We start from the raw sequence: 72,089 nt of genomic DNA, 5'->3' as shown, positions 1-72,089 counted from the left end.
AAATTTTTTTAACATTGTATGACAATTATACTTCAATGAAAAAACAAAACAAAAGAAGCCCACAAACTTAATTCTGTACTGCTTAAAAGAGATAAAGACAAAGATCAAATATAAAAAGGTATAAATAGATATAACAGAAAAGATTAGCCAAAAGTAAGCTAGTAGTTATATTAATATCATACAAAGTAGGTTTTTAAATTTTTAAATTTTATTTATATATATTTAAAAATTTTTATTTTATATTGGAATATTAATGAATCAGCTGAGCTTCCATAACCTCTAATTCTGTCATTCAGATTCTCTTTAGATGGGCCTGTAACTCTGGTTATAAACCAAGTGCCTACTATGTTCCAGGCTCTGGGAAAGAAGCTTTTCATACAGTTCTCCCTAAAATCCCATTATACTGGCATTATTCTATCCATCTTACATATAATTGAACAAAGTAATCATAGTTACATGAGGCCAACTGCTTCTTATAAAGTGTTAAATGCAGAAAACCCACCCTTTTGAATTCTCCCTGAAGCTAAATAAGTGGCTTCCCTAATTTTTCCTCACTGACTTGAGTGGTTGTTTGGCATTATGTGCAGACTGACTCATTACTGTTTTATGCTTGGGCTATGTTTATTATAGAGGGTAAAATTCATCCTTAATTTACCTTTTGGAAGATTTATTTCCCCACTAGTCTTTCAGAAGACTGGTAAAATATTTTTCTGCTTTTTTTAAAGATAAAAGGGATATAATTTTATTTTACTTGATTGTAGAGCACACACTCAGCATTTAAAACCATTATACTATGTCAATGCATTTGTTTACCTGGTATAACCAATATCGAATCAATTCAAGCTATACAAACCTTTGCTTTTAGAATTAATATGTCAATCTGATATTTTTAAGACAGTATCCCTAGATCTGGTCCATTTACAGGAACCTGAATAAATAATTTGTTGTAATGGTAAGATTTAGCTTTTGTCTACTATATTATCCTCTTTCTTCTCTCCCTATTCCAATCATCTCCATCCATAAATTATTACTACACAGCAGCAAGGGAAGGTTCTGTTAGTCTCTACCTGAAGCCCATTACACATTACATGAGATTCAAACTCCCCATCATGGTTCATGAGATACTGCCTGGTCTTAACTCAGTTCTTTTGTCCTGCTGTCCAGCACACACCACACTGCCACACCAGCCACCCTGTAGTTAGTTCCTCAACAAGAGCAAGTTCTTTTCCTTCCTGGATCCTCCACTCACGCTGTTCCCTCTGCTCTTCCAGGGCTGTTCCTTCTATTTACAGGCCTCAGCTCAAATTTACAGGCCTCAGCTCAAACTGCCCTCCTGGCTTATTCTTTGTATATAGATTCCAGCCATGTCATTCTCTAACATTTTGCACTGTCTCCTTCCTTAAGAACACAACACGTTTTACTATTTATTTGTTTACCTGTTATTATCAGTTCACCCTTTAGACTGTAAGCTCTGTGAATACAGATAATATGTCTGTTTTTTTGACCACAATACACCCAGTTTCTAAGTCATTGGCTGGCATATATTAGGTGTTTATTAAATATTTGTGGAAAAATAAATAGATATATAATACTTGGTTTCCTTGTGAAACCCTGGTGCATTTTTAATACTATTTATGTTTTTGTCAATCTGCTTACTACTGTGTGGCAGAAGTCAAAGAAATACCAAGACACTGAATGTTCTGCTTTTATTTCTTGTTATGTGGTTAAGTAACAACATTAAGATTTTAGGAGTTTTATAGTTGATTGATAGCTCTTTTAAAAACAATATTTGACCACACCCCTCCATCATTATTTTCTAAAAGTAACAAAAATCATCATCCTTCTGTGTGTGCATTACATTTTACATGAAGTAACTGGGAACATAAAAGAGAAAAATATACTTACCAGTAAACTCCAAAGCACATATTTTTTTAAAAAGATAGCTCTTTATATTTTCTGAAAATAATACAAAAAATCAGGTGAAAAATATGTGTAGCTATAAAAATTGTTCATACCTTTCATAGGTTGCTGGGGAATTTTAATGTTGATATAAGTACTACAAATAATGACTCAATTATGTATATGAAATGGTTGGACTGGTGTCTACTCTCTTTATTACCATCAGTTAGAGTATCAAACTGCATTTATTTAAACTATGAATGTGATAGATTATTGTTTAAAAAAAATCCCCCATGCTTAATTTTGGCTATTTTTCATACCTCTTCAGAACACAGCCCATAATGACATAATAAGTAAGCATTCCCTACATGTTAAATAAATGAGTGGCCATTGAATGTATGCTATTAAGTTGAGAATTGAAGTATATGTAGTGTCTGTGTGACCTTTCCTAAACCTGACCTTCACCCTGTCCCTGTAGTATAATGCTCAGGAGTAGATACTTGGGGGATGTTTTCCAGCTTTGCAACTTATTGCCACTTAGCTACCTTTTTCTATAATGTGTGAATAATATTATTTATCTCACTGGGAATTCTTCAGACTGCATATGCAATACTTTGTATCATAAGCACCCAGTAAGCTGGTTATGAAACTAATTATCAGGCATGCCGATAAACCAGATGGCCATTTGATCTCTTCCAGAACCGTAACCAGGTAACTCTAAACAGCTTTTTAAAGGCCCTATCCGGACAAGGTTCTCTAGAAACTATAGTGATACGCAAAATGTAAATGAGTTCAATAATAGCTAATAAAATCCAAAAAGGTATGCCTGGTTTATTCCACAGTTTACAAAATCTCCAATGGCAATTAGAAAATAATAATAAGTCTTATGGGGAGTTACTGATAAATGTTATGCTTTGGCATTATCTAGCTACATTCAGATATGCAGTGGTATCTTTTGTCCAATTACAGTGTACTTTTTTTCCTTAATTTTACCTGTAGGGGTCACTGGTGTCACAGGGCAATCTTCCTCTCTGTTTAGGTTTTGATGGGTAATTACCTGCTGACAGGTAATGTGTTAGAGGAATAAGGTAATATATTCTTACAATTTACTATTCAGTAAGGAATTCATTAACATAAAGATTATGACCTAGAATATACCCTTGGGAAATTTTCATGTTGATATGCTTTTATTTGGAAGGTGAGTCACTATGTTTGCTAGTGGAAAATAGTTGACAGAAACTTCATTTTTAACTTAGTTCTTATTGGATATAACTGTGGGGTTCAGTCAAATGACAATGAACCAAGAAAAAATTTATTTAAAATTTAAAAATTATTTTAAAAATTCATTTAAAATTTATTAAACACATATATCTTTGAATGTCATAAGAGGTATGATTGTCATAAGAAAAATGCATTATGTAAACCTAGTTAATAGAACTAACTTTACACATTTTACTGGATATGTTAGTAAATTCTAAATAGTAGCCTTCATTTCATTCAGGTAGTTAATATATTAGTGGCCACAAGAGATGCTTTCCATGAATTATTTAGTTGAGATGGTGACAATAAACCTTTGCATTTCACAGTCTAACACAAACTAAATTTTTGTATTCATATAATTCTTATATATATGGTATTTACCTAAGTATCAAATGTTGATTTTTGAATAACAAGTTTCTAGTTGGTGAAAATGGCCCAATTAGACTTATTATTGATTTTGCTTCTTTTCTTTGACCAAATGTTAAGATACCGACGTTAGAGACAAATTGAACTAAGTCCAATTTTCTTCCTTTTCTAGAACAAAAAAATGATGTCAGGCAGAGACACCTTAAATGTAGAAAGTCTCCACCCAACTCCTGACTGGGGAGACGTGTCATTCACAGGCAATTCTATCTCAGCTGTGTTGGTCAGAGAACAGTACAGGGAATCCATTGCTGCTATGTTTGTCTTCGGTGGGGAAAAATAATAAATGTAACCAAAAGAATAAAGGATGTTTAGTAATTTTCCACTAAAGTTTAGATTGCAATACAGTCAGTTCAGAGAATTTTTTATGAACCTGATTTTGTTTTCTTCAAAGCCCAAATTGGCAATGAGACCATTCTAAATCTATCAGATAATTGTGTAACTCTATTATGGTTAGGACTGGGCCTATTAGGTTTTTGCAAAATTAAAATAGGATTTTAAGAGTTAATTTTTTAATTCCTTGGAAATTTCTTCATAACCTTTCTCTGTTTCACAATGAAAGGCAAACACTATCTTGAAGTTGAAATGCAGGTGAATTAATTCTGAAAAAAAAATAAATGTATTTGTACTAGAACTGCAAATGTTTGACAGAAATTGGAAAGTGGCTCTTGAAGAAACTCTCAGCAGGAGAACCATAATTAGTTTTAAGATTTACTTCTAGTGGCTTCTCAGACCAACGGGACTTTGTTTGCTATAACATCTTAAAGTATCTAGGGGACATTCAGGCTTCAAATATCAAGGGATATTATGTCTTACTCTAGTTCAAAAAGCTATGTGAAAATATGCTCATACTGTAAAAATCATAGAAAAAGTTCCCAAAAAGAAGCCATTTAACTTGACGTTAGTTCTCCTTACTTGGAATAGATAATATATTTAGACTTTTCATAATCTTAAAAGTAATCTTTGTATAATTGTTTCTTATGCTGTGGATTTGTATATTTATTTTGAGAAAAAGAAAACATATCCTCTTCCACTCTTTTTTGTAGTATGTCTTATGGTTTTGGATATGAGATATAAAAATACACACAATGGAAATTAATATCAATTTTTTAGTTTACATAAGCAGTGATGGTAAAATAAATTATCCTTTTAATTTCACATATAAAATTTGTTGTGAAAGCTGGATTTGGTAAATTTTTCACCTCGCTGGTAAAGGAACATAAAGCATATATAAAAGTATAAAATATGGTCTTTTTCTCAATGAACTAACAGTTGAGAAGAAATGAACATAAGGGAAAAATAATATAGTATGTGCTAAATGAATAGAAATATTAAATAAAAATAGGTATTTACTAAGAGACGGAAGATATTCATATTTGTGACCACCATCATGAACAAAAATTACATGTGAAAATATATAGGCACAAAGTCAAGCCACAGAGAGTCCATGACTTCTCAAAACTGTTGATCATATACTTATCAATTCAGCTCTCTTATTCTGTAAGTGAGGAAACAGAGGACCGAAATAGTAAGTGACTTGTCCAGCACACACAAAAAATTAATAATAGAGTGTGCTGTTAGAATTATGAAGATAGAAGAAAACGGTGGCAGCAAACCTGAATCTTTTCATGTCTATAGTGATAGCCCTGCCCTCCTTTCCTCCACTCTGTGCCTCGTTACTAAAATGTGTTCCAAAAATGCCTTTGAACTGTCACTGATTTGTTTAAAGACCTCTTCAAGGCTCCATGAGATATGAACTTAAGGCTGCCTTCCTGCCTTTCCTCTCACTGCTCTTCCCTCTCTTATACAAAGTAAATATAAGCTAACCTATTCTCCAAACACATTCTGAACATTGTGCCTTTGTGCACATGGTCCTTTCACCCTGTAAGCCTTCCCTCTTATCTCTTCAACTGCAAGCATATCCATTCTATGTTCAGCTCAAAAACCACCTCTGGGGTTTTCCTTCATCTCTTCCAGTTGAAATTAATCTCCCCCATATTTAGCCTATTATACCTCTGTGGTATATATCCATTGCTCCCAAAAAACTGAAAGTTCATTGAAGACTGAGACCTTCAATCTAGCATATTTGCATCATCTGCAATACATTGAATAACTTACACATAGCCACAGAGAAGTAGCAATGACAGAGCAGTTCACTAGTAATAACAATAAACATATTTAAAATAGTTAACATTTATTAGGCACTTACCCAGTGAGGGTAGGCACTAACCTAAGTGTTATAGATGAAGTCAGAATTTGAAGGCAGGCAGTTGATCCTTGTTTTTAGAAGTGTGGGCTCTGGGGTCAGCTGCTCGGGATTGAATCCTGATTCTACCACTTAACGGCTGAGTGATCTCCCTGTGCCTCAGGGATTTATCTATAAAATGAAAATATTGATAACATCTAACTCATGGGTTTTTTAATAGATTAAATTAGATAATTAATTAATAGATTAAATTAATAGATTAAATTAGATAATTCATGTTATCAAGGTTTGTTCTAAATTAGATAATTCATGTTATCGAGTTTGTTCTAAGTATTTGTTGAGTTAAATTAATTCAACCCTCTTAGGTAAAACACTTCTTACTTTCTCACCTCCTATCAAAATCCTGTTCTAGCTTTAAGAACCTGTCCGTGAGCTAACTTCTCCGTGAAATCATTCCCAGTGCCACCAGGATTATTTTCACAGAGTTGTATACTTGTAACCTTATATAGCAGCTGACTATAAAGTTACTTCAGGGGACTTCCCTGGTGGCGCAGTGGTTGAGAGTCCGCCTGCCGATGCAGGGGACACGGACTCATGCCCCAGTCCGGGAAGATCCCACATGCCGCGGAGCGGCTGGGCCCGTGAGCCATGGCCGCTGAGCCTGCGCATCCGGACCCTGCTCTGCAACGGGAGAGGCCACAACAGTGAGAGACCCGTGTACCGCAAAAAAAAAAAAAAAAAAAAAAAGTTACTTCAGGAAATAGTTATGGTCAACTATAGTTGCAATAATGTAAGAAATTGCTATAGAGTTATCAACTTTTTCTCATTATAAAAAGCATTATTGTCTAAACTCTTGTGTTTTGAATTCAATCTTTCTACTGACTTGCCTAAGTTATTCTAAAAACTCTTCTTGTGGTAGGTAGGATACTCTGAAAAACCTGAGTGGGAATATACAAAACTCTATACTTTGTCACAACTACAGCAGAATTTTAATTTATAAATTGGAAGGAAAAAATCTCTCAAGGTACCCAGGTAGCATTAACATATCAAAGATGAAGTGTTTACTCAATACTCTAGTAAAATCCCAATTTAATTCAATCTTTTCCCATGCAGGAATTGTTTTGGTATCTGAGGAACCATACTCAATTTTCTAGGTAATATTAAGGCATGTTTTTGATGAGGTAATCCATAAAAATGTATTTTCCTATAATGAAAAGTAAATATATACCAGGCATTTTCCCTGAATAAGATGAAAGGGATTTTACAATTGTCAGGACTTGATAGCTTATTAGTTCAGCCATGCTCCATGATGTGGTTCAGGAGAGTGGCACAAATAATCAGCAGTGAGGTTGCAATGAAGTATTTTGATGTTGCTAGATTTGGTGATGCCTTTTGAAACTGAAACATAAGAGTAATCTAAGTCAATCATTGGCTAATGTGGTTTTTAGCACTGAAATAATTTTTCATCTCTTTTCTCTAGTTATTTAATGAGAATAATCTATATAATATTAGGTATTAGTTCATATTTTAGTGAGATCATACTTTAGTTGCACCATAGCAAACACAAATCTTCCTTGACTCAGTCCTAAATCTTGTGAGATTGTGTGTGTGTATATATATATATTTGTGTGTATACATATACACATATATATATTTAATGTCTGAGATCACTTGACTTGTAAAATACTCATAGTGGCAAAGACAGAAAGAAAAAAGAGGAGAGTTGGATGTAAAATGAAAGTGGAAAAGATAAAGCCTAAAAATCCAAAAGCTGAGTTTTCTCTCAGGTTTCTCAATGAAATTGTTTTCTCTTGCACAGGCCACTTTCAGTTTCCCTGCTACAAGTGTGAGGAATATGAGAAAAATAATGTCAATTACTTCAAATTCATGTACCTGGATTTCATGACAAAAGGGTGTTTGATTCCACCAGTAATTCAGACATATACCTTTCAAGCCCTAGAGAATCCGTGGATCACAATGAAACAAGCGTTTTATCAAGTGTCTAAGAGCCCCTAATAATAGGTCATTTCCTTCTCTTTCAAACATAATGATTTTCAAATATAAGCTCTACATGTTTTGCAATCCATAAAAGGACATGTAGTGGTATGATTTATGGATACATCATAAATATTTGAGAAGTTAATTTCACGTATCATCTTTGATCTAATTCTAAATTCTTATTAATTTTAGGATACTCTTAGCACCTGTCAAAGAGAATAAGAGACAACACACTCAACCACTGTCTCTTACTACTGTTAAAATTGGCATTGATCAATTAAGCCTTCTAAACAGATTCTTTCTTTGGAGTAAACTGGGCTATAAGGTAATCCTAAATATACAGTATTGAAACAGAGACAGCCAGTGCACCTAATGTCTTCATATCCCTTTAATATCCTTTTTAGCTTATACACAGGGCTGAATTTCTCTCCCTCCTAATTCTCACTCCTGCCATTTCCTAGGATATGACACATACAAAATTACAATAACTAAAAACATTTGACAATGTGACTCAAGGCATGTTAATTTTTTTAATTAATTTTTATTGGAGTATATTTGCTTTACAGTGTTGTGTTAGTTTCTGCTGTACAGAAGGCATGTTCCATTTGAAACCATGGATTAAAGTGGTCTCTCCTTTTCATGAATAAACTAAAACCTAAAATGTAACTTTAACAAGCTCCAGACCTAAGGAGAATACAGACATATCATATCCTCCCTACTAAAAATAGCACAAAACAACCAGCTGACTTTGAAATTGACAGAATTTGCAGTATTTCTATTTTCCCCATAGTACAGAAGCCCCCACTTCTGGTAATATTATTAGGCTCCACGTGTGAGGATCAAGAAGCCAGGTGAAGACAATGATGAACAGAGTTGAGACAGGGAGAAATAAACTCAGAGAAGGAGAGAGACAATGAATTTATAAACAAAAGTTCTAAAACACATGAAGGAATCAAATACCAAATACAGCTAAAACCAAACCAAGAATTGGCACACTCACTTCAAACTAATGGGATATTCCACTAAAGATTTTAAATATCTACATTTAAGATACTCAAAGTGATAAATGGAGGAATAACTTTTATTTTTTAAATGGGAAGGAATTATTTTTTTATTGAAGTATACTTGATTTACAATATTGTGTTAGTTTCAGGTGTATGGAATTATTTTTTTAAAGAAGAAAAAAATGGCTAGGTATGAAAAAGAACAAATTCTATATATTTAAATAAAAGTCATCGTTATTGAAATGAAAAATAATTCTATATTAAACAAAGTAGAAGAGAGAACTAGTAAATTGGAAAGATAATTCAAGAAATTAAGAATGAAGGACAGAGAACAAGGAGAGAAAAATATAAAATAGAAACTCAAAATGACATGGTAAAAATAAGTCCAAATGTATTAGCTGATCGAAATACCATGAATGGCTCAAACTCCTCTATTAAAGGACAGACTATAGGTTGAATTTTTTTAAATATAGCTATAAGTTTCTGGCAAGAGATACGATAAAGTTATGAGGAAAGCTATGTTATGTCAATATTAATCATGAGAAAACTAGTGCAGCAATATTAATATCTGATGGCATATAATTTAAGATGAATATTAATAAGAATATCATGTATAATAATAAAGGACAAATTCACTAAGAAGTGGTAACAATGAGCTTATTTGCAGCTAAGAATTAAGAGTCTTAAATATTTAAAGCAAAACTGACACAATTACAAGAAGAAATGGATAGTTTCATAATATTAGGAGATTTCAAGTAATGGTAGTCAAAGCACACTAAATATTAGTTAGAATACAGGTTTTTTTATTAATTAATTTTTATTGGAGTATAGTTGATTTACAGTGTTGTGTTAGTTTCTGCTGAACAGCAAAGTGAATCTGTTATACATATACATTTATCCACTCTTTTTTAGATTCTATTCCCATTTAGATCGTTACAGAGTATTGAGTAGAATTCCCTGTGCTATAAAGTAGGTTCTTATTAGTTATCTATTTTATATATATAGTAGTGTGTATATGTCAATCCCAATCTCCCAATTTATCCCTCCCCGCCTTTTCCCCCTTGGTAACCATAAGTTTGTTTTCTACATCTGTGACTCTATTTCTGTTTTGTAAATAGGTTAAATGAATGTATTTTTATAGATTCCACAGGTAAGCAGTATCATATGATATTTGTCTCTCTCTGTCTAACTTACTTCACTCAGTATGACAATTTCTAGGTTCATCCATGTTACTGCAAATGGAATTATTTCATTCTTTTTATGGCTGAGTAATATTCCATCATATATATGTACCACATCTTCTTTATCCATTCCTGTTGATGGACATTTAGTTTGCTTCCATGTCCTGGCTATTGTAAATAATGCTACAATGAACATTGGGGTACATGTATCTTTTCAAATTATGGTTTTTCTCTGGATATATGCCCAGGAGTGGGATTGTTGGATCATATGGTAGCTCTATTTTTAGGTTTTTGTGGAAACTCCATACTGTTCTCCATAGTGGCTGTACCAATTTACATTCCCAGTAACAGTGCAGGAGGGTTCCCTTTCTCCACGCCCTCTCCGGCATTTATTGTTTGTAGATATTTTGATGATGGCCATTCTGACTGATGTGAGGTGATGCCTCATTGTAGTTTTGATTTACATTTCTTTAATAATTAGTGATGTTGAGTAGCTTTTCATGTGCCTGTTGTCCATCTATATGTCCTTTTTGGAGAAATGTCTATTTAGGTCTTCCGCCCATTTTTGGATTGGGTTGTTTGTTTTTTTGATATTGAGCTGCATGAGCTGTTTGTATATTTTGGAGATTAATCCCTTGTCAGTTGCTTGATTTGCAAATATTTTCTCCCATTCTGTGGGTTGTCTTTTCATTCTGTTTATGGTTTCCTTTGCTGTGCAAAAGCTTTTACTTTTTGTTAGGTCCCATTTGTTTATTTTTGTTTTTATTTCCATTTCTCTAGGAGGTGGGTCAAAAAGGATCTTGCTGTGATTTATGTCAAAGAGTGTTCTTCCTTCGTTTTCCTCTAAGAGTTTTATAGTGTCCAGTCTTACATTTAGGTCTTTAATCCATTTTGAGTTTATTTTTGTGTATGGTGTTAGGGAGTGTTCTAATTTCATTCTTTTACATGGAGCTGTCTAGTTTTCCCAGCACCACTTATTGAAGAGACTGTCTTTCCTCCATTGTATATTCTTGCCTCCTTTGCCATAGAGTAGGTGACCACAGGTGCGTGGGATTACCTCTGGACTTAGAATATAGTTTTGAACAACAGACTTATGAAGCATGACCTGATAAATACATAAAGAACTCTGTACCCCCCAAAAGAATGAATACATAGAATAATAATTACATTGACAGTGCAGTGGATCACAAAGGAAGTATTATCACATTTCAAATAATTGGCAGTCAACCACATTCTATGACAATAGTCTAATGTAATTTGTACCAATTATTAAAGATCATAACAAATTAAATGTCCTGTTAAATAACTCATGTGTTAAATTACAGTGGGAATTATAGAGGGAAACAGGAAATAAAAGGGAATAAAAATGTTTAAAATGTTATATATATGTATTCACACATATATTTTTGAGTTACAGGTAATTATCTCAAAATCAATTCAATGTAGTTAAAAATATTTGGTTTATTTTATAGTATTATATGAACTTTTTTAAGGGAAAGGATTAAAAATAAATAAGACATACATTTACCTCAAGAAGACAAGAAAAAGAAAATAGAAGCAAGTGAATTAAAAATAATACCAACTAGTTGTATTAATGATAGAATTTGGCAAGATGCATAAAAGAACATACAAAAATCAATACTGTTCTTATACATTATTGGCATAATGACCAAAATATCAAACTAATAACTAGTAGGACTAATGAGAAACTTTGGCAAAATAGTTGAATAAGTGACAAATAAAAATCAAGTGTTACGAAATATCAATAATTTCCCTAAAGAAAATATAATAGGAAAAAGTGATTCATTCAAAATAGTAACAAAATCCATGAGGTACTTAGGAGTATATCTGATAGTAAATATGCAATGTATTCATGGAGAATATTATAAATCATAATTGAAGGAACAAAAAATGAATAAGAAATATACTATTCTCAGGGGTGGAAAGACGCAATATTTTTAAATGTCAGTTCTCCTCAAATTAATGTACACATTCAGTAAAATTCCATTAAAAATCAAGTTTTTTCATGAAACTTGGTAAGCTGATCCTACAATTCATATGGAACAGCAAGGGGCCAAGAGTTACAGAGTTTTAAAGAAAAATGTTTAGGAACTTGCCTCACCTAATATCAAGATCTACTATAAATCTACAGAAATTTGGGCCATGTAGATCTACAAAAGGAAAAAGAGAAGCAGAAATATATCCATAAATATATGACAATTGGCACGTTAGAGATACACATTACAAATTCCATATTCCCACCTACCCTTCGAGAACCTACAAACATTTCCGTTACAGTGAGTCCCTCTATCACCCTGTGCCTCCAGTTACGGGGAAACAATGGATTGCATGTAGAACGAACAACTGTATAAATTTCTGTCTTCTAAGAGTTTAGAACTGAGATCCAGGTATCTCTAAGCAGTTAACCTTTGGACATATATAATCAGGATGCAAGATTGCCATTGGAAAATTCTACTTCAGGGACCATGCATCTTGAGTAAGTTGAAAGAGAAAATCCACTGGCAAAAAACAGAAAAATAAAGTAGACTCAGAAAAGGGAAAAAAAGATGGGAAAACAGGAAAGTCGGGAGAGATTCCATTTCTGATGGCTTTTCATGACCCGGCTTCTGTCCCTACTGATGCCTGTTTTCACATCTAGCCCTGGGGTAGTGGTCTTGTTTCCTTAAGATATGTTTTTTTCTGTGTGTTTTGTTTTGTTTTGCTTAAACTACTTTGAAAGGTTTTGGTTATTTCCAACCAAAGGGCTTTGAGTAATGCACATTGACTATTAGCAAAATTCCCTTGTCCCTAACAATTAAAAATGATAATATGCAACTTTATAAAATATCATGAGCTCTACACCTTCAGTGATAGAACAGCTTTATAGGTACATAAAAGTGACCCCAGTGACATTTTTTAAATGAACAAAGAGTACATAGAGAAAGACCACTATTTAAAAACTGTTCTTCTACACCCTGTAAGTGTAAGGCTGGGTTGAAGTCACCAGAGGCACAACACTTTTAGGGCAACTATGCTAGCCTTTTGCCATTCATTCAGTATGAACATATTTTGTGGTCTTAAATTATGGTAGTAGTTCTTTGGATAAGGTTCCAGTGCACATATCCCTTAAGCAGAAGTGAAGGGAATGCTGATCCATCGTCATTCACAGTGTCAGCACAGCACACCTGTGTGAAGTGAGGCCAAAAGTAATGGTTATTGCAAAGGCCAAAACTAGATGGAGTGACACTGGTTCTGCCTTAAAATGTCCTTGTCTCTTATTGAAATCTTGGCTCATTTGTTTATATTTTAATTTATTTTTGCTACTGAAATACTATTAGCTTGTCTCATGATTGTTAAATGCCAGTAATATGTAGCTTAATTTCCAAAAATATTTGTTTCTCTTACAAATGATGAGCAGCATGTACACTCATAATACAGCTTCCAGAAACATAACGCCATTATAATTTTGAGTAACACACAGTGGCTTCCACAACTTTTGCTAAAGGTTCTTCCATGTTGTTCCACTTTGACTATCCTGGATGGTGGAAGTATCATGTCCTGTGCCCTCTGAATAGGCTATAGGCTATAGTATCAGGTTCCACAAAGTTATGGTTATCCAGTGTCAGTAATGTAAATGACTTCTTTCTAATGGATTTTGACCAGCACATTCTTTACAAAATGTCCCTACTTTTTAAAAAAATCATTGCCCTCTGCAATACTGAATCTGCAAAAATGTTGCTCTTCTTTACTTAGGCTGACCAGGGACTGGTACATCTGAGCTATATTCTACAACCCTAAGGACAAGAATTCTGCCGGTAGGTTATAGATGGCATTCATATTGGAAGTTTCCCCTTTTATTCTTGTGACACAGAGTGATATACACCTGCTGGCTAAAATATTTTCTTGGACTTTTAGGCTGACCTTAGCATTTTTCATCCAAATCATTTTACTTTTGAAAGTGAAAGGAGTGCTATTAATAATTACACTGGGACATCAGGCATAAATAAATACTATACCAGTCACATCAAGATGTATTCTCATTGTAGTTATTATGTCTGTAAAACGCCAGTTGTAATGAGGCATTTGGAGGGTTTTATTCTGATCTCCTTGATACCTAAAATTATTATGCAAAAAAGATGGCACATTTATGAAATATAAGAAGCAAAGTGCTTACAGGACCAAACATTCCTTTCTTTGTGCCACTTCTGTGCTTAGATCTTACCTCTATTGTTGAACTGGTCACAAGATATTGCAATTACTGGTCTCTAACTCCTTCGCTATACTCAAGCTAGGCAAGATTTGGGACTAGTGCAATGTTTGTGTCTTGGAAGGAAGTCAAAGTGTATTTTTTGAGGTCATTTGAATAAATTGAAAAGAACAGAATACTTTTAGGAGCTTTCTTTTTTTAGGAGCATTAATAAAGATAGGATTATCTGTGCAAGATATAGTGGTATACTCATATCTCATAGTATGTAATGTACTTATGTATTAGTATAGCACCATGCAGCATGCTAACATATAACTGCAATTTGTAAGATAACTTAGTATATCTGAACTGAAGGAACAACATGGTACAGAGTTTAAGAGGCTCAGCTCTGGGGAAAGACTGGTGGAGTCTGAATGTAGACTAGCATGTGACCTTGGGAAAACCAGCCTTTGTGCATCTATCTGTAAAATGGGAAAGTAATAACACTTCTCTCATGAAGTCATAAAACATAAATGAGTTTTTCACATAAAGAGTTTAAAACAGTGCCCAATTATTGTAAACACTCAAAAGTTGGCAATTATGTTTTTATAACAATAATAATTATTACAACTACTATTATTATTATTAAAGGTTGAACCTCACATGCATAGATCAATAAAGATACAGATGTAGCTGTTATACTCAAAGATTCAGGCTGCAACTGGTTTCCTTACTTATTCACATAATGAAAAATCAACATGTTGCACTTAAATATTAATTTAAGCATGGGAGTAAGATCATGTAGGCCAAAGAATTTATATGGGAGAAGACAACTGACTTAAATTGAAGTCTATATGCCTGATCCCAAATATTAAAGACTATGAAATAAATATGAAGGACATTTATAATCTCTTATCTCATTTTCCTTTCCAACTTTCAAAGTGTAGAAATGTATTTAAAATATACCCACTCATATCTGTGAAGGTAGGAAATAAATTATCCTTTCTTTAACCTTTATTCTCTTTCTTAGGCAGGACTGAGAAGTGAGAAACACAGGGAAAGTTTATGTGCATAATAAAAAATGACAATTGAATTTTCCCAAAGATTTATGGATTAACTGGGAAAAGACACTTAATGTCTAGTAACAAAATATCAATATCATTTGTAGAATGTATGTGTAAAAATGATTTACATGTGTGATATATTCATAAATACCCCACACTAAAAAATTTTATAAACTGTACATTAAAACCTACATAGAATTAATTATTAAAAGTAGGTTATGGGTTATTTAAGTGTTTACAAAGAGAATTTCTAACCTCGTATAGTGATTTTTAAACTTTCTCTCTGCTATTATGTTTTATAGAGTGTGTCTTTAGGAAATTTTAAATGTTTCCACTCAGAACCAACTCAACCAATGCATGATACTGATGAATTCTACAATAGACTAGACATGTATCTGGCTTTTCTTTAAGTCTTAAGAGACTAATTGCTAATGGTCTTTAGCTGTTATGTGGGCCATATACTGCTTTCGTTTAGACTCTGCCCCCCAAACAGGCTATCTTTGTGTTATCATTTTAATTTCATATCTAAATATGATAGAATGAATCTCTTCAAAGAAAGGATAAACCGTCTATATATTACATTATATATATTCACTATGCATAGTATTAGTAGACTGTTTACTGCCATATTGTCATTTATCAGATCTTGGAATACATGTATGTATGTGTGTGCCTTTGTGTGTATGTGTGCATGTATATGTGTGTGTGTTTCAGTATATATAGGCTAATCAGGCAAATGTTTCCTTTTTAAAAATCCACTTACTATTTTTGCTAGTTGTTCTGTTTGCTTATCCTAAAAGTTGACATGCAGAACAGGTGTGAAATTCAGAGATCAGCCATTTTCAAAGGGCATGGCAGCAGTTGGGAAGATTGAGTTTCTTACACTTTATATCTTGTGATGTTTGTTGGTTTTTAATCTACTAAGCTTCTTTATCTGAAGACATGCCTTGTTCTCTTAATTTTCACATTAGCCAGCAAATTAAGTTATGCGTTATTATTCTTTTAATATATAATCTGTATAGTATTTCCCATGAAATAGAATGAAGGGAATGTTGCCTGTGCTAGGAAGAATTAATATATATAGAAAGCTAATTTAATTGTTAAGAAGAATGGAGAGGAAGGATTTTTTTCTTTTTTTCCCACATCCCAGATCCACTGCACCACTCTGTCTTGTAGCTACATTCTCTTTGCCTTTTTCTACATTGTCTTTGGTAGTTTATGAAAACATTCCAGCTTTGCTTTGATTAAGTTTATTCATTTTAAAATCAGACCTCAAAGTATCCTGTCCACGTTTCAGGGACAGCATAGGAAGGAGACATCACTGCAATTCAATTCTATCCACAAGTATTGACTGAGGATTCCTATAAACTAGACCTTGTGAGGTGATTGGAGGGAAGAAGCCACATTCCTGTCTTGAACAAGCAGATGGTCCAGTTAGTATAATCAGTCAAATACCTAGCACATGCAAGATGGTTAGTGTCATAAGAGACCTGAAAACGAAGAGATCCCACTAACAGAAATATTAGGAGACTTCAAAAGGATGGGGACTAAAACAGTACATAGAAAAATGTACAGAGTTGGGTAGGAAGAGAGGAGGAAAGATAACTGAAAGTGATTTCTAGACAGAGGGGCGTACACGAGCAGTCACAGAGGAATGGATGAGCATGGCATGTTCTAGGGACAGCGTGACTTGCTTGACTGACAGAGGACTTGAAGCAAAGAGCAGTGGGAATTAGGGCTGCGTGGTTCAGATGGGGTGATAAGAAGGACGATGCACTGATTCCAACCAAGACCAGTAACTTAATTAGGCATTGAAATATGCTGCAAAATCAGATCTTTGCATCGTCTCAGACAAATAAAAGTGATTTCTTGGTGATCCACTATTGATTTACCCATGATACTCTTTACTTTACTATTATGAATACAAAGAGCTGAATATATTAAGAAAAGACTTAGGGAATTTTTCCTTAAATTTTCACATACTACATTGCTTCATATTTGATGAATGAAGGTAGTATGTATGTATCTAACAAATACAGAAATGACACAAAATAAAAATGCTGAACTTTTTAAAGAGTTGTTTGTTTAATAAGGTTTTAACACACTGTAATAATATTTCTTATAAAACATGTTCAAACTAAGCTGAAATTCTAGTGAAAATTTGATTAGCTATTTAAAGAGGTTTGGGTAAAATTATGGAAATGTATTAATGACTGAATCTATTTTTAAAAGATGAAAAGTAACTTATGTTGCCATGAGTTTTATTATGAATTATTTCTGAAAGTAGAAAAAAATTAAGTAGAAAAAAATTAAGCAAATTAATTTAATCCAATAAATAAAAGTAACTTTTTTAGTTGTTCTCTTTATGTAGGAGTACAACTGTGGAGATGCTGGAGGAGCGTGGCCTGTCATAGTCCTTTCATACCTTGTTTCAGAATCAGAGTCAGTCCTATTCCTCAGTTCCATGGAACTGGCTAAGACAGGACTTAAATTAACAAACCACGATCTTTATTGCATCGTTCAATTTCTGTATTCACTCAGTGAAATTTTAAAAAGTCAGAGATCATGACATCAGAAATCAGTAGATGTACTGGCTCTGGGGATGACAGCTTTCCTGCCTGCATCTTTACTAGTTTTCCTGCTAGTTTTTTGTTTTGCTTTGTTTGCTTTTTTGCAAAAATTTATATGTAAAAATTGAGACTAATAAAGAAGACAACAGGCCTAGTGAGATAAAATAATATTCATGACTGAAAAAAATTATTAAGAAAGTATCATGAATGCTATTTGGGAAAAATACTTATTTCCCCAAATTTGGTCTGGATATTTTTAAGTTTTCCATTTAACCAGAAGACTGGTTTAAGATGACAAAAGATGATCCTGTTTCTCTCACAAAATGGTGCAGAATATATATATATTCTTTGAAAAAATTCACTATCAAAATATTGGAACTCAGCAGGGAAACACAATTGCATTAAGCCAATGTTCTTGAATATTGAGAGGTGAATGTCATCTCATTGACCTATTTACTCTTACATTGAAAAATCTGTTGAGATATTGGTGGCTTATACAGATGTGATTTTTTGAGATAGTTGATTTTACTACCTACACTTGCTTGACTCATCAATTAATTTTTAGAACTTTGTTTCTAATAGTCAGAAGCCCAGCAAGATAAAAAGGTGATGGTTATTACATCACATTTCTTACCCACTATAGAAGCAGATGTACAATATACTTCTTTTTGTTTATTCTTATGCCACACCCTTTTGGCCCTTAACCAATACTTGAGGGGACACGATGAAGGCAGCTTTGCTTATAAAGTTGACCCTTGTCATGATGATTCACAGTCAAATCTTTATTAACCAGGGGCTGCCAGTTCTTCCTGAGATCCACTTTTCTTGTTCAACATAGTGATGTGACCAAAACAGGTTGCAAAAATCTACCTCTCCACCTGGCAATAGTTTCATAGCTCTTATGACTTTATTTCTAATTCTTCATAAGTAATGTTTGGAAAGTCAGTTAAATCACCAATTATTTCTTCTTTGCCTGCAGAAAAGTACGCAATGGAGTATTTTAAATCCTTTGAAACTTCTATTGTCACATTACAAATATGCATGAGAAGGTATAGTAAGTTAATGTTACCAAAAGTCAAATAAAAGAGATTAAAAAACGGTACATTCTTTTATGTATAAGGGAACAATTACAGTTTGTGCACCTGTGTTCATAAAGTAATATAGTGTTCTTTGCATTAATAAGATATGGCATATTGACTGAAACTCTTAAAGGTAGAATGCAAAAACCAAGCCATTAGGAACTGAAGAAATGCTAACCCTAACTTCGTAGTAATCTAGACCTGTCAACAAAATTATCAAGATAGCAATTTTAGAGATAATATTCTAGGTACAGCCTACAGTATCCCACTTGTATTAAATGAAAATATGCTCTCTCAAACAATCAAATATTTGCCCTAAGTTCTACTTCAGGATGTTTGTATTTGTTCAACTAAAAAGTTAAAGTCAAGCATTCAATTTCAATGGGACTTAAGACAAGCATGCAATTAGGGGATTTGGAAATAGTTGTGTACCTAATGAAAATTAAGGAAGTAATTTACTACCACATGAAAGTCAGTTTAAATGCTTCATTCTCATGTTGTCTTCCCATGCATGCATGTTTCTTAGGAGTGTAGGATAATATATACAAGTGTTAGTCATTGAATTTACCTTTACAGGTTAATAAATAGATTACTTTTTCTCTCTGAAGATCAATGTTATATTCTCCATAAAAGAAGTTCCTGTTAAAAAGAAATCATCCAAGTGGGCTCCCTCAATGTGACTTTCTCCCATATTTCTGGCCAAGTCAAAAGCATCAAAATACATATCGATGCCTCCTCCCTGAGGACTAGCCATTCAGGGTATCAAAGGAAGTGCTCTGCCATAGAACAGAGCACAAGGTTTTGCATATATTAGTCATTCAATAAATAGTTGTTGAAATCAATTGTGTAAGATTATTTGCATTACCACTATGTGGCTAAAATGATTAGTTCCATTATTTCACATACTTAGCCATAGATAATAACAGTAACTGAAGTCACTGCTGTACTGGATATTCATTTCTCTCTCAGTAGATCTCCATATCTACCTATTTGTCTCCTTAAAAATTTGAGTTGTCATTTAACAACCTGATAACTATATAATAAATATCACCAATGATTAGTTGTTTGTTCTCTAAATGCACCTTGGGGAATAATTTATTGTTTTATAATGAGAAAAGTTAAAAATCTGTTTGAAGACAAAAAATACTACCAAGTAAAATAGTTCATTAGGAAATCTTTTTTTAATTATTGTTATCATTTAATGCTTTATGCTTTATAGGTACAAATTCATTCTGAAGCAATGCTTCTGGAACTTTTAATTTAAATTTCCAACTGAATAATAGTTGGCATCAAAATTGTTCAGCTGTGTTATACAGTCTCCCTGTAAAGGAGAAAAATATTGCTTAAAGACAGGCCACCCCCCAAATTTTGTAGAACTGAAAGATCATCTCTTGATTGTTTCAGTCTTTGTCAAATTTGGGTTACGAATGCCCTGACTTTGTAGGTATGCAGGATATAAAACATGTGTATGTGTATTAAGTGTTATTCAAGTGCATAATGTGTTTCTTCAGGTTAAATCTACACATTTCAATATGCATGGGTGTTGTTCTTAAAAATATGTAATCAAAGTTGAAAGATTCGATTTATCAAAATGTGCTGATAAATGATACAGTGGTAAATGCAAATTTCATGGTCAGTATTAAAAGACAAAAAAAAAGTCCTCTGCCATTGTCCATGTTTTATCTATTTTTAGAAACAGTAGAGGGAAAAATACACTCAGGAAAAAAAAAAATGAAGCTTTACTGCAAAAGAAATGAATGCAAGAAATGGCACTTTAAGTAGTGAAGAGACATGAAGCATTGAAACTTCATAGCCTGCTAAGGAGCAACAGCTGTACCTAATTTCAACTTGACGTGCTTCAGATCTCATATTCATATAGGTATTTAATGATCCAAACATAATGGTCCTATATAGAATAATTACTTATATGAAGGAGCAAACTTCATACGCATTCCTTTCTAAATGATCCTTCAAGAGAAAAACTGCGCTGGCTCTTTGAACAACGAATAGTCTCTTTAACCAAGCCAAATGTTTGGGGCTAAATAGCTTATCTTTTAAGGGAGAATAATAATAGTGCTGAGGTTACTTCTTTTTGACAGACTCTTTCTGTCTTCCCCCTTCCCAGCACAGCCAGTACAATGAAAAAATGTAGAATGCCAAGCCGGTCATTAAGTCATACTGATAGATGGCTACAAGAAATATCAGAAACAAAAGGAAATAAGGTAGTTTAGAGTTGGTGTATTTCGAAAGCAGAGATTCCCTTTGAGCTTGACTTTCCTGGGCAGGGAGATTGTCAGAATCAGGGCTCTCAGATTCCTTGTCTCCTGAAGAGCACAGTGATTGTCCAGAGTTTATTAATCCTTCTTTTTCATTCCTTGCCTCTTCCATGTTCTCAAAAGCTTCACTGAGTAAAATTGTTGGCCCTAGAGATTTCTCCACACTGCATTCTCCTTGTTGGACAATCTGGCCTATACACCTTTCCCTCCTACTACCTGATGTCACTATTCTTGAACTTTTGGAAACTTCTTCAGGTGTAGACGCAGGATGATGGTGATTCTCAGAACCCTGGATTTCACTTGTTGGATTACAATTATATTTTGATTTAGAAGAAATAGATTGGAGAGTCATGGTAGTAATTGCATTCTCTATAGCAGTGGCCTGTTCATGAGATGGCAGTGAAGTTTTAACATGGTGATTAGAAATGTGAGAGCCATTCTGAGAAGCTCTATTAGTGTCTGAGTTTAAAGCAGAATGAATAATGGCATCTATATTCGTTTTCTTTGATAATTCTTGGATCTGCCCGTGATCTCTATTTTCTGGAAATATTTTTTTGTCTGTTGGTAACATTCCCAAATGTAAATCTAGTTTTGAGGCTGCTTTTTGATAGTCTGTAATGACCTGTGAGGATTCTTCTACAGATGTTGTATTTCCAATGACACATTTCTTCCTGTCATGTGTCTCCCCAGGATTGTAAATAGATATGGTTTCTTCCTTCTCCATTTCATCTACATGTACATTACAAATACCTAAACATGATTCCTTTTCAAAATCATTGTCATAGATTATACCTACTGTATCTCGTTGACAAAGGGTATCATGTGAATCATCATTTCTCCCTTCATGTGGATCAAACGCTGTTTCCTTTACCTCGATGGGCCTGTCACTTCGTGCTGTCTCTTGAGGTAGCTTAGCAATTATTGCTTTTTCTCTAGCAGACATGCTTTCTAGAGTACTTTCTGATGTTGTCTTAATTATATAAGCTGTACCTGCTTCTGCTTTCTCAGTAATACCATGATCAGCTAGAGAAGACAGTTCACAGCTCGCTGTTTCTTGGCAGGTAAACAATTCTTCTGTAGGATTAGCTTTCAAATTCCTTGTATTATCTCTTTTTTCCCACATGTCTCCACGATCTGCTTGTTCTTTGGTCTGCTCTGTTATATTTGTCTTACTCTCTCTTGCTCTTCCCTGACTTTCCAGAACATTCCAACTTTGTTTATGCTGGGTGTTCTTATTTTGATCTTCGGGATTAATCCAAGCTGATTTTTCTTCTTCAACTTGGAAAAGATACTCATTCCTCAAAACATTTCTATTACTTGGTAAACAAGCTTGACCAGGCATCCCTCCTAAAATAGTGCCTTCACTAGTCGAGAGATCAAGGTCTGAGGTTGTTAACACAGCTTCCTCCCAGCTTAGATTTGTCCTCGGTGAATGAAATATATCTGCTCTGATTGACTGGTCATGAATTGGGGTATCCTTACTCGACAGAGCAGTTAGGTCTCTGTTACTGGCTCCCATCCCTTCCACACTTATTTCAGAGTGGCTCATCTTCCTTTCTTGGTCATGTAAGATTGACTGTAAATCTTTGCTGTGTTTTTCATTAACACCTAAACATATTCTTTGCCCCTCCTCATTCTTACCATTGCCATAAGCTTTCTTGGAAGATCCTTTTTCTCTAGACTCTTCTGAATGGAAATCCAAACGGAAATCACTTCTTAAACATTCCCAATCTTTTACTTCAGTTTGTTTAGCTTCTCCTTCAAGTTTTTGATTAAGGTTGTCTGCCATTAGTTGATCTGCAGAGGGACAAGATATTTGCACTCTGCCTCTCCCTTGGGCTGGATTAGCATTATTATCCAGTACTTCTTTGCTACCAATATGTACTTGCACTAATTCATCACTACTAGTATTTCCCAATGATGGCTTGATTTCTCCCATATCTGAAGTAATTTCCTCTGAAGGTTGATAACTACACTTATTTCCTGAGGAATATTTTTCATTGTGGTAAAACTCTCCCTTTAAGGATCTTTCTGCTGATGAACTTGAAGACAAAGGCCTGTTAAACAAGTCAGTGTATACTTCATCATGGATTTGCTTCTTCTGTAACCCCTCAGCTTTATTTGGAAAATTGACTGTATTCTTTTCATCTCTGGAAGCAGTACTTCTTATTAAATGTTGATTTATCTTAAGGGATAAAAACACAAAAAATAATGATCAAATGATTTTAAATATACAAAGCAAATTAGATAGGTTTCATTAACTTGGCTAGTAATTATCTGGTATATATCCTTGATTCATTTCATTTGTGGGTTTTGCACAGATTGTGGAAGCTGGATGTTTTGGGGGGATCCATGTAGGCTATGACTTGGGAATGAGATTAATCAGAAAAGGGGCCAAAATTAATCACTCTCTTTCCTAGCTTCCAAATATCACATTGTATTATTCAACTATTCTTGCTTGTCATTGCACTTTCTCCTCACTTAGGATATACACATTGATAGCTCCATGCTAATCAATTAGAGAGCAGCTTCCTAGATGCCCCTTTCTGCATTTACACTTGCTGTAGGTGCCCCATTACAGTTTCTCTTATTAATATGTTTTCTGCAAAGCCTCTGCAAACTATTAATAGCAAAACGTCACTCAAAGAAAAGTGAGGGAGTTAATGTCTCTGCAAATTCTGTTTTAATGACCCTCTGCCAACTGGTGCTCAAATGTATTTGAGCTCTTCAGTGATGCCAACTGTCAGGATTTAACAGTGAGATGCCTGTGTTTTTTTTTTTTTTCCTCATAACTGACATTTGCATGATCTCAATAATTATATGCAAATCTTACGTTTTCCCCTTCTTCTCACATAAGGCTCATGTTACTTGTCAACTGCACAGCTGTCTTGTAAGCCAATGCCTGTGGGTTCCACAGATTTGGTTGTATTTCCATCTATTATAGAGCTTCATTGTTTTATGCATTAACATCAGCATGGAGCAAATTAGCATCTAAATTACAGCTCCCTATTCATTTATTGGATGTACAATCTCAGTAACTTCTAAACAAACTTTTATATTTGAGCCTGCTGATTGTAATGAGGTATATTGGTGAAGTATGTGATTTTTCAGGGCCCTTTCATTATATTCTGTGGTTTGAAAAAGATGGCGATGTTAACTTTCAGCTGGTGAGAATTCTCACAATGGATGACAACTTTGTAGTTTCTTAAAGTTGGAGCAAAGTAAATTGCATACTTTAGTGATGCAGCTTCCATATCACTATAGAAAGGGTGGAATGTGTGGGGAAAGAGGTGAGCTCCATTTCTTTTCTGTTTCAGCACTGACACTTGAAGAGGCAAATGTCATTTTAATCTTAGATGATTATGAATCCATGTATCCTAATGATATGAGCTCCAACCAAATACAGTAAAGGATAAATTGCATTATGTGACTCATTTACTCCTATTTCTTCCTTTGTGATAAAAATGCTATCTAAACCATCCCCCTAAAAATCCCAAATAGATTGAATGTTCACCAAGTGTGAAATTTATGATAACAAATTTAATACTAAATTGTACAGTTCTGAATTTGTTTCCTGTTTGAAAAATATGGCACAGGCTATGTTATCCTCATTTGGTAATTTAATACTTTCCAATGATATAGAGCTTAGAGATTCTCACAGATGTAAGTAAGTAAAAAAAAAAAAAAAAAATGCTGCTAAATGCAAGAATCAGACTTGTAGAGCTGTACAGAACCCTAACAATCATCTAGCCCAGCCCTCTCATTTTATAGACGAGTTTATGATAAGTGTACACTTGTCACAAAGATTAGAAATGCACATCAGGATAGTACTACCTCTTCTGTAATTCCTACAAACTATTACTCAGAGCCACTGGTAAATAGGTAAGAAATGAATGTCATTAATTTACCATTGCAGAGACCAGAAGCAACATACTGAAATCAAAGTGCCTTGTTGATCAAGCTAGAGATGCAAGGACAGAATAGGCTGCACTTTCACATTTGCAAATTACTTATTAATTGAAGCTATTGAAAGGCAGGCATTGCAGCATCTTTGAAGCATAAATGGATTCATCTTCTCTAATACCGAGGCAAACAGAACACTTACCATCAAATCTAATTCTTTTTCATTATGTTCATCGTGTTCCGTGTTTACATCTTTTACATTCTGATTACTGGTTTCCAAGTCTTGCTTGTCCTCATGAGAAAAAACAATTGTTGGGACATAGGTGTCTGAAAAGTTAAGATAATTGCACCTATGTAAGATTGTTATAATTGTAGGCTTTAACAAAATAAATATATTCTGTTTAAAAATTAAAGAAATATTACCTGTAATCTTTGAATTCTCAGAGTTATTCTCATCTGATGTTACCAATGATTCTTCTTTACTGTTAAGTTTAAAACAAAATGTTATACTTTTTTCTGGGACTATATTTCTAAGTATTTTTATAGAGGAGGAAATTCAAACCAATTACAAGCCAAACAAATATTATATAACCTTTCACATTTTCTTGCATTACTTTGTATATTTTTAAATTAAATTGATCTCTTAGAATGATGCAATAATATATATTATTTGTAGAAAAATGTAAAAATTATTTACACAATTCCATAATTCTAAATAAAATTATTTTACTCATATTAAAACACATAACCAAAGGAAAATATATATGTAAGTGTAGATTATTCCATCATTCATGAATTTAATCTTTGCAAGTGAAAACATTTTTCTCTTCTTTTAAATTATGAAGTTTTATGAACTGACAGTCCATTTGTGGTCATTGAAATTACTTTCTAACGTTCCAGTTATTTTTTTGTGTTCCATTTTACTCAAAATTCTTCCAGTTGAACTGACATATTATTAACTCTCTCTCTCTAGAAAAGGAGAAAAAAAACAAACTTACTAGAAACTGAAAGGCAGCTAAATTTATATCCAGTTTAAAGACTTCATGTATCGCCAAAGGCCAATTTTACAACCAAGGCTTTAGATCATTCATATGGAAGCATACATTTTCTTTCTTTAAAATAATTCAGATTATACTAGCTTTTCTCTCATATTCTGCATGCTTATTGAGAAAGATAAATACTTTTTCCTCCAAATGTAATGTTTGTAGGTGTATTTGTGGAATTATAAGAATTTAGATTTTTCCATGACACTCAGCAAGAAAAGAGTTAGTGAAGAGCTCACTTTGTGTATAGTTATGTCACAAGTCAGTCTATCAGAAATGATTGGCCCAGTCTCCCCATTTTCTTGTACTGTCTCAGCTGAATTTTCTCCTAGTGACTTTTCTCAATGACTTTTTTCTGCAATAAAAGAAATACAGAGAGTTCACAATGAATGATAAATTTGTGTAATAGAGCCTAGTTTTCGTTGCATGGACAATGTTGATTCAAATCCCCGGAAGGCTAATCTTGTTTCAGCAAATCACAAGAAAATTGCAAATTCTTCCATCTTGACCATGTAAGAAGTAATTCAGCTTTGTGTACATTTTATGATGCTTAATTTTAGCTTTACTAAGGTACTATTTGATACCTTGAAGTGGGCCCAGAAATGAAAATAATGTTTTTACCTAAGTATAATTTTATTAGAAAAATATTGTACTTCCAATAAGTGATACTGCTTTAATCTATAAATCTATATTGTTTATGAGGCCTATAATTATGCAAAGATTCAATTTTTGTGGAATCGAACTGCAAGCTGACACATTTTTCTTTCATAGAGTACATAGAAAATCTGTGTACTCTTAAAAATATATAAACCATTAAACAGCATTTAATTATCCCTTCTTTATCTTTAGTCCCATAGCAATGCTGAAAATCTCATTTGTAGAGGGAAAGATCATAACCATTTAAAGCTTTTTGTTTTTGCCTAAGCAAAATGCTATTAATCATTTTTCTTACTAAATTCTCTAAAATGCTTTAATTTTTAAAGTGATTGCATCAAAAGGAAAGAAACCTGCTTTTAGCTCACTTTGGGGACAAATAATTAGGTATCAAACCATGTATTATTATATTGACTTCTTACAAAAACATATAAATACAGAAATATAGGAAGGAAATCTTAGATTCAGGGGTAAATACAAGAAAGAGAACCTGAAATAGATGATATTTAAATGTTATATCAAATATATGTTAAAAAATGAATAGAAAATGTGTAAGACTTCTACAGGGAAAAGAATAAAATTGTATCAATAAATATTAAAGACCTAGAAATTATTGAGAGATATACCATGTTCATAGATAGGAAGAAGATTGTGAAGATATTATCTCCCAATTTGATCTACAGATTCAATTCAATTCTAATCAAAATTTCAAAACATGTTTTCACAAAATTTGAAAATATGATTCTAAAGAGAAGAATAAAGGACTGAAAATAGCTAGACTACAGAGAAATAGAAGGGTAGAGGAAACTGCTCTACCTAGTTTCAATAGTTCTTATGAGGATATAGTTATTAGGACAGTTATATTGGTACAGAGACAGGCAAGTATTGAGAGCTTAGTAACAGATCCCTACTTATATAGAACTTTGGTATATGACAAATATAGCATGTCACCAAGCAGGGAAATAAGGGACTTTTCAGTAAATGGAGATGGGGAAAGTTGCTACCCTCATGGAAAAAATATGAAATAGGTAAAACATATATTTGGTAATCAATTCCACATGGATTAAGATCTTAAATGTCAAAAACCTTGAAATTCTTAGTAGAATATGTAAATATCTTTCAGCCCTCAGAGTAGAAAATGTTTTCTTAAATAAGAAAAAAAAAAAGTGACTATAAAAAAGATTGTCAGTTTAGCTCTATTAAAATTAAAAATTTTTGTTCATTGAAAGACATCTTTATAATAGAAAAATATAAATAAACTGGAAGAAGATGCTTATGTTATACAAAATCAACACAAAATAAATATCAAGAATATATAAAGAACTTCCACAAATCAGTAAGAAAGCACAAACATTTCAATAGAATCAGGGGAGAGGAGCAGACATTTCACAGAAGAGAAAATACATATGGCCCATAAGCACGTAAAGGATGGTCAGCATTATTAGAAAACAGAGAAATGCAAATCAAGATCACAAGGAGATGCTATCTTATACTTATTTAATTGGTAAAAATTGCTGTCAACTGCATAAATTGAACCAATCCAAATGCCTATCAACAGAAGAGTAGATACAAAACTTGGAATACCACAAAAGAAATATTATAAAGCACTAAAAATTAATAAACTACAGAAACATACAACAATATGGATAAATCTTAGCAACATAATATTGAATGAACAGTGCTAAAACATTACATCAGAGGAGGTTCTTTTTTATTGAGCTAAAACCTACTAAAATAATTTAAATATATTTATCAAGGAATATGTATAATATAATATATAGAATATAACAAGAAAGGTTGATTTTCAAGATTATGCTTACATCAAGTGGGGTGAGTCAGAGGAAAGGAATGAGCAAAGGAAATGGTGAGAAATCGATTGTTTTGAGTGGTAGTTTTGCAGGTGTTTATTATTTAAAATATCTAAATGGTTAAATTCTAGTTTTAGATCATTTATTAAGACAAATGGGTTGCTGTCTGGCCAAAATTACAGAATGTTTATAGATAAAATCCCACTCCAAAATCCAAAGTGTCTGTTATATGACCAATTACATTTAAAGGGTTTAATTAAAACCACTTCAGAAAATTTGAGGAAAAAGGCAAAGAACTTGATGGTTGATGAAGATAGGACCCACAACTATATACAATTGTGGTATAAGTGAAATATGCTAGTGAAGATTTCTAGTCTCCCCTTTATATTCCCTGAGTCCTTTTGGAGTAGGGGAATTTCTTATTGATCTGTATTCCCAGTGGCTAATACATTACCTGACACATAATAGTGGCATAATAAATGCTGCTGAATAAATGCACAGTGTCCTTTCTACTCTTCCCTTCTGTCCACCTCTTGTCAAAATTATCATGACAGGGCTTCCCTGGTGGCGCAGTGGTTGAGAGTCCGCCTGCCGATGCAGGGGACGCGGGTTCGTGCCCCGGTCCAGGAAGATCCCAAGTGCCGCGGAGCGGCTGGGCCCGTGAGCCATGGCCGCTGAGCCTGCACGTCCGGAGCCTGTGCTCCACAATGGGAGAGGCCACAACAGTGAGAGGCCCGCGTACCGCAAAAAAAAAAAAAATTATCATAACATTATTCTTCTTTTCTTTCCTCATTAAAATTTATTTTCATAAAAGATTCTAATAAATTAAAACGTGCATGTTTTTGTGTGTCTTATAATGTTTACCTCCCACTCTAAAGCTAAAAACAGTGCTTTTAATTATGGGTTTAAATAGCTAAACAAAAATTTTAAAATCTTCTAATATAAAGTTAGAAATTAAAAAGTCAAAAAGGTATGTAGTTTGTGGAGGGAGAGTTCATTTCTAGTGCACCTTAAATCATATAATATAGTCACTAGTATTATTTAATCATAAGAGGGGTCATTCATTCTTCTAATAGATATTTTGAATATCCACTATATGCCATAAGTTCTAATAAACACTGGGAAATCAAAGGTGAATAATATATATGTAGCCTCTTACCTCAAGGAAGCTATAATGTAACGATGGAAATAGACACATCAACAGGCAATTATTATAATGTGATAAATATTATAATAATGGTATATGATATTCTCTAGAGAAAAAATAACAGAAATGAGGAGAGCACTCAGTTGGAAGAATCAGGGAATTTTTCACAAAGGAAGTAACATTCTAATTAGGTTTTAGGGGAAATAGGAGTTCCTCAAATAGAGAATGGTAAGGTCATTTCAGGCAGAGAGAATAAGAAGTGCTCAAAGAAGTACAGGTAAGAAAGCACAAAAAGAAGAGAACCATCCAGGAACAATGAGATGTTCAGAGGGCTTGGACTGTGTTTTGAGGAAAGAATGCCAAAGAATAGAACTGGGGTTGGTTTGAGCCAGGTTTAAACGGCTTAGCATGCCAGGAAGTGTGGGACTGAATTCTTTCTGTACTTTTAAAGCAGTGCTCCCGTTGCGGGGGAGGCGAGTGGAGGAGTTAAATGGGAGAGAGACACCATCAGATTTACATTTAGGGACCAATCTCTGCAAGTACATTTAAGGATCTATTTTAGGAGAGCCTGGATGGGATGAGCCATAGTGAAGCAGGAAGACAAGTCAGGAGGCTCCTTCAATGTTTCAGGCACAAATAATGACTGTTAAAGGTGATGGCAATGAGGAAAGAGAAAAGGAATCAAATTTGAGTTAAACTTTTGATGTAGCATCAATGCGATTTGTTGATCAATTCCCTGAATGTAGATTTTAAAAATGCCTTCTTTCTGCCTGACCTTGGCTGTGTTCATGAGATTTAGAAATCAAGTATTGCCCTTTCCAAGACCTAAGCAAGAGAGAGTTAAGTCTGGTGGTTAACCGCGGCTCCTTCACTGTTAAGTCGGTAAGGTCTTGAATTAGTCTGCTGGCTGGTTTCTGATGTCTTGCACACTGGGTAATCTGCTTCTCCGGTGCCCATGTAGACACCTTTCAGCCTTTTTCTCTAATCTCTGGTACGTGTGCCTGGACAGTGCATCAGCAAGTTATACCTAGTTTCCTGGCTTTTATTCTAGTCAATTCATAGCGAAAAAGAGCAGAAAGACCTGGATTCAAATCACAGTCTTTCCTGTTATTTACCTTACTAAGTCACTTACTAGCCATGTAACATCCAACAAGATACTTAACCTCTCTGTATCTCATTTTTCTCCAAAATATTGCCTAGTCCTTACACAGGGCAATTATTTATCATAATTCTCAATATGCGGAAGTGTTTAATAAATGTATTATCACTACTGTTATTACCATTATTATTAGTGACATGTAGTAAATACCGCACTGATCATTAGTTCTATACTGCCACAGTACCCGATTCCCGTGCTTCTCCTTTTACTTGGAATTATGTATATTTTTTTAAAGTTTACTCCATTCTCGCATATCTTTAATTCACAAATTACTTATTTTTCCACAAGTTACTTTCAGGAGTAAAATTTGCAGCCCATGATGACATACTAGCTTATTAGTCTTTCTAAAGTATACTCTTATTATCAGGACCACCCTCCAAAGAAAGATCACTAGATCATCAGTGAAAGTAACTTTTTATTTAAAATACAAATACAGTGTGCATGTGAATGCAAATTCACACTTTCTGCTATTACCCAATGGATTTATTCACTGTCAGAATTTAGGCACCCTGTTAATATTCTTGCAGTTTCTGGGTATGTGGCACTTATGCTTTTGGAGTTATGGTTAATTTTAACACTGTCAAAATATAGTAGTTTTAGTATAAGTAATAATATCATTTTTCCTGGGTTTCTGTAATGCTATTGTGCTAAAAGCCCATATGTCTCTTAAAATATGAGTAAAAACCTGTTCCACCCAGTCTAAGTCTGAAGTGGTGGAATTACCCAACTAGTCAGGGTAAATGTGAGGATTAGGTTGTAGGTGGCAGAAATGTAACTCTGTTCCAAGAGGAATCAAAAAGTTGGCATAAAAAAAGAATCATTTCCAAAATGAGTCATGAATATTGCGTTTGTGTCTCTTTAACACTCTGCTTGAAAGTACTCAGCATTGCCTAAAGAAAACCAACTTGGAATTCTTAGGCATCACCTCTCACTCTGATAAACAGCTAAAAAGTCAATATTGAACTCTTCAAGAAGACGTTAAGTGTGCCTTCTTACTTCGAAGCTTGTGCTCTCATTTGATTTCCTCTACCCACTCTCCCTAAATGAATGGAGAGATTTTAAGTTAAAAATATTATGTACCTCACTTGAAAATTTTTTAAAGACACTTAAGAAGAATATATCAGGATTGGCATTGCTAAGTGGATACTTACAGAAATACTGAAAAGGTTTTCCTGGAATAAATAATTACATATTGTGTACTGTTTATTTTCATAATTTTATGGTGATATTTCTCTAAAAATGGACTTTCTAGTATTCTGACATTTTATAGCCATGAATTGGAGGAGGGAGGAAAGCAGAAACTTGTACTTAATGAGAAGTTCATAATACATTAACCAACTACTAGGGCTTAGTATCTATTCCTTTGGTGTTACAGTACCAATAGTCTTTTGATCAGGAATAAAACCAGAACAGAAGAGAAATATTTGATCAAAAGAGAGACAATTAGAGCAATAAATGTCTAATTGTGAACAGAAGTGTCTAAGGAAAAAGTTTAAAGGCTAATGCAAGAAGGAATCTAGGCTGAAAAGGTGAATTAAAATTCAGTTCCTTGATAATAATTCCACAGACGAAAACAAAATGAAGACAGTTCTGCATTAATAACGGGGATTGAAAGAAGCAAGAAATAATCTCAAAGAAAAAAACATCAAATATTTTAAATGGCTTCTATTTCCTTTAGATGCTGAATCTGGAGACTAATAACTAATATGGTAAAGAACATGGTTTTTGTGGGATTCCTCATCTTCAAAGTGAAAGCTCTGGATTAGATTAGGGACATCAAATACAATACTCTCATGCTGGCCTCTTTCTCTCGCACCCATGGCAAGCACTGATAACAGATCAAGGGACTTCCTAGCTGAGACCAGATTGAGCACTGTGATCCTTCTCTATACAATCAGGCAGCCACTACCCCTTTATTTCTCAACCCCTTTATTGCTCAAAATGGAAACAATTTGCCTTTCTCAATTTTGACATTAAATAACATGCTTTCCAGTTTTAGGAGTTCCATATTTATGTAACTAATAATATTCCATAAATATAATTTTGAAATGTAATTTGGAAGTTTCTTAAATTTGTTTTCAAAAGATATAAATGCTAGTAGGATCAATAGAAATAACCATTAACTTTGCAATACAAAGATAAATTCTCAATTAAATCTTATGGTCAGCATTTCAAATTTAATACCTACAGAAATCCTACCCACACAGTTTGTGAGCTAGACTTACATTATTTATAATGCAGATTATACAATGATTTATTCCCAAATTATTTTACTATGTCCAGATAAAACTTTTCAAATAGTGGAACATTATCAATATCTACAAATGATTGGGATAAATGAATATATTGGATAATACATATGATATAAGTTAATTTATTACTTTTAAAATGTAAGCATAAACCACGGCAAACCACAAGCCCCTTGAGTAAAGTCTAGTGAACTGCTCAAGTATTCAAGTAACTAAGAACATATCACCACATTAGTGACCAGATGGTTTTATTGAGTCACTTTCCTGTTTTCCACAAACCTGAATTGCTATGTTCCTAAAAATCTTCTCTATTTCTTTTACTAAATTAGAACGTTCCCTATTGCCTCAGTGCTTGATCTTGAAAACATATTGAAAACGATGGTATGATGCCTTCTTGATGCAGGAAATTTCAATAGCAGAGAAAGAAGCAACTAAAAAGCATAACCTGGACTTCCTGGTGGCGCAGTGGTTGAGAGTCCGCCTGCCGATGCAGGGGGCACGGCTTCGTGCCCCGGTCCGGGAAGATCCCACATGCCGCAGAGCGGCTGGGCCCGGGAGCCATGGCCGCTGAGCCTGCGCATCCGGAGCCTGTGCTCCGCAACGCGAGAGGCCACAGCAGTGAGAGGCCCGCGTACCGCAAAAAAAAAAGCATAACCTTGTTGAAGAATTCTTTGGTAAGTTTCTTTTCCAAAGTTGCTTCATTTCCTAACTCTTTGTCTTCTGCCAAGGATTGCTGTTTTCAAATCTGCTTTGTCATGTCAAAGCAGTGTGTGCTATTTTTTCTTGCTCACCCACCCCGCAGAAATCAGGGAGAAAACATTATTTGGATTTAATTCTGTGATTGAATCTGGGCATCATGTGCAATTTTGTAGAGATGGGATCTCCTTAGAGTGTCTTCTAAAGGAATACTAAATTGCGAGAATCTAGTGCTTAATTAAGTCAAACCTTGGAGGTTCACGTATGAACAACAACAAAAATTGTAGGTTGCTTTGGGAGAGATGTAATTACAAGCAGAATCCATGAATTTTCAGTGAAAGAAGAGTTATAGGTAAACCTGGCCCAAAGGACTTCTCTGCCACAATCTGCCAATTATATTCTACCAAGAGAGAAATGTAAATGTTTTTAAGTGATGGATACTGGAAAAACTAAAGAATATACATCAGACAGATATCAGAAAAGAATTCTTAACTTTATTGGTCTAAAGTCCTTATTTTACCTGAGTTCTTAATGGAAGTAATTGTTATCAGTGGAGCATGTGGGTGACTGAAAAATTAGTCATTGTCCAGCTGAGACTCTTACTACTTCAGAATTCTGACATTCTGATTCTCCACAATTCCCCTACAAAGTGCTTTCTAAGAACTTTATACAGCATCCATCTTTTGAAAATTATCAGAGAATTGTTAATATCTATTTTTCCTAAGGATACTAATTTTCAGGCATTATTTCCTTCATAAAGATATTGATTTGTTTGTGTTCGTGTAAAAAGTCATTATCACAAAATCATGACTATGAGCTAACTAACTGCAATTAAGGAAATCCTGATTAAACATGTTTTCTCTGTGAAATCTACATGTAAGTATCACCTAAGATATTTGGTCTGTTAAATACTGAGATTTGACATCCAAGCTCTACAGAATTTGTATTAAATATTGTTTTGAAAACTGTTTTAAGAAAAAGTAATTTAAAATGTAAATTGATATTCCCAGTGTATGTGTGGAAAGGTTGTATTTGGAAGGGCTAGGAGCAGGAAGGAAAACAAAGGAGCATGAGACTTACAAACTGAAATCAAATCATTCCGAAGTGACACTTCTCAAAAGGATCTTTTGCCCAGCTGAGGGTGGCAGCCACTCCTCTGAGCACCTGTGCCCTCTATTGTTCCCCAAGATAGTAAAGTTTACATGGGGTTGTTCGTTTTGTTTTTTCTTTAATGGGAAACAAAGTGCCAAACTTCTCCAACTCTTTCCCCAGCTTTTCTCCTCTTCCTGGCTCTTGACAGAGAATTTCAAGCATGTATCAATACTCTTCCCCTTATCTGGAGAGTAAATCAGGTGAAATGATGTATAATTCAGTAAAATATTGGTAAAGCAGTTCTTCAGTATTTCGTATAGGAGATGGTAGGTTTTATGTTCATAAGAAAAATCACCAAGTATCTTAAATATAATAATTAGGGCCAACAAAAGTCAGGGCATGCCAAATCAAGTTAGAAATGTTAAAGTACTGCCTTCCTGTTATTGCTTTTAATTAAATGTTAAATTTTAAAGTTATGAAATCATTTTTTCAAAATCCTAGGACCTTTTATTTATGGCTATGCAATTAATAAACATATTTTCTCTAAATTTAAAATTCTTTTATATTTAAAATTTTTTAATATTATCAGCTACTGCTTTTTAGTTTTAATAAGTGTTTAGTAACCTCTATCATGTGAAATCCATTGAAATTCATTTCCATTTTCAAGAAATTCAGTTTCACAAACATTTTTAAACTACCTACTCTACTTATGCTAATCACAGCATAAATTGATATATCAGGGAAAAGAGAAATATGGTAAATTGGGTTGGATGGTTTGTGTTAAATTCCAAATAAGAACCCTATTATCGAACTGGATTTGTATTTAACTGCATTTGAAAAGTTTTCTAGGCAGACTCAGGAAGTCTTAAAGCATTATTTCTAAATTTAATGCTTTTGTGAACTTACGTCACACATTAAAATCATCTTAATGCACCTTTTTGTCGAATCTTCACAATTGGATTACAAAAGGAAGGGAGGAGAGGATACATTTAAAAAGCAAATGAAAAAGAACTCAATGGAAGCCTATTAGGCTACCTGTTGATGAGCCTGTAAGAGAGTCATTAATATGCGGATCATTGACATGATAGGCCATAATGACTCCTCCAGGGACACTCATTCTATTGTGTCAGAGACTAGTTAGGGATTCATTAACGTGAAGACTCGTGACTTCTTAATATGCAAATTATTAATGCAATGCACTGAGGCATACTCACAAATGTCCACGTCTTGTGTTACAGGTTTTCTTTGCCAGCCCTTCACCCACACCTTTTGTGAATTAGTATTTTCTTTCTGTCCTCTTGTGGATTTCTTCACAAAAGATTCTGCACTCCTGTGGAATCTACCACTTCATATTCAAAGACCTCCTCCCCTTCAGCCCACATTTCTTTGATTTAAGGCAGGTTTATATATACAAACCACTTGAACATTTTGACTAAATCAGTCAAAATTCAGCACAAAATCTGATTTGCTATTTTTCTGCAATGTCAAATTGCTTTTTGGCTAAAGGCAGAACAATGTGAACGAATCACTTGTTTTTAAAAAATGAGATTCTGAAACATGAATAGTGTAACCAGCAGTTGAATAATTTTGCTCTGAAGGTGGGTAGGGAAAGAGTAGTAGAATAGAAAAAAGAAAATGAGAGCAGAGAAAGGCCATGAAAGAGGACACAAGAAAGAAAAGTTTAATTAAACTAAGAAGAGTAGGTGTTCGTACCAATGTAACACATTAAATGAGGAAATGGATTTAAACTGCTCAGTGTCTGGCATACAGCAAGCAATCAATAAACATTACCTATTATTATTACATCAACACTTTGCAAAAAGATAAAATTAATATCCACATTCCCTGTTGAAACAATAAGAAAAATGTTACGGAGTGAAAGTTGTTCAGTCCTTGAATTAACATACTCTGAAGAAGGGGATCAAACTTATAGTCCTTATTCCTGCAGCAGAATTATCTACAGGATTCATGGAAAGGTACTCAAGTATCTTTCAAAGCTTATACGCATACCATGTGTGGGAAATATAATTTTTCATCTGGGACTATGTATGCAACCTGTATTCATTTTCTTGCCATTTTATTCTAGCCTCATCTAAAATACAAAACAATCTTTTACTACTATTTCTCTACTAAATTTCAGGGGAAATTTCAGACCCTAAACTTATAAACCCTAAATTCTACAGTCCGTCTATAGAAATCTATATCTGTTTATCATAAAATATTAGTATCCCCATACAAAATTAGTAAAATAATTTTTTTTTTTTTTTCCTGCGGTACGCGGGCCTCTCACTGCTGTGGCCTCTCCCGTTGTGGAGCACAGGCTCCGGACGCGCAGGCTCAGCGGCCATGGCTCACGGGCCCAGCCGCTCCGCGGCATGCGGGATCCTCCCGGACCGGGGCACGAACCCGCGTCCCCTGCATCGGCAGGCGGAGTCTCAACCACTGCGCCACCAGGGGAGCCCCGTAAAATAATTTTTTAAGTTAACAGCTTTACTGAGGTATCATTTGCATACCACAAAATCCACCCATTTTAAGTGTTCAATTCAGTGACATTTAGTATATTTAATATATTTACAGAGTTGTTCAGTTATCACCAAATCTAATTTTAGAACATTTCCAGCACCCCCAAAAGAATAAGCCCGTTAGAGTCACTCTTTACTCCCATCCCCAGTCCTAGGCAACCACTAATCTTCTTTCTGTTTTGAGATATTTGCCTATTCTAGATATTTCATATTAGGAGAATCATACAATATGCATTCTTTGTGTCTGGCCTCTTTCATGGAGGAAAATGTTTCTGAGGTTCATCAGTGTTGTAGGATGTATCAATATTTCATTTTTATTGGTGAATAGTATTCCATTGTATAGATACACTCACTTTACGCATTAACCAGTTGTTGGGTATTTGAGTTGTTTCCACCGTTTGGCTCTTGTGGACAGTGCTTCTATGAACATTTACATACCAGTGTTTGCATGGACATGTTTTCATTTCCCCTGGGTAGATACCTAGAAGTGAAATTGCTGGGTTTATGATAATCCTATAATTTGTTTCTCCACATCCTCACCGACACTTATTATCTGTCTTATTGATTGTTGTCATTATAGTGGGCGTGAAGTGACATCACATTGTGGTTTTGATTAGCATTTTCATAGTAACTAATGATATTGAATACTTTTTCATGTGCTTATTGGTCATTAATATATCTTCTCTGGAGAAATATCTATTTAAGTCCTTTGCTCATTTTAAAATTAGGCTGTCTTTTTATTATTGAGTTATAAGAGTTCTTCTGGATAAGTCACTTATTAGATATATTTGTAAATGTTTTCTCCCATTTTCACTGTCTTGACTGTGTCTTTGGGTGCAAGAGTTCTTAATCTGGACGATGTCCAAGTAATAGAATTTTTAAATTAGCTTTAAGGTCTTTGCTAACTTGCAGAGATCCTTCATAGAATCTATTTGATTAAAACTCTTTAAATAAGAGGCAATATTGTTTTTAACATAAATAATCTTTATTAGTGTAGTTATCACATGCAACCAACTACATTTCATATTCTTGCTCATGTTAATTTCAATACTAAAATGCTAGAAAATGTCCACCAGTTATTGGTCCTAGCCAAGTTCTAGACTGGAGAAGATGTAAGCAGATTCAGGGATGATGCAAATGAATCTATAGAGTCAAGAAAGGAAGTCCAACTGATTTAAGAAGCTTACAGTACAAACACCACCTTACTCCTCTGGTTGGTGCCTTTCACTGGAAGAGATGGAATAGGTAGGAGGAGCTCATCACTGCCAAGATGGCTCTCCCAGTTGAAGGCTTTTGGATCCCTGATTAAGTAAAGCAAAATTCATTGCCAGCAAACCTAAGAAGATGAAGTGTGAAGGTCTCACTAAGACAGACTATGGTTAGAGATTAATAGAAGAGCAATACGATGCTTGGGAAGGACAAGTTGAGAACCAGTATGAACTAAAAGGCAAGAAACAGGCGACTGAAGAAGTTGGGCCACAGGCTGGGATTGCTGAAGGAGTCAAATGCAGGGGCTGAATCCTGAAGGGATGCAGTTATGTTGCCAAAGATGGGGATCTCTGCCACACTTTTAACAAGGCAGCACAAGACTTTACAGTCAACATTCTGAAGAATACAGCTATCAAGTGGCTTTAAAAGGATTCAGTCCTTCTACTGGACATCATGCTAAGTCAGAATAATGTTGGACAAAATTTAGTATGTATTCATTCAGCAAGTAGTTAATCTGTGCTAGGCATCATGCTAGACGTTAAACTACTAGCACAACCTGAGATTGAACCAACTCTGACTTCGTAGAGCTTACAGTCTAAAGAATGACAAATGAAAACTGGCAGTATAAAATCACAGCTGTACATTTCATGATTGGGGAAGCATGGAGTGCTATAGAAGAAAATACAGTCGACTCTTGAAAAACACAGGTTTGAACTGCGTGGGTCCCCTTATATGCAGATTTTTTTTTCAATAGTAAATGCTACAGTACTACGTGGCCTGCAGTTGGTTAAATCTGATGATGCAGAACCATGGATACAGAGGAACTGAGTATATGGAGGACCAACTATAAGTTATACTCGGATTTTCAACTACAAAGAGGGTCAGCACCCCTGATATCCCTGTTGTAATAAGATCCATAACAGGGTCCATACAGGATCCATACAGGGTCAACTGTAATAAAATCCATAAGTCAAACTCAGGGAAGGCAGTAGCAACTGTGTATATACACGGGCTTGTAAAGAGAGCAGACTGAAGGAAGATCATATCCTTTAATATGATTACAAATCATATTTAAAAGTTTGACTTTTCTGAACTGTAAAATATATACTTTTCAAAAAGAAAAGTAAATACTTTCTGAAAGTTTACTTCATTCTAAATGGAAATTAACTTTACCATGCTATTTAAAGTGTCTTTTTCGCCTTCCCCAGGTCATCACAAATGATGGGGCAAAATTTCTTTAATAGATGCCCTATTTAAAAAGCTTATCTTTTGTATCGTAATTCCCACAGTACTTAATGTTGCTATTAATGCTTAAAAATCCCTCAGGCCATATTTGCAAAAGCATTATTTTATTTGCTAATTTTTCTTTGTTTAATAGCATTATTCTTTTGGTGGATACTGAGACTAATTGATTTTCAAATTTAAAAAAAAGTTACAACTCAAAACACATGTGTTTAGTCTTTTGTTTATATCATTCTCAACCCTGGTGCATATCAGAATCAGCTGGGGAGCTTTTTAAAAATACCAGTGCCTGCAACCTGACACCAACCAATGAAATTGGGGTCTTATAGGAGGATCTAGGTGTGGGTGCCTTATTTTTCCCCTTCCTATGCACACCCAAGTTTAAGAAACACTGGTTTACACTACTATTCTACCCTGGCTTTTACTATATCAAAGTATGGTTAGTGGGAAAATAAATCCTTCAGTGAAAATACTCTGCTCTTAAGATTTTCTGTGGGGTGGGAGGAGAGGGTATACATAATCAGGCAGGTTAGCAATAATGTAAATTCTTTAGGGATTTTACTTCTGCTACTGTTAGGTCTATTAAACAATTAATTTTTTTTTTTTTTTTTTTTTTTTTTGCGGTACGCGGGCCTCTCACTGTTGTGGCCTCTCCCGTTGCGGAGCACAGGCTCCGGACGCGCAGGCTCAGTGGCCATGGCTCAGGAGCCTAGCCGCTCCGCGGCATGTGGGATCTTCCCGGACCGGGACATGAACCCGTGTCCCCTGCATCGGCAGGCGGACTCTCAACCACTGCGCCACCAGGGAAGCCCACAATTAATTTTTATTCATCATGGGAATTACCAATCCATACATCAGTGAATTTAAATTTACTGATTTTTTTTAACTGAAATGAAATCTAGATGCTGTTTAGGGTAAGAGACATTAATCTTTTCTACCCTAACACTGATCATGTTTGTTAAGATTTAGACCTGGGATGGTAAAATGTTTTCCAGTTGTACTATGGCAAATTGCCCAAACGATTATTGTAAATGCAAGCACCGTAAAGTGTATTGCCAAGGACACTAGTTGGTTAGATCCCATAAAAGAGACAATTAGTCTTGAGATGAAAATGGTAGCGATGAGGTGACAGTTATTAAAAAAGCAGAACACGCAATGTAGTGGCTTAAATGTAAGTTGTGGATAATGCTGATAGTTTAATGTGTTTGGAGTTTATAATATGTAAAATAATGTTTCATATAAAAAGATCAAAACTGCTTATATTCCGGTCTTCTTTTTTCCTCATTTGCTACATAAGTAAAGGCACTTGCAAGATTACACTTGCTTTCTTTCCAAATCATCATTACAATGGTTTGCTTGATTTATTATACATATACAGTGTTAATTTATTTTTCTTCTTACAGGTATCAATTTACATAAACTTATCCAGTATCTACAGTACTTATAGTCTATTGTCAGGATAATCAAAAAAATTTGAAATAAAATAATAATAGATAGAATTTTTCAGTGCTTTTTAAGATAACTCAGTGTGGAATTTCTTCTTTGATTAGATTACCTGTAACACAACTGCACCTTCACCAAGACAAAATTGCAACTCAGTCCTTCAGTTGCAAAGATGAATCTAAAAGATTGGATATAGGGATTTGGGCAGCCAGAGAAAGCAGAAAGGGACCCTAAAAGACTTTAGAGTCAAAGACAAACTGCTGATGACATATTTTCATCTGTACCTTTGCTACCCTGCCCCTTTCTCTCAGAGACCCTGTGGGTAGTGATGGGTCCTGTGGGAAATAAGCCCAAGAATGTACAGGCGACCTAAAGAGCATGAGAACCTAATGTAAACAGAAGGGGAGATCCGTCACTTGAACTTACTTAGAATATTTGCACTGGTTGCTTTGCTCTGCATGGAACTCGCTTCCCCCAGATTTCTTCATGACTGACTTTCTTCAAGTCTCTGATCAATTGTCATCTTCTCAATGAAGTAGTCTTTATTCCTTATTCTTTTTATGCTGCTCTGTTTTGTATATTCTCAATTGCATATGTCATCTTCTAAAATAACTTACTTATTCTTTATGTTTATTACTTATTAGTTTTCCTTCCATTAGAATGTAAGCTACATGAGGACAGGGATTGTCATTTCTTTCATGATGTATCTCTAGTACTGAGAACAGTACCTGACACATAGTATGTGTTCAACAAAGATTTGTTGAATGTATGAAGATCCTGTATTCATTTCTTCTAGTCATCGATCTTTTTTTTTTACTCTCTTTTAATACACAAGCTGAAAAGCATAGTTAGAACTTTGATACTAATATTTTGATTCTTTTTTTTCATGTGAACCAAGATTCATACCCTCTTAATCTTGAGGTCATTGGTACTATAGAAAAAAATATACTAGTGTAATTTCCATGTATCCATCCAAGAAGATAAAGACTGAGATGCCTGGACTAATCTTTTTCACTAAATTAAAACGTAAACCTTAGATTTTGAAGGAAGAATTTGGGTGAGAAAGAATTATAGAAATAAATTTCCCCCAAGTGTCACCAGAGTAGTAAAATAAATCACCCATGAAATAGTATAGAAATACCTAAAAATTAGTGCCATATATATATGTGTGTTTATTTATGTTAAAGATGATCTATAGCAGAATTCAGTTAATATTGATAATGAGAAAAGGATAAAACCTATGTTTTAAACATTCTAACATACAGAAACAGTAAGTAAAAAACAGTTATGAACATAGAAAATCAATATCCCTTCTTATGGACAGTGACCTATTTCATACTTTTCACTCTATTCTGCATATGCTTACTGGATTGATATAACTAAAATAATACTTTATCCTTGAGCATAGGAACTAAAGTTCAAAATCCTTGGTCTAGCAAGATTGTGCAATTCTTTTTCAACCTTTTTCTTCAAGTTTGGCTCTCACAATTCTTTCCATTCCAGGCAGTCAAATTGACAACAAAATCTCTGACTTATCTTTTTTGCTGCCGTGTCCACAAGTATTTTTTATTCTATGTAAACAGTCTCCTAACTCTTCTCCACCTACCCAAGTTTTACCATTTCCAGATCAAGTTCAGTTCCTCTGTGATGCTGTTTCTGATCAGGTCCGCCTGCAGTAAATCATTTCTCTAAAGCCTGTTGCCCTGCATCTCCTATGCTGTCCTCTAAGTCTGTGTCATTCCATTTATGTTGATAAGTAACTTCTCATGTGCATAAATGTTATCCATTTATCAAATTAATGCTTGAAAATAGAAGCTAACTAGAAGAATCCTACATAAATTAAGGACTCTGTAATTTCTTTATGGTTAATTGGCTGATTGGGGCACTATGGTTCAAAGCCACAGGGAATTAGAGACCTTAAATCACAAAAAGAGCTTTTCCTCTTATATATTTCCTGGTCTTGATCAAATAAATCCCTTTTGCCTAAATTTCTTCTTATGTAAATAGGACTGGCCTCTTGACTATAATGTATAAAAGTGATCTAGTAGGAGGTAATTTTATATCACTTAAGAAATAATGATAGAGACAGTTAAAGTATGTATTCCTTAAGTTTATATAATTAGAAATTTCTAAACCAAAGAACGAGCTAACTTGTTAAAGTAGTAAAATATCATAAATTTAAAGTTGTCAATGGGCTACAATCCATGCACAAGATGAGAGTCCCACCTGGTTTTGTAGACAAGTTCTAATAAATGTTACAGATGCTCAGATAAAAATTACAAGAATGAAAGCAAACTGGTCCAAAATTACCATAAGTGGTCAAGGAATTCCCCAGGAATTGAAGAATAACACAGAAAAAAAAAGACTCTTATAATCACACCAACATAATTTTGAGGGTTTTCAACAAAATTAATTGCCTCAATTAGTCACAGACAGGAGTATTCTGTTGTACTAATAAGAATACCCCTCCAGGATACTCAGTCAATAGCTAAGCTTTCCCCAGAAATTGTTTAAATCAGTCTCAAAAATGCCATTTTCAGTAGGATCCCATCCATATTTGTATACTAAAAGTTAATTGGACAACAACAAACGTAAATGATAAAACTTTAATTTTCAGCAAGTTTCATTAAAACACTTCTGAGAAAGTGAAACATAACTATTTACAAATGCTATGCATTACCTACCTCAATAATACATTTATACTTTGGGTGGAAACTTCAGGTTTTATACAATAAAGCTCTTTAGGATATTAGGAAAATTATAGTAAAACTCTTAATGAAAACTATGAGATGATAGTTGAGGGTAGTGATGTAAGAGTTAATTGATGTGTCATTATAGACGGGGTATATTATTATTTTGCCATATAAAATATGTAATTATTTATGCTAATTTCCTAAAAACATATATTTGTTTCCCAATTCTTATATCATAAAAAGAAAAATATAATTTTAAAATTTAAAGCATTATAATATAATAATAGTACTATTTCCATCTGAGTTTGTTAATATTTTCACAAAACATTTTAATTGTAGTTTATATTCTGCAAAAATCAGCAGTTAGCTACAAACTAGAAAGTCACCATTGCTTATGGTTTTCAAAGGTAAAAGCTTTTGCCTATAAGAATCAATGTAACTGGACTCCTCTTATATAGTTTTAAAACATTTATATACAAGCATATGGGAAGTCTTCATATTATTTCTATAAATTTCTTTAAATCTAAAATTATATTAAAGTAATTTTTTGAAAAAGTACTCAATAGGGAGTTCCCTGCAGTGGCTAGGACTCTGTGCTCCCAATGCAGGAGACCCAGGTTCAATCCCTGGTCAGGGAGCTAGATCCCACATGCCACAACTAAGACCCAGCACAGCTAAATAAAGAAATATTTTTTTAAAAAAGTACTCAACAGAATGTAGCAGATTCATCATACTACCTTTTTGTAGGTTTTAAGGTTAAACATTTACATGCACTGCATTTTTTCTCTTTAATTGTTTTTGTTTTTATGGTTTCATATAAGCGAAGGCCAAGAATCTGCAATCTCAAGACAGAGAGGACGTGGTTTAGGTGTTTAGGTTTAGGTACAGGGGAGGAATCTGGTAGAGGCAAAAGGCCCAGTCAAAGGAAGTCATTAAGGTAAAGAAAAGCAGACAGAACAACAGCCAGACCCGGAATCCACAGGTGTCAGAATCAGTGAGTGCCACAAGCAGCGGCAGCAGAACTAACATGAGTACTGGCCCTGGTCCTGGCCCTGGCAAAGAGAAAGAATGAATGACTCAGTTCTGATCAGTGGACATTCAATATCTGCCTTTGGTCTTTTATTATTCAGCCTGTTGGATTTTTCTCTTGTCCCACTAGTCTGGATTGTGATATGAAGGAAGCCAAAAGCTGACCAATGAGTATTTCTTTTATTTGGGATGTTAAGTTTACTTGATATTACAGAATAGTAACATTGTACTGACTCAATGAATCAGCTCATTAGAAGACAGGAAAGAAGGAAAGACTAAATAAAGTGTCAACTATATTAACTTATTTCTCAATTTGATCTTTCTTTGATACCCTGGTAACTGCAAGTAAATTTAGACTACTACAAGATGTTAATATGGTTAATATGTTCAATTCTATATTTAATTTTGAGTCAATTTAGACAACAAATATGTGGTTACTGAAGAAATAAATTTCCCTCTTAGCTGTTGTTTTTATAATGTGTATGTTTTTTGTATACTCTGTTCTTTATTTTTAAAATAATGTGTTTTTTAAATTAATTAATTTAATTAATTAATTTATTTTTGGCTGCGTTGGGTCTTCCTTGCTACGTGCGGGCTTTCTCTAGTTGCAGCGAGCGGGGGCTACTCTTCGTTGCGGTGCATGGACTTCTTATTGTGGTGGCTTCTCTTGTTGCAGGACATGGGCTCTAGGCACGCGGGCTTCAGTAGTTGTGGCATGCGGGCTCAGTAGTTGTGGCTCGAGGGCTCTGGAACGCAGGCTCAGTAGTTGTGGCACAAGGGCTCAGTTGCTCTGTGGCATGTGGGATCTTCCTGGACCAGGGCTCGAACCCATGTCCCCTGCATTGGCAGGTGGATTCTTAACCACTGCGCCAGCAGGGAAGCCCCAGAAACAATGTTTATTTTTATTCAAATGAACAATCATTACTTATGTGGCAATGGAATCGAATATGAGTGTAGAATTAATAGGAGTTGGCAAAAGAGAAATCAGTTCTTATGTTGACGTTTCTTATTTGCATGACTGGAATGATGATTATGACTTTAAACAAAGTACAGGATAGAGGAAGAAGGATTAGGATTGAAAGGGAAATCTAACTTTGGTTTGGGACGTAAGGGAATTAATTTGCCACATGGATATCCAGATGGAGATGACCAGTAGGACCCTGATTTTTAAAGATTGTGAAAACAATAAAAGCACTCATCATTAAAATTATAAAAAGCATAATTCATTCTTTAAGTATTCAGAATGAATACCTTAGGATTTTACCAGGCTCTACGGTTATCAGGTTTAATCAATATTTTTTCAGAGCTTTTCCACACAAAACCCTTTGTTAGTCACAGTGGGGAATAATGCTTAAACTAATATACCACTGCTGACCTCAAGGATCTTGCAATCCATTTGAGAGGATGGCACACACATAAAAGTTTTTAAAAGTGCAGGAAAAGGCCACCATTTGAAAGGCCACCATTGGAAGAATTCTGGCTAAACAGATATAGAGGGACATATGACAAAAGTTCTCTTCTTCCAAATAAAAATATCTGATAAACAGTAAGTTTCACTGAATGTTAATTTCTTTGCTTATAAATTGCATCAGATGCAAACATGGCAAACAGCAACCCTTTCATTTAAGGAAAGTTGTTTTATTTTGCATCATAGGAGTAGCTACTCCATGGGAAAATATTCCCAGAAACGCTGGTAATTTTAAGGCAGTATAGTGAAGCTATGAAAGGGCAAAAGCAAGTTCCATAACATGGATAAATCGACAGTAGGAGTAGCCCTGGTGAACTACACGAGTTTTATGAGATTTGTAAACAAGTGCCTTGAATGTTCACATAATTGCCATTGTCTAAAGCTTAACTTGGTTTGCCAAAGGTAACTTTGAATGAGGTATTACTAATACAAATAATATAAAATACTAGAAAATTATGAACTATCTTTGTGAAAAGTGAAAAGCTCATATATACATATGCATGTGTGCTTTCCACACAAAAAAGCAGTGCATCAAGGATAACTTGAATGGAGGTGGGCAATATTACTTATACTGCTCCCTATGTTCAATTTACTAAATAAATTATCAGCTCGATTGACTGTACCAGTCCTCTGTACATATTCATTGCTTCAAACAATGCCTTTTAGTTAAAATTGTACACACACGTAGACACATACACACAGAATCAATAATTTTAACATATATTCAAATGACTTCTGCTTGTGAGCACAGTATTAATCTTAAGGTACACTTACAACAGTTTAAATTTCAGCTGGTCAGTGTTACATTTGGTTTTTACAAATCTATTCAAAATTTCTTTTCAATGTACTTACAAAATTATATTATTGAATGAAATTGTATTAAAAATGAGCTTTCTAAAAAAGGGTGTAGCCATTATTCAAAATTATTCATTATTTGTCTAAGAGAGTTTCAACAATTCTAATGCAGCTATCTTTTTAGGTAGGATTGAGAAATAAATGACATGATCTTCTGAAGTACTTTTAATTTTGTGATTTAGTGAAATAAAGCCTCTTTCCCTTCTCTGACTCTCACAGGAGTCCAATACTCAGGATTCAGAGCTAAAGAGGGCAGGACTGGGAAAGCTTCTTAGCTAGCCTATTAACCTATCCAGCTGCCCTGATACCTTGGTTGCGGCAGTGCACAGTCCTTGTAACAGTGCTATCATTCACTGGTTGGTGATGATTTTTTTCTTCTCTGACTTTTGCATTGAAATACTACAAACTAGTTTATTAGTTTGATCATTAGGAACTCAGGGGGGAAATCTAATGTTGTTGAGCTTATTTGACATGGAAAATAGAAATTAAATACTTTAATTTTAAAGTATAAGTATAGGAACTCCAACATTTAATTCAGTTGAGAATCGAAGTAAACAAATGACAAGATTAAAGGTATATAACAACATGAATGGCTACATGAAAAACATAGAATTTCCTGATCGAATACTTTACTAAAGAACACAGTCTTCCCAGGAGATGTTTAAAAAGAGAATATTATAAGCATTTGGCTTGGTAGTTTTCAGAATAATTCTGCCTGAAAGCAAAGGATAGAATTAGATGGTCTCTTCTACAATACAATTCAAGGAAGACTCTTCAGAAATCAAGTGCTGTATTAGCATTGGAAAAAAATGATTATAACTTTATTTACATTAAGCACAGTAGTCTTATACACTTACTCAAGATTATATGTGAAGATCATATTTTCTTCTGCTTGTGCCTGAATGTGATTTTAAAATTCGGTGAGATTTTTCCATTGGCAAATACTCAAGAGATTTAAGTTGTAACAATATATTATTATAAAATTATTTATAAACATTAATCCTCAGAAGGAGATATTAGTAAAATGTGAAAATACTCAGCTTTATATCATATGTGGCTTATGAAGCTGAAAGTTACCTGAGCAGTTCTATGTAATTTGTAATTGTGTGAATACATCCACAGTAATTTTTAAGAATGAAAATCAGCTTAGGGTTTTTATCACAGCTTTAGAGTCAATAGGTTAGCTTTGTATCATGGTTTAATTCTGTAAAACAAGCAGAGTACCATCAGTGTTAAATGGGTGTAAAATCTGTTTCACATAATTAGGAGAAGCATCTACAATTTGGCATGCTTTACAGATTTAAATTTGGGAGATATTTTGATCTTTTTTACTACTGCAAACTTCAAAAGGGGTGAATGAAATTCAAATCTACAACCACACCCAGGACAATCATTGTCTTATGATATTAGAATCCCATTTGTAGTTGTGACTTGAATAACACTGATGTACAGCACAGACAGACCATTTTCAGAATAACTAGAGGGGGAGGGAACAGTAAAATTTCCTAAAGCAGGTTTGTTTAATGTACAATTGGTCTCTGTCACTAAACAATGCTGTATAACTGTCCAATTTAGCAATCTATTTCTATTTGTCATAAAATCTCTAAACAGCAGGATAGTATGACTGAGGTTATAAACTGAGGTTAAAAACCAGTTATTATTTATATAATAGATAATAACACTACCATGCCAGTTACCCAAGTAAAGCTATTAGGGAAGCAGAATAAAAACCAGAAGAGATTTGAGAGTTATGCCCTGAGGAGCTTTTTCTTTTTATATAGTGGTGGTGGGGTACAGAAAATGCTTCAAAAGCAGAGAAATGACCAAAATTCAATGGTGTATAATAGATCTTCTTAGAGGAAATAATTATATCAAATCCAGTTTCATTAACTGAGTTATTTGTAATGAGGTAGATGGACCTAGAGTCTGTCATACAGAGTGAAGTAAGTCAGAAAGAGAAAAACAAATACCATATGCTAACACACATATATGTAATCTAAAAAGTCAGTACTGATGAACCTAGGGGCAGGGCAGGAATAAAGACACAAACGTAGAGAACGGACTTGAGGACACAGAAGGGGAAGGGGAAGCTGAGACGAAGTAAGAGTGTAGCATTGACATATATGCACTACCAAATGTAAAATGGATGGCTAGTGGGAAGTTGCTGCATAGCACAGGGAGATCAGCTCAATGCTTTGTGACGACCTAGAGGGGTGGGGTATGGAGGGTGGGAGGGAGGCTCAAGACGGAGGGGATATGGGGATATATGTATACTTATAGCTGATTTACTTTGTTATACAGCAGCAACTAACACAACATTGTACAGCAATTATATTCCAATAGAGATATAATAAAAAAATTCAATTTCTATTCATATGTATACAGGGATGATAAGGTGAAACTGTGTATAGCTAACTCAGTTTTTTACTCCAAAAGAACCATCTTAAGAAGAACTACCTTAAGAAAAAACATGTTGTACTTCATTAAAAAAATACCTAAAAAATCCAGTCGATGTTCCAAAATTTTTTTGTAACCCAGAAGTTGCTGGAATTTAGGAATCATTTTTCCCCATAGTAGCAATGCCATAAAATATTAGCTTCCCTGGTTAGTGCCCAAAAGCTTATTGAACCCATAATTTTGAAACTATGTATTTGTACTAACCTGGATCCAGGCAGCAGGAATGATACTGAGGGGAAAAATCATCTCTCCATTAATCTTGGGCATAAGACTAGCCATGTACAAGATTTTAAAATATGGAATTTATCACCAATGCCATTTTGAGTATCTACTAAGTGTCAGCAACTGGGATAGATGTTTATATATGTTAGCTAATGTATTTGTCATAGCAACTCTTCCAAGTGGAGATTATTATCCCTATTTTATAACTGAATAAAATGGATACAAAGCGTAATTTATCCAAGTTCATACAGCTACTAATTAGTTAGAATGAAAGCCCAAATCTGCCCTACTTTAAAGCCCATGCTGTTTCCAATATGCCTTGTTTTTGGAATCCTCCTTCCCTCCCAAGTACACACACACGCTCCAGACCCCCAGGGTCCTCCTGCTTCTGTGGATCTCCTACCAAAACTCTGTATTCAAATCTGCCTTGTACACCATAGTGCTCCCTGCTCTAAAATTATCCATTTCCACTGTCTCAATCCAAACTCAAAGCCCATTTGTGCAGCTGACTTTAATTGGGTGTAAGATAGTGATAGTCCCTGCCAGCCTAGAGGTCTGCATTTAAGGAAAGGAATTTCTGTGTGTGTGTGTATTATATAAATATGTGCTTACACATATAAACACACACACACACACACACACACTTATATATGTATGATCTTTTAAGTCTGACAATGCAGTAGACAATCAGGCCTACTTCAGGTGACTGCCCCTGAGGTAACTTCTCTTATACTATTCCTGTTGGGGTGCTGGGGTAAAACCTTGGAACAAGGACAAGAGTCACAGTGAGCAGAATTGGAAGAAGGTGAAAAACTGAAGTGTCCCACTTCACAGTCATCTTTTGCCTGGAGCGTTATTGGCTCAGAGTTCTTGGTCCCTGCTCCATTTTTACAGGCTGCAGATGGGCTTCAGGTGGGAAGTTAGGCTCGTAGAGATCCCAGAGGATCCATGTGAGGCCTGGCATCCGTAGTGATTCCCTTCCGCTAGGGCTTGAGAGAAACCCTGAGTGGTGAGACCCTCTTCTTCCTCTTCTCTCAGAAAAGATTCAGAACTACTCTAGGGAAAGTCTAGGCTTATAGGGGTATGGATTTCCCACAAGACCAGGAAGCCACAAAGCCCTGGTAGATCTCCAGGGAAACTCTAAACTAGCTGGTTCCTTGCTGTCAACCATCTGGCAGCTTCCAAACAGTCCTCCTGATGGGTCCTGTGCAGCTGTGTTCTGGGTTTCCATATGGCCCTGCCAGAGGTCCCTCCCTTAAACAGACCCGGCTTCCACAATTAGCGTGTGCTCAGAACAGGTTAGTTATGGAATACATTAAGTCCTAAAGGCCTCATGGGGCTATTGACACTTTGCACTACTTCCAGGACCCCAGGTTATACTGTAAGTGAAAATTAAGGAAGTCTCACAATCCTAAAGCTCTGACTGGAACATGCAACAGGACCATATCTTAGGCATCATTTTCCAGTGATTTTCTTGGCTTCATTTTAATGATTTTCCCACCCTGAAAGATAAACTCTCTCTAATCTTAAAGTCATGCTTTAGAAAGTATCTCTCTCTTTCCCATTCTTGAATGTACCTGGTTCTGTTCCTCAAGGACAAAAATTGAAGACTGGTCAGTTTTTTTCCTTTGGCATTGAGATCTTTCGGGCATTTATTTGCATTCACTTGGCCAAGTTATAAATACCATCCAACACCTATATCATGCCATTTCATTACTTATAATAATAAATTGGTTTCACTTAACAAAATACAAAACCATATGAAGTCAGTCTGTGTACCCAATGGTTAGGAACATTTAGCAGCTGTTGGGAGGAAAAAAGAGATGCTGAAAAGGTCAGTCCGCTGTCCAGAACACAAGATCAGTTATAGATCACAGATCCAAGAACACCTGAAATGTAATGTAAATAGTTCTTTTTCATCCATGGCTTCCCTGGTATACCCAGAGAATCTGAGCTTTGTTTTGGTGTTCTTCCCCCCTCACCCCAACTGCTCTCTGCCCCTGTGAGGCCTGTTCCCTTGGGGCCTCTGGTCTTCACGGGGTCATGTTTCCAGCCATATGCCTAACAACACAGTACCTGACACACAGGCCCTTAATAAACACCTGTGGAATGAATTTTGAAACCTGAACAAGGAAGACTATGATGTCAGGAGAAAAAACACAAGTCCAAGAACCAAGAAATTAGTTAGGTGAACACAATTTGGTAATAATGACGGCAATTATATTTGGGTTTTAATGACTACTTTATATGTGCCCAACACTTTACTAGAAGTTTTTAAAATATAATCTCATTTTATTTTAGCTTAATCATCACATTAGGCAGGCACTATTACCCCTATTTACAGATGAATAAACTGAGGCTGTGAGACGTAAAGTAATATGTCCATGGCCACATAGTTAAATGTATATTACCTGGGATTAATATGTGTGTCTGTTCAATGCCATAATCAATGCCTTTTTTAACCCTTTTGATCTGGTCCTCCATTTTTTCATCTATTAAACATGGAAATTTTAATAGTCATTAAGATCTCTTCCAACTTTAAGATGTTCTAGATATCAGGTGACTACATCTCAAGAAAATTTAGAATTCAATGAGTTTCCCTTGTTGATTAAAAGCCTGCAAAAGACAAAGAAATGGCTCTCTAAAGGTAAAAATTTAGAACCCATGAGAGGAAAGAGAAAAGGAACTTTTGGGCAGTTTGGGCTTTTCTAGGGTTTTTCAGATCCACCTAAAGCTAGAGTTAGCCTTGTCTTTTTGCAGGATTTATTATTTACTGATAACTTACTATGTTCCAGACACTATGCCAAAACTTTATATGTATTATTTTATGGAAATCTCTAACAATGTCTATGAGATAGTACTATTGTTATTCACAATTAACAGAAGGGGTACCAAGTTTAACTTGCATAAAGTCACACAGCTAGCATGTGGTGCATCTTGGACTCAAACCCAGACATGTTTAATTCTGAAGCCCCAAATTTTAACTTTGAAGTTATACTACTTATGCATGCTATTTTTAGTTTATTTATCTATGTACATTTAATATTATTTATATCAATGTCATTTAATTCTTTTGGTCTTTTTTTTTTTTTTTTCCGGTACGCAGGCCTCTCACTGCTGTGGCCTCTCCCGTCGCGGAGCACAGGCTCCAGACGCGCAGGCTCAGCGGCCATGGCTCACGGGCCCAGCCGCTCCGCGGCATGTGGGATTCCCCCCGGACCGGGGCACAAACCCGTGTCCCCTGCATCGGCAGGCGGACTCCCAACCACCGCGCCACCAGGGAAGCCCCTGGTCGTTTATTTTGAAATAATGGCCCTGAGATGTAGATCAGAAATCTGCTTAGTTTGTTTGCTAACACATACACCAGTGCCACATATGTGGTGACACTTACCAAGTATTTCATGATGCATGACTTTCAGTGCAATTAAATACCTTTGGGTCACTCTCAGTCATATGCCTATGCGTTACAAACTGTTTCCCTCACCCTCTAGATATTTCTTTCTGTCTAAAGTGGATAGATTAACAAGAATCAAAGAAAAGAGACAACCACATCGATGTGGAGGTTTGCAAACTCTGACCTGAAAAAAATCTCCGTAGAGAAAACATAACAGAAATCCTACCTCACTCAGTGTGTTCCCACAGTTCATTCTGTACTTATTAGAAGGGATTATTGACACTTCTGGAAGATACAATCTCTGAGACCCTGATAGCAAATTAACTTTGGTATCAAGAGGAATTCAAGTTAGTTGTTACTCTCTACATTAAGACAGACTTATTTTCAGTTTAACTCTGACTTTTGTTACACACTACTATTAATCTACTTGCATGTGTGAAGTAAAAATTCACATACATTTCTCTTCTGCATTTACCTTCTCAAAGAAGTGACCTCCAAATTAAGTTACATAGGAAGTGTGGAAATGCTCAAAACAGACCCATTTAGATTCTGTAACTTTTGATGGGAGGAAGATATTTTAGAAGCTATAACTTTTTTGATCAAATAAGTATTAGTCCATTTTTGCTTTAGCCAAGTACACATTTTGTAAAAGAACACTAATAAGGTGTGCTGTTTTTCCCTAACCAAATTCTTCACAATGAAATCCAACTGCAATATTCATTTAGAAATTTGATAATGCTCTCTTGTGTGAGTTTTAGGAATATTTGAAACCCCATTGCATATAAATTATATCATGGAAAAGCTGTATAAATATTCTATTAAGGCACATGCTGTTCTAAGGATCTGTCAGGATTTCCTTTATACACTCCATTTTGAGTGGTATATAAATCAGATGTAAAAATTCACGTTGGACTGAAATTCAGCACAAAAGGCCTCCTCCAGAGGCAAATGCTTGTTTTCAAAATGTGGTTTGAATTATGTTGGTCATTTTTAAGTTATAGAAGTGCAGAAAATGTATTTGTGGTTTTGAAGGAGAGAGATTTTTTCCATTTTTATAACTCATTAGGAAACTTTACAGGCCTTTAGACCATTTTGTGGTTTAGATCTTCTCAAGTTTTTCCCCAAAGCAATATTAAAACTTGAATGGTGTCCGCCATGAATCCAATGGTTACTGTTCTGAATACAAATGTGGGTATTGATATATATCCAGTTATACATATCTTAGACTAGGAGAAGTTTCAATAATATCATGACTGGGATAGATTGGGCCTAGCAGTTATCCTTTTTTGTTCTTGCTATCAAGTCAAGTTTGCTCTATCAAAGGAATCCTCTATCTTTACCATAGTTCAGCATGTAATGCTTGTAATTTTAAAGCTGCATTTCTTAACTTGCAGAAAAATCCAGAATTAAACGCTGCTTCTTTTATGAGGTCTTTGACAATAAGGCTATGCCTTTTTTAAGTTTCACTTTTCTCTAATATATAGGGCAACTTGCAGCATGTATATTAGATATTCACAGATGATGATCTTATTTGTAAAGTATTTAATATGTGTATGTTTATGTATATAAATAGTTTATTAAATAGTTTTGAACTTATTTTATCTATATAGCTAACATGTTGCTGAATAATTTCATAAACTAATAAACTATTACTTTAGCACATAGAGATTATGATTATATTATCTCTCAATAGCATCAGTTAAAACCTGAGAAACTTTTGTTTGGACTAAGAAATGTAGCATATCTCACAAAGTCAGATAAACCAATCTTTCAAATGACTTTAAAGGATAATGAAAACAGAAATATTTTATATGATTGAATTGCTTCACCTACATTATATTTAGTTCATTAATGCATTAGAATAACACATTTAGTAGTTATTATTTATTGCTGTATAAGAGATCAAGGCATTAAAGCATAAGAGGTTAGAACCTTCCCAATGTAATTCTTTATGTTTTTATTTAATTCCACTTAGAATCTGGGTGTCTTGATTCTTAATACAGTTCCCTTTTCATCATCTTACACGATTTCTGGTGCAGTTACTAGAATCCTTGGGTCCAGTGACAGTTATGGTGGACCATCCAGAGGATAATCAAACATTTGCCTGTGGCTGGTAGAGCATGTGGATTCGGAGGAACAGGAGACATCCGTCTCCTCTTGGATATTTTATCTACTCGCCTACTGTCATGGAAATTAGCCAACTCTACAAGAGATAGAATTGAAGACTCAGTTTTCTTTATTTTTTACATTAACAAGAGAGCAAGGTTACTAATGAGGGGTCATATCCCAAATCTCTAATCTATAAAGCTAATATCCTTATTTCTATTTGGGTCATTTTTTTATTCTGCTCCATTTACTTTTACTAAATTATACTACTTTGTGTTCTATAATGTTACATTTGGTTATAATTATAAACTTCTATGTGTAATTCATCCATCACTCATATACTTCTGTCTTTCTCTTAGCTTATCATTAAAGTCATAGCTCTTCCAATTTAACTTAATATGTATCACTCCAAACATCCCTGTATGACTCAATCAGTCGTTAAAAAGTTTGTTACAGCTTTGGGGGGAAGTCTGTGAATTTCTGAGCACTAGATACATACTGAAATACAGTTTTATGTTAATCAGAAATGTTTTGAAGTACGGCAAAAGTATTTAAAAACCACTGAAAATAAATATACATTAAATGACAAAATAAATAGTTTTATATGTTAAGAATCTAGATTCTGTGGTTTGAATTTAAGCAATTTATAACTTGCTAGGTAGGCAACATACACATTGCAGTCCCCCTGCCATCTGTTACATTATACCCATATTTTCCTTACATTTGGAGGATAGATAACACAGTGCTTTTATTTGAATAGCACTGACCTTATTAAAGCCTAGCACCATTGTTTTATACATAACAAAAATATATTTTTAAACAGAATGGCTATTTCTTACAACCAGTGAAATAAAGAATGACCTTAAATAACCTTAAGATTATAAAAAAGTAAGGAATGTAAGATATATCCTCACCTTGATTTTACCTTTAAGCAGCCTTTTATTTGTCTGTTAGGAACTTCTTCCTGTAGTTTTCCAGGCTCCAGCTCTTGTTCTTTCTTTTGACAAACCAGTATATAATTTGTGCCATTATTATTTGACCAAAATGTACCAACAGAAGTTTCATAACGTATACAAAACTCAACTTTACTGCCATCTTTTTGATAAGGAGGAACCAATAAAATTTTAAAGGAGAATTGGTCAGTTTCACCATCACATGAATTTGGGACATATTCTGCTAATATGTCATAATATGTCTGCCAGTCATCTAAGGACATTCTCACATATACTAACTTCTCAAAAGAAATATTCAAAACTCGAATAATGCCCTTCATACTTGTAGATCCATGAAGATACTCAGTTGATTCCAGTATTGCTTTCTGTACTTGAAGTTGTTGCATAAGGTCTTCTTTTGAAGAAGGCAAGTCAAATAGTGGAGATAAAACATATTCTTCTGTGTGGAAAATGTCCTTCATTAAGTCAAAATCAGTTGAACCACTCGGAAATTCCCAGGAATCAAATTCTTTAACAGACACAAGATTGAACCCAAAGTTGTCAGCAAATGAAACTCTTCTTGCACCTGAAGGTGGATTGTCCAGGTAACTGTCTTCAGATGAATCAGAACCTCGTCTGCTAGGTTGAGGGGAGAAACCAGGTCTGAAGGTAGCTTTAACTTCTTCATCTTCAGAAAGAGAATCAGGTACATTAGGAACTTCTAAAAAGTTATCTTTGCTAATCTGACTAGGTTCTTCAGAAGGCTCCATTGGGCTCTCTGATATCAAATAAGGGAGAACTGTACGACTAGTAGAGGCTGATACTTGAGACACTGAGGCTTAAAATAAGTATAAGGTTACAGTTGACATTGCAGAAAGGAGTCAGCTCTATAAATAGGTCTGATGGCGTGTAAACTATGCTCGCTTGCCTCCAAAGGCCTTTAATATGATAGCATCCATGTTACTCTCACCAGCATGTTTCAGGTTTAACTCTCAGTTTTTAAAGTTGCATATGTTTATGAGTTCCAAAGAGACATCTTAAATCATTTTCTGCTGTGTTCAACAATCTGAAACTTTAGAATAAAAATATTATTTTAACCAGTTGATATTAAAAATGAAAACTTGAACCATTTATTTTAAAAGACAATAAAATTAATATCACAATACTAAATATGTAGTTTGAGCTAAATTCATCCATTGGAGCAGGCAAGGGAACACAGGAGAGAATGAGAACATTTATAGAACTGGAAAGATCCAGTGTCTAATAATAATGATAGCTACCATTTATCATGGACTTATATATAATGTGAACTCTAAAGGGTTAAATAGAGGTGCTGGGAGTTCTGAGGAAATAAACATGATTTAGGTGGAGAAGGTATCATTTGAAATAAACCGTGAAGGGTAGGTAGAATATATACATCCAGGGTTGGAATGAGGTGGATTTTCCAGGTGGAAGAAATAGCATAAGCCAAGGCCTAGAACAAATAATTAGTCAAATCTGTTATTTTAAACATTATTGTTTCTTTCAATTAAGCCATGGAAAAATACAAACAAGTAATGTTTAATTAACTTGAAAATATAAGTGGGCAATGGTAAACCCGGCCCAGGAGTAAAATATTTATGTAGAATAAAATGTTCTTCTTTGGCAAATTGCCATTTTATGCCCACAGAGCAGAAGTTAATACCATGACATGTTGGGGTTCTATGTGAGTTTTAAAGTGTGAGCAGCCTGTTTAGACTCTCATATTTTTTTGTATTAATGTAAAACCCACTTTGGAATTGGCAATTGGGAAAAACCTTAAAAGATTTAAACATACATATGCTTTGACCCAGAAAATGCTATGAATTTGCCCTATCAGTAGGGATAAGTATGCAAAGATAAATGTAGATGTATGTTCATAATAGAATTGGATTATTTTTAAAATTCTAGAAACTATCTAAATTATCCATCAACAGGGAAATGAACAAATAATGTTACACCCATTCAGTAGAATGTTTTATAGTCATTACAAAGGATAAGGTACCACTTTATGTGTTGATATGGAAAGGCAACCAAAATAAATGGCTAAGTGAAGAAAGGAAAGTGTGAACAAATATGTGCATAGAAAATTTCTGGAAAGACACAAAAGAAACTATTAGCAGTGGTTATCGCTAACCACAGAGGGTGAAGCTTCTAAGGGAAAAGGACTCATTCATTTCAGTTTATGGTCTGTGTACTGTTTGAAATATTAGCCATGAGAAAGGTTTTCTTTCAATATATCTTCAACTCAAATTAATAAGTGTGAGGTGATTATTTTTTTAAAAAAAGAGACCTCAATAGCATAATTTCTTTAAAATTACTGCTTTATAAATACATTATAACTTACTGAATAGTTTGAATTGCATACAGTAGTGGATCAAGAAATTATTTTTGAAATTAAAAATAAATAGTGTCTAGGATAAGGGAATAAAATTATTTAGGCTTTACCACATAGCTAGAATGGGTGATGACCACATGGATTGTTCAAGAATGGAAAATGGCTGTGGAAATGACTGTCCCTTGCAAATGTAATGCCCATGAGCCATGAGTAGCCATATTCCAAGGTACCTAAAATATGTCATTAGCTAGTCAAGGAAATTCATAACAAAGTACTCCATAGAATTTGTAACTAATCCATACAGTCATATAAACAATAGAATAATGAAAATTTGCAGATAGAATAATGTACTAAAGTAGTACATCCAGGGATTATAAGCAGAGACATGGAGATAAAGACCCCTGGGTTTGTACACTGGCTGTGACACTTACTAGCTGGGTGACCTTCAAATGTTGCTCAAATTTTCTTACCCTAAGTTTCCCTGATTGCTAAAATGCAATGTTAACAATTAAATGAGATGCTTGCTAAAATGTTTAGCACAAAACTTATAGTAATAGAAGCAATCATTATTTTTATTTCTATGTACATTTGTGAAAGGTTGATTTTAAGATACACCGGTAGATCAGATAGATAGATAGATAGACGGACAGACATAGAGAATCTACCTATACAATATTAAGTAATGGTTTATAATTTGCGTCATTTTTGTCTTTTTTTAAAGGCTATAGTATATAACATTTAGCTTTACAAGACATAAAATAGCTCTACATTAGAAAATGGTCCTGTATTTGAGCTTAACTTTCCTGTTCTTAATTTCTCTTCCCACGAGCAATACTCCCTTGATTTGTAATAATCACTGCCTATCTTTTGGAGTGTATAACCTTTGCGTAATTGTAGACGGTTGACATGTTCCCCCTTAGTCACCACTTAGCTAAAGCAGAGTGATATCATCTTTTCAGTCTCTTCTCACACGTCAGTCCTTTGGCACTTCTTATCGTTTTGTTACTCCTCTGTGAACTCCTTCCAGCTTGCCTATATTATTCTGTTAATGAGCTGCCCCCAGATGAATGCAGTAGCATAGATCGAGTGTCTCTGGGGCATGTAAAGAAACTCTGCCAATTTCAGCCTTGTGACTTGGTGTTTGTATCAGTTAAAATTCACATCTCCTTGCTTTTTTTCCATATCATAGATCAAACCAACATCTCATTTTCTCATACTCACTACTACCTCAGTTTTAACGTGACTTTTACCACACTCTTCCTCAATACCTTAGGTACACCGGTTTTATCAGAGTTATGACTTTTTAAAAAATTTATTTATTTGTTCATTTACCAAACGGCAGCTCAAGTTTCCACACATTCCACTTCCTTTGTATTAATCAAACATTCTCAACGTTACCTTTAACATAAAAGGCTCTTTCAATAAGGATCCCTGTAAACAGGAAGTAGATGTCATGCTCAAAATAAGATAATTCCAGGAGGGCTTATTTACAAGGGTCTATTTATAACGTGTAAATGCAGAAAAGCCACAAGGGTTAGTGCAGTAAACTGGGGCCAATCGCATCAGAGCTGTTACATTCCTCAAGGGAAGAGGAAAGGGGACAATCATCAAAACTTGAAAGCACAGAGTGCCATAAACTATATACCGGCCTGAAGGGGATCAGTGATCTTTGGTCAAGGGACACAGCCAGCTGAAGATGACCTTGCCAGGAGTGATCCATGGACAAAAATACACTGAATTCACTCTTCTTTCCTACACTATCCTGCCTGGGCTACCCATTGGCCAGAGGCTATGGGTTCTATTACAGTTCATTCAGGTCAGTCTCCCAGAGCAGAGAGCAGGGTGGAAAAGGGTGAAAAAAGTGGTGAGTGGGTTTGGAAGAGCAAACAAAAGATATTGGAGATTAAGATTTTGTATTTACTTATCTTTATCTGCTTATGCGTTATATTTAAGCATATGTATGTGTTGCTCTTTCTTCATACATATTCCATCTCAATGCCAACTGAGTTTCTATTACCTGATCTTTTATTATCCTAGCAAAAAATGTTCAAATATCTAAGATCTTTAAGCTCTGATCCAGCCACATAAGAAATATTGAGCTTATCTATGGATGACTAAGAAAGAAATGATCTTTTTGAGATTAATTATAACGTTGCATTTGTTTCCCTTGTTAGCATGTCTTTGTCTGCAACCTAAACTCAAGAAAATTTTGTCAAAAGAGAACCTGGAACAGTGATTCTTAACAAGAGATACATAGTAAAAATCACTGAGTGAGATGTTCAGACTCCACAGGCTCAGGTGCACTATCAGGTCTACTGAATGTGAGCTTCCAGGTTGATGATGCCCCGCAAGTGATTCTGGTATACAGACTGGTTACAAGGCATGATCCCCATAGGGTCCAGGACTTAGGTTCTAGTTAGAAAGAGATGTAGCTATCATACCTCATGCTTTTTTTTATACAGAGGCTATAAAATACTTTTACCAAAAAAATGACATAAAAATTTAGTTGAGTTTCAGAGTATCAGAACTTTAAGGCATTTAGCAATCATCTAGTCTAGTCCCTTCATTTTCACATAAGGAAACTGAAATCCAGAGCAATGAAGGACCCCATCATTTGATAACAGAGCTGGGACTTGAACTCAGCTCTCTCTTGCTTTCAGTCCTGTATTCTCCACATTATACCATCCATACACCAATTCATAATTAACAAATTAATCATTCTTTGAAAAATAGTCATTAAAATTTGTTTTGTTCTAGATCTAGTTTATTTTTTTAATCAATTAACTTTTGTGAACTTTCTTTTTTCCATTTGTTGAAATATCTCCAGAGGTGTCCAGATAGTTTTTATTTGTGGCAGAGTCTCTCAACCTTTTTTAACCTATGCTCCTTTGGTAAATATAATATCTTACACTGTTTTCTCTTGCTCCCTCAGAGACTTTGCTATACTCCTATTTGGTAATTACTGGTCTCAGTTATAAAAATGAATTATATGATCTCTTTAGAACTAATATTGATATTTATTATTTTAAAGGACTGTTAAAGGGTCCTACTTCAAACATAGCTTGAGACGCAGATTTGTTCATCAGATCCCAGTCACTGGAAAAAAAAATCCTTTGAAAATGTACACATCTACCAATAAAGCATACCCAGATAAGTCAGCAGAAAATGAAAACTTTGCCATATGCAGGTAAATGTTTAAAGGGATGTGTCATTTATTCCGTGGAGAGGTGAATAATTCAGTATAGGTAATTGATCATGTTACAGCAGAAGGCTTTGCCACCAAAGGCAGCATCTAGATTCTTTAGCTTAATTTATAAAAGAAAAACTAGTAACATACTCAAGCACCAAGTGCTTATTTTATATGTATTGTATAATATGCTTTAATCTCCTTTGATCAAAATAAAGGCATGTAAGCATAGAGTAGTTATAGAAATCTAGAGTTTTAAGGACAGCTAGCAAGCAAGCATCAGGGCTACCCCCTTCATTTTACATATAAGAAAATTGAAATCTAAGTGGTCAACTGGATCCTTACCTTGGGTTGTGGGTGATTTCAGCATTAACCTTAGAAGGAAATCATATTGTAAACTTCTGAAAGACAGATACCATCTGATAATATCTTAGTAAATTGCTGATTGACCCATAAAAAGCATGCTCATAGTGTATGTGTTTTGATATTAAAAAGTACAGCTAGGCACACTGCACTAGGAGTAAGTAGGCCTGAATTCTGGAGTCACGTTTATCACTAGGAAATTGTATAACATTGGAAATTATTTACCTGCTTTGTATAAATATCCAGATATTTATTTAAGATCTCCTTAAAACTTGGGAATCTGCAAACCCTTGAGCCTTTTATTTTGCAAGTTGCCATTTGTATGTGAAACAAACATACACTGACTTCCTTCTCTGTGCCACATACTGTGCTAGAACCTAAGGCTACAAAGTTAAATATAAAATATGCAATCTTTTCTCAATAGCCTAGCATCTGGTGGAGAGATAGGCAACAATAGGTCCCCTTCATCATAATATAGCTCACTTTCTTGCCCTAACATCCTTAGTCATTGATTGGAAAATTTGGGGAACTTGGCTTACAATATTCTTCTCTTTATTGTGTTAGAAGTATATTGTGTTAGAATTGGACTCTTGTCTTGTAGACAGGTTTTTAAATTCTTTCATCTGCAGCCAGGACTGATCTATCCCTTTTTTAAAAGAAGTTCAGACTCCCCATCCTACAAAATACTGATTCTTGTGGCTGCTATTTACTTTGTTAATTTTATTGACTATTTTTTCAGAGACTCTAGTGTTAGAATGTTAACCAAACCTGCTCTGCTCAATTTTCGCCCCACATTTTTCCTGTAGGTGAGGGAATCAGCTAAGAAATACTTAGGAGTCCACCTGAGAGCGCAATATCCCTTGGTATGATATAGATAGCCCTAGCCTAGAATTGCTGCTTTACACAATTAAGAAAAGCAAATTCAAGGGTTTTTCCCCCTAATTATATTAATATGAATTATCAAAAAATTATTTTAAATATTAACCTAATACTTAAAGTTATAAATTCTAGTAGTTAAATTTTATTTATTTATTTTTTTTAACATCTTTATTGGGGTATAATTGCTTTACAATGGTGTGTTAGTTTCTGCTTTATAACAAAGTGAATCAGTTATACTTATACATATGTTCCCATATCTCTTCCCTCTTGCGTCTCCCTCCCTCCCACCCTCCCTAGTAGTAGTTAAATTTTAGATAATGTTTATCTAGATTCACTCTGACACATTTGTCGTATTTTTCAGACACAAATGTTTATTTCATTGAACATATTTAATGGTGGAAGTTTAATAAACTGGTTAAGAGTAAGTTTTGGAGTCAAACAAACCTGGTTCAAATGCCTGCTGTTTTTCTTATAAGCTTTTTGCTTTGGGGCAGGATGTTCAACTACTCTGTGCCTCATTTTTCATTCTGTGAATGGAGCACAATAATGCTTAAGTCATTGGGTTGTTGTAAAGATTAAACTAGGACTTGTGTATAAGCAGTTGTCAACAGTGACAAGTCTATATAAACAATAAAAATTGTGTATATCATTATTGTTATTCTTGCTGATGCTAATATTGCAATATTGTTGATCATATTAACATACCTCCATTCTTGAGAGATAATACAACTGTGGGATTTGAGAACACAGTGTATGGAGATGCACTGCATATGTTCAAATCCTGCTTCTATATATTAGCTGAGTGACTTTAGGTAATTATTTACCTTTGTGTGCTTTTATTTCTGCATCTGTGCAATAAGTAATACTAGTAGTTCCTACCTCCAAGAGTGGTTACAAGGATCAAATAGTTAATGAATGGAAAGCTTATGAAGCAATAAAAAAATATACAATTATGGTGGTTAAAATTTACAAGGAAAAAGATCACTTGAAATCTCATCATCTAAATTATGTGACATGATATAAGTGTTAGCTAACGCTATGGTGGTAATCATATTGCAAAATATAAATTTATCAAATCAACATGTACACCTTAAACTTGAACAATGTTATATGTCAATTATATCTCACTAAATTTTTAAAAATCCAATCATCTAGTATAGTCATTGTGTATTTTTCTTACATTTTTATTCATGACAGTTTCATAAGAAAAATTATCCATTTTGTGTACCACTGTATTTCCTTATATCCCATATTATGTAAAATGGATGAGTGGGTGTATGCATGGATGGATAGAAAGACAGATGGATAGCTGGATGGATGGGTGGATGAGTGGTAGGCAGAATGAATGACTTCAACATAAGCCATCATCTTCCTGGAATTCAAATATACCTTTTATTACTATTTCTGTACTTCTGCAATATAGTAAAAATCAATGTTTATAATGTAAGATCCTGAAGTAACTCCTAAATTATTAAAAATAATTATTCATATATGGAATATGTGGCAGTTCTCCATCTGCCAAAATAATTTGTTAAGCAGAGTACTCTATTCTGTGTTCAGGCTGGATACTTCCCATAGTAAACAGAATGTAAATACCAATGCATGCGGTTGGTGACGTTTTATTATGTGCACATCCAGATAAAAGCAGAAGAAAGAATTGCATTAGTTGTTTCAGATTCATTTTCTGCTACATTATTTTAGAGGTATATATTTTCTTTCCACTGTGTCACCATAGGTTCAAACCACTAGAAGACTTTTGCCTTCTTCTCCACTTCATACTAGTCCTTCCTTGTAGTCATTGAATTCAATAAATTGTTTAAGATAGAATGAAACAACATAGGGCATGGAAGGAAATTAAGAGTTTCTGGGATTTTACTATGGGAGCCTACAGAAGTAAGCATGTAGGTAACTACAGTTTTTTCCAATCTACTTACAAGGTAGTATTGTAATATATGTGACGTACATTTTTATGTCTTATGTCATTTGAGTTGGTTAATATAGGCAAAAATTCAGCATTAACTGTGGATTTCTCTCAAAATTTCAAAGACAGGTAAATGCTTTATTCAATGCTTGGCGCAATTTTGGGTGATGATAAATACTTAATGCTTCCACAACAACTTAAAGAATCTCAAACTGAATTTACCATGCAGGGTAGGATGCCTAATAGTGTTTAATATTATAACAAAGCCAGCAACATTGTCAGTGTTTGTGCCAACTATACATTATTTTAGTTAACCAGGCCAGGACCTGTGATATATGTGTACAGGACACTGCCAGATATGTGGGTAGAAAACAAAGGGTCTGAAAAGTCTCTAAAATTATATTTTAAATTTATTCATGTCTACATTTTACTGTGCTGACCATACACAATTTTTATTCCAGGTCCTGAGCCAAAAAATTTAAGAATTATTGATATCTGCAAATAATTGTTTGACAACCAGGAGGAGCTGGTCCTATGAATTAAAAGTAGAATATGTGCCAGTCTCTGCCTTTCATGCACCTAAAGTTCAGCCCAAACTGAATCAGTATCCATTATAAATATCTCTTTGCTATGTAGTGTGAAAAATACACGATGGTGTTTATATCAACACATATACACATTATGCATATCTAATCTGACTATTTAGGTGAGCGATAAATAGAACTTGCTTAATTTTTCATAAGGCAGTCCTGGTACAGTGAATAGATATAGTTAGCAACATTCTAAATTTTCCCATGGCAAAACATCTTTGACCAATAGAGCAGTCAACTGTCACTAGATTATTTTAGGTTTTTGTTAAGAACATTAAAAAAATCTAGGCATAATTTAATGTATTGCTTAACTCAGTAGTTTAATATATATATTTTAACTTATGTAACTAAAAGTTGTCAAACATATAAGGAAGTGAGAAATATATTTTCTTTTAAGTGGAATCAGCTTGATAGTTTAAATGATTTGCTCACTGATGAACAGTGTTTGGCAAATTGTTTGGTATGACCCACTTGGGAGGTTGTGTTTGTTCATTGTAAGGTTGACATTATTTTGTCTTAGAGTTGAAAAGATCCTTGGAAATCATTTTATCCAAAGTCCACCCTTTAAAGACTCCCTTTTAAGATTATTTAATAGGAATGCTTCTATCTTTACCTTGTATAAATCCAGTGATAACAAACTCACTGCTTCATGAGGCATCACATTCTACTTTAAAAAATTAATAAAAGTTCTATTATTTTGTGCTACAGTTTAATTTATATTAGTTTTTGTGTTTTATTTTTATTTTTGTCTCAGAAGCAGGATTTGATATCTTCGTAAGAACTTACTGCCTTAACCAAAGTCTTCATAAAAATTTGTGTCAACTGAAGCAAAACTTTTAAAAGTACTACATTTATTCTAAAACTTCACAAATCATTAGTGTGCAGCCCACTGAATTTTTCCTAAAGTGATCTTAGCCATTTAACCAACTAGTTTGAAAAATAGATTACCAACTCCAGCAAGAAATCCATCTCATACTTACTCCCAATAGCTGCCTCTAAAGGTAACCACTATCTTGACTTCCAATCACCACTGATGAGTTTTTCTTGTTTTTAAGCTTAATTTTTCTGGAACCAAACTCTTTGGCCTACTGTCTTTTGCTTAATATTATATGTTTGAGATTCATCCATTCTCTCTGTTGTATACTCTTCTATTTTATGAATAGATCATAACTTATTATTCATTCTACCGTTGAAAGACATGGGTTTGTTAATAGATGAACCACTAAAGACAGTTATCCTGTAAACATTCTTGTATATGTCATTTGGTGCACAGGTGTATGCACCCCTGTTAGGTATATACCCAGGAGTGCATTTGCTGGATCTTAAGGTATGTGTACATTTACCTTTAATAGCTACTACCAAGCAGTTTATCAAAGCGGTGGGACAAATATACACTCCCAACAGCAATGCATGAGGGTTTGAGTTACTTGAAGTCCTTGCAAGCCCTTGGCATTGTCAACAGTTTTCTTTGTCACCCTGGTAGTTATAAAATGGTATCTTACTGTTGTTCCCTGATGTCTAATGAAGTAAAGCATCTTTTCATTTTTTGAACATTTGGATGTCTTCTTTTGTGAAGTGACTGTTCAAGTCAGATAAATAGATCGATTGATAGATATTGTTTTTTTGTCATAAATACATGTGTGCATGTCTATATGTGTATTATTTCTCCTGTTATGTGACCTATCTTTTCACTCTTAATGGTGTCTTTTTTTGTTGTTGTTGTTTTTTGTTTTTGTTTTTTTGCGGTATGTGGGCCTTTCACTGTTGTGACCTCTCCCACTGCGGAGCACAGGCTCCGGATGCGCAGGCTTAGCGGCCATGGCTCACGGGCCCAGCCGCTCCGCGGCATGTGGGATCTTCGTGGACCGGGGCACGAACCCGTGTCCCCTGCATCGGCAGGCGGACTCTCAACCACTGCGCCACCAGGGAAGCCCTAGTGGTGTCTTTTGATACATGGAATTTATTTTAAGTAGAATTCATTTGCCAGTCCTTGAGGTGAATTCTTTATGATTTACCTTTCACATTTAAATCTACAGTCCATCTGGAATTGATTTATGGATACAATATGAGGTAGGAGAATCAAGATTTATTTTTGTTGCATAAAAATATCCAGTGTGTGCAGCATAACTTATTGAAAAGATTGTTCTTTCTCCCTACACCATGGTGTCACTTTTGTAATAAAATTAGTGACCATATGTGTGAGAGTCTGATTCTGTACTCTCTAATCTAGAAAATTGTTCTAGGGACTTCCCTGGTGGTCCAGTGGTAAGGAATCCACCTTCCAATGCAGGGGACGCGGGTTCCATCCCTGGTCAGAGAACTAAGATCCCATATGCCGTGGGGCAACTAAGCCCATGCACCACAACTACTGAGCTCGCGTGCCTCAACTAGAGCCCGTGTGTCACAAGCTACAGAGCTCACTGCCTCTGGACCCCGCATGCTACAGCTACAGAGCCCATGTGCCCTGGAGCCTGTGCACCACAACTAGAAAGAGAATACCCACACGCCACAACTAGAGAGAAGCCCGCACGCCGCAGAGAAGAACCTGTATACCTCAACGAAGATCCTGAGTGCCACAGCTAAGACCTGATGCAGCCAAAAATAAATAAATAAATCTTTAAAAAAAAGAAAACTGTTCTATCTTACTATTTTTGTGCTGATATCACATTTTAATTATTGTAGCTTCATAATGTCTTCATATTCTCTAAAGTGAATCCAAACTTGTTCTTTTTCAAAATTTTCTTGACCCTTTGTAACTCCATTTAAACCTTAAAATCAGTTTGTTAATTTCTACAAAAAATTCTGTCTGCTAGGATTTTATTTGGAATGCATTGAGCCTATAGGTTACTTGAAGAGAATTTGAAGAGAAATGACACTTTTACAATACTGAGTTTTCCAAACTGTAAACATTGTGTGGCCTATGTTTTTAGCTCTTTTAAAATTTCTCTTAATAATACTTGATAGTTTTCAGTGAGGAGTCCTTTCACATATATCATTAGATTCATTTCTTGGTATTTAATTTGCTGTGCTAGTGTATATAATGTCATTCTAAGTATTTAATTTTCTATTTTTCCATTTCTATTTTCTATTTTCCCTTTTGTTGGTATATAGAAATGCAATTGACTTTGGTAAGCTGACCTTGTAGCTAGTGACCTCACTAAATTCATTTATTCATTGTAGTAGTTTATTTAGTTTATTTTGTGTTTTATGTGTACAATGTCACATCATCTGTGAATACTGGAAGTTTATTTCTTAGTTTCTTATATTTTTATCTGTTGCTTTACTTTCTTGATTTATTGCACTAGGAAAAAAGAAAAATCTAGTACAATGTTCAATAGTAGTGGCTGTAACTAGCATCCTTGTGTAAGTCTCATCTATATGGTAAAGATTACAATATTTCACCATCAAGTATGAAATTTAACCTTGGTTAAAGTAGATATCCACATGCAGAAGAATTAAGTTGGACCCCACCTCCCAATAAACAAAAATTAATTCAAAAAGACTTACATTTTAAGAGCTTAGACTAGAAAACTTTTACACAAAAGCATAGGCATAAATATTTATGAGCTTGGATTAGACAATAGTTTCTTAGACATGATACCAAAAGCACAAATGATAAAAGAAAAAAATAAACTGGACTTCATCAAAATTAAAGACTTTTGTGTCCAAAAGACACTATCAAGAAAATGCAAAGACTACCTACAGAATGAGAGAAAAATATTTGCAAATAATATATGATAAAGATCTCATATGTAAAATATATAAAGAGCCCTTAGAATTCAACAATAAAAAGACAAATAACCGCATTCAAAAATGGGCAAAGGATTTGAATAGGCATTTATCCAAAGAAGATTTATGAATGGTCAATAAGCACATGAAAATATGCTTAACCTCCTTAGTAATTAAGGAAATATGGATCAAAACCACGATGTGATTCCACTCCATACCCACAAGCATGGCTATAATCAGAAAGCAGACAATAAGAAGTGTTGTTGAGGATTTGGAGAAATACGAAGTCTCATGCATTTCTTGTGGGAATGTAAAATGCTATAGCCATTTTGGAAAACAGCTTGGCAGTTTCTCACAGGTTAAATATGAGTTGCCATATGAATCAGCAATTTCACTCCTAGGTATATGCCCAAGAGAAATGAAAACATCTATGTACACAAAAACTCATAAATGATAGCCCCAAAGTGAAAAAAAAACCCAGATATTCATCAGCAGATGAATGGATAAACAAACTGCAGTGTATCAATGAAATGTGGTATATACAATGAAACTGTGGTATATACAATGAAATGCCATTTGGCAATAGAAAATAATGAAGTTCATGTTACAACATGGATGAACCTTGAAAACATTATGCTAAGTTAAAGAAGGCAGACAGAAAAGGCCACATATTGTGTAATTCCATTTACACGAAATGTCCAGAATAGGCAAATCCGTTGAGAGAGAAAGTAGATTAGTGGTTGTCAGAGGCTGAGGGTAAGGGGAATGGGAAGTAACCGTTCATGGGCACTGGGTTTCTTTTTGCAGTGATGAAAATATTATATAATACTGATGTTGCACATATCTGTGAAAATACTAAAAACTCGCTAACCTGTATACTTTAAAGAGTGAATTTGAAGATATGTGAATTATGTCTCAATTTTTAAAGATACAATTCTCTGGTGAAATTCTCCATCTTGCCCTATTTTCTCACACTATGTTCACAGCGATTTTAAAATCCATGTCTGATAACCATTTTTCTTTCTTTCTCATTGGTCTTGGCAGGATAATTAGTCTGCCACAAGATATATGGCATCATAACAGAAAGGGAAATTAATTTTTCTGTCTTTTAAATATACCAATTCTCCCTCAATGTGTATTAGTGTAATTGATTTTATGAACCTAAATGTAAGATAATATTATTCTTGTCAGCTTCTTTCATCTGCTATAGCATCCAGCTTTCGTATTAGTTACAGCATTCAGCTTTGTTACAACAAGCATTCCTAGGTAGGATACAATTTTCTAACATCTATATTCTCTATAGATTTATAGGTGCAATATTTCCAAACTTCCTCACCCGTACAAGTACAAACTTCCAGTAAACTAGTAATGATGATCTATGAGATTGTTCTGATAAAAAGAAAAAAACTTAAAAGCTATTTCCATGTTTTTTAGATGGTCTCCAGCAAGAAAGTCTTTGAAAAAAATTAAATAGAACATATTTCTAGAGCAATAAAGAACTTTAGCTAAAACCCTTCTTTTTTAGAGATGTAGATATTAAAGGGCAGGTACACGGCATATCTTGACCCCATCACAGCTAGTTAGTAAAAGGATGGCATTAGTCCCAGAGCTAGTACTTTTTATCTGCTCACCGCTTTACAATAAATTCAATTCAGCTGAAATCCACTGGGGAGAGAGCAGCATATTATGAAAAGAGCATTAGAGTCTGGAAAGTTCTGTTCAAACTATGGTTCATATATTACCAGTCATGTGAACTTGGGCAAGTATTTAACTTTTCTAAAGATTCTCATTTTCTTTACATATGTAAAACAAAGATGATAACTATACTGTTATGAATGTTAAATGAGGTGTTTTTTTTAAAGGTCAAGCGCAGTGCCTAGCACATAGCCGGTGTTCAGTTAGCAATAATGTACAGGAAATTAAAAATAAGGTAATTTTGGGCTTCCCTGGTGGCGCAGTGGTTGAGAGTCCACCTGCCGATGCAGGGGACGCGGGTTTGTGCCCCGGTCCGGGAAGATCCCACATGCCGCGGAGCGGCTGGGCCTGTGAGCCATCGCCGCTGAGCCTGCGCGTCCGGAGCCTGTGCTCCACAACGGGAGAGGCCACACAGTGAGAGGCCCGCGCAAAAAATAAATAAATAAAAATAAGAATAAGGTAGTCCATTGCCTTAAACTCGTGTAAAAATATTACATTTTTTAAAGCACAATATTCATTACATATTATCACTTTTATAACATTTTATTCTGTTTCTGTCTGTGTAGCTTTCGTTTAAAGACAGTAACTTGTAGTGCTTAATTTGTACTTGAACAACCATAGAAGAGTCCTAATTATTGTATCTTGTTTCATTGAAGATGTTAAGTCCCAATCTTCCTATCTCCACTCCCAAATCCCATCAGCCCATCTGAAGAACACCCACCTATACTCTCAAACCACACCAAAATAGCCTAACAGAACACAAGAACTTCCTACAGGCCTAAAGTGTAAAGAGGTGGGGATAGGAAGGCTCTGATACTACCCTTTTTACGCTTCTGGAATTTAAACTTATTTCAATTTGATAATTCCCTCAGAAAGGATAAATATAAATTCTTTCTCATC

The 72,089-nt window shown here is 34.6% G+C and overlaps 1 protein-coding gene across 1 annotated transcript; it reads right to left on the bottom strand.

The window, feature by feature from the left end:
* Positions 1–18,552: 18,552 nt before the first annotated feature.
* On the bottom strand, positions 18,553–57,263 carry PPP1R3A (protein phosphatase 1 regulatory subunit 3A). Its single transcript, XM_082661955.1, has 4 exons — positions 56,452–57,263; positions 25,473–25,531; positions 25,252–25,376; positions 18,553–23,331 (listed from the first exon to the last, which is right to left on the bottom strand). The coding sequence occupies exons 1-4, from the start codon at positions 57,237–57,239 to the stop codon at positions 20,953–20,955; spliced, it is 3,351 nt and encodes a 1,116-aa protein (XP_082518081.1). The 5' UTR covers positions 57,240–57,263; the 3' UTR covers positions 18,553–20,952.
* Positions 57,264–72,089: the final 14,826 nt, after the last annotated feature.

The sequence above is a fragment of the Grampus griseus genome (assembly GCF_964374135.1).
Source record: "Grampus griseus genome assembly, chromosome: 9".
NCBI classification, from domain to species: domain Eukaryota; kingdom Metazoa; phylum Chordata; class Mammalia; order Artiodactyla; family Delphinidae; genus Grampus; species Grampus griseus.
Note: the sequence above shows the minus strand (reverse complement) of the source record. Positions and strands in the feature narration are given on the sequence as shown.

Coding starts and splice junctions, on each gene's coding strand:
- PPP1R3A (XM_082661955.1), bottom strand. CDS start 57,239: ATGGAGCCTTCTGAAGAACCTAGTCAGATTAGCAAAGATAACTTTTTA. Junction 25,532..56,451: donor TGCTTAAAGGTAAAATCAAG/GTGAGGATATAT, acceptor TAAACTTAACAG/TAAAGAAGAATCATTGGTAA. Junction 23,332..25,251: donor AAAAAGAATTAGATTTGATG/GTAAGTGTTCTG, acceptor TTATCCCTTAAG/ATAAATCAACATTTAATAAG.